The sequence below is a fragment of the Lotus japonicus genome, chromosome 2 (genome assembly GCF_012489685.1).
Source record: "Lotus japonicus ecotype B-129 chromosome 2, LjGifu_v1.2".
In the NCBI taxonomy this organism is placed as follows: domain Eukaryota; kingdom Viridiplantae; phylum Streptophyta; class Magnoliopsida; order Fabales; family Fabaceae; genus Lotus; species Lotus japonicus.
The window spans coordinates 88,668,541-88,737,679 of NC_080042.1; the positions used below are offsets into that span (position 1 = coordinate 88,668,541).

General features: G+C 36.3%; 10 protein-coding genes across 11 annotated transcripts in view; 1 reads left to right on the forward strand and 9 right to left on the reverse strand.

The window, feature by feature from the left end:
- LOC130740729 (cholesterol 22-monohydroxylase CYP90B51) overlaps nt 1–3,328 on the reverse strand; it is a 4,878-nt gene extending 1,550 nt beyond the window's left edge. Inside the window, exons 1-7 of the mRNA XM_057593409.1 lie at nt 2,730–3,328; nt 2,203–2,527; nt 1,970–2,122; nt 1,610–1,861; nt 1,407–1,499; nt 1,158–1,236; nt 941–1,047 (exon numbers count right to left, since the gene is read on the reverse strand). Of these exons, the coding sequence (XP_057449392.1) occupies nt 941–1,047; nt 1,158–1,236; nt 1,407–1,499; nt 1,610–1,861; nt 1,970–2,122; nt 2,203–2,527; nt 2,730–2,944 (1,224 nt within the window). The 5' untranslated portion in view covers nt 2,945–3,328. The remainder of the gene's footprint in view (nt 1–940; nt 1,048–1,157; nt 1,237–1,406; nt 1,500–1,609; nt 1,862–1,969; nt 2,123–2,202; nt 2,528–2,729) is intronic.
- Nucleotides 3,329–6,601: 3,273 nt separating this feature from the next.
- On the forward strand, nt 6,602–7,986 carry LOC130737220 (uncharacterized). Its single transcript, XM_057588978.1, has 3 exons — nt 6,602–7,212; nt 7,248–7,260; nt 7,307–7,986. Exons 1-3 carry the CDS (start codon nt 6,666–6,668, stop codon nt 7,953–7,955), a joined length of 1,209 nt encoding a protein of 402 aa, XP_057444961.1. The 5' UTR covers nt 6,602–6,665; the 3' UTR covers nt 7,956–7,986.
- A 15,068-nt stretch (nt 7,987–23,054) lies between these two features.
- Nucleotides 23,055–28,978, reverse strand: LOC130740730 (ATP-dependent DNA helicase DDM1). Its single transcript, XM_057593410.1, has 16 exons — nt 28,852–28,978; nt 28,665–28,747; nt 28,075–28,335; nt 27,880–27,987; nt 27,238–27,584; nt 26,945–27,134; nt 26,643–26,818; nt 26,095–26,164; nt 25,822–26,011; nt 25,504–25,596; nt 25,321–25,415; nt 25,109–25,228; nt 24,464–24,583; nt 24,271–24,369; nt 24,078–24,188; nt 23,055–23,540 (listed from the first exon to the last, which is right to left on the reverse strand). Exons 2-16 carry the CDS (start codon nt 28,734–28,736, stop codon nt 23,301–23,303), a joined length of 2,292 nt encoding a protein of 763 aa, XP_057449393.1. The 5' UTR covers nt 28,737–28,747; nt 28,852–28,978; the 3' UTR covers nt 23,055–23,300.
- A 7,644-nt stretch (nt 28,979–36,622) lies between these two features.
- On the reverse strand, nt 36,623–40,830 carry LOC130740734 (sulfite exporter TauE/SafE family protein 3-like). The gene is made up of 12 exons (XM_057593414.1): nt 40,450–40,830; nt 40,151–40,310; nt 39,536–39,736; nt 39,336–39,400; nt 39,200–39,239; nt 38,820–38,881; nt 38,632–38,718; nt 38,241–38,291; nt 37,438–37,659; nt 37,241–37,334; nt 36,977–37,117; nt 36,623–36,885 (listed from the first exon to the last, which is right to left on the reverse strand). Exons 1-12 carry the CDS (start codon nt 40,633–40,635, stop codon nt 36,803–36,805), a joined length of 1,392 nt encoding a protein of 463 aa, XP_057449397.1. The 5' UTR covers nt 40,636–40,830; the 3' UTR covers nt 36,623–36,802.
- Nucleotides 40,831–42,333: 1,503 nt separating this feature from the next.
- LOC130740732 (proline-rich receptor-like protein kinase PERK4) lies at nt 42,334–46,735 on the reverse strand. 2 transcript variants are annotated; one of them, XM_057593411.1, is made up of 9 exons: nt 46,578–46,735; nt 45,651–46,282; nt 44,628–45,197; nt 44,129–44,215; nt 43,975–44,045; nt 43,788–43,864; nt 43,350–43,494; nt 42,988–43,152; nt 42,334–42,887 (listed from the first exon to the last, which is right to left on the reverse strand). In XM_057593411.1, exons 2-9 carry the CDS (start codon nt 46,156–46,158, stop codon nt 42,687–42,689), a joined length of 1,824 nt encoding a protein of 607 aa, XP_057449394.1. In that variant the 5' UTR covers nt 46,159–46,282; nt 46,578–46,735; the 3' UTR covers nt 42,334–42,686. The 2 variants fall into 2 exon arrangements, with proteins under 2 accessions (XP_057449394.1, XP_057449395.1); XM_057593412.1 differs by lacking the exon at nt 46,578–46,735 and adding an exon at nt 46,435–46,575.
- Nucleotides 46,736–49,757: 3,022 nt separating this feature from the next.
- Nucleotides 49,758–50,568, reverse strand: LOC130740737 (uncharacterized). The gene has a single exon (XM_057593417.1). The coding sequence runs from the start codon at nt 50,401–50,403 to the stop codon at nt 49,909–49,911; it is 495 nt and encodes a 164-aa protein (XP_057449400.1). The 5' UTR covers nt 50,404–50,568; the 3' UTR covers nt 49,758–49,908.
- A 1,313-nt stretch (nt 50,569–51,881) lies between these two features.
- LOC130740733 (plant-specific TFIIB-related protein 1) lies at nt 51,882–55,002 on the reverse strand. Its single transcript, XM_057593413.1, has 3 exons — nt 54,391–55,002; nt 54,014–54,172; nt 51,882–52,702 (listed from the first exon to the last, which is right to left on the reverse strand). Exons 1-3 carry the CDS (start codon nt 54,982–54,984, stop codon nt 52,058–52,060), a joined length of 1,398 nt encoding a protein of 465 aa, XP_057449396.1. The 5' UTR covers nt 54,985–55,002; the 3' UTR covers nt 51,882–52,057.
- A 1,679-nt stretch (nt 55,003–56,681) lies between these two features.
- On the reverse strand, nt 56,682–60,032 carry LOC130740736 (uncharacterized). Its single transcript, XM_057593416.1, has 3 exons — nt 59,502–60,032; nt 59,182–59,397; nt 56,682–57,090 (listed from the first exon to the last, which is right to left on the reverse strand). The coding sequence occupies exons 1-3, from the start codon at nt 59,730–59,732 to the stop codon at nt 57,016–57,018; spliced, it is 522 nt and encodes a 173-aa protein (XP_057449399.1). The 5' UTR covers nt 59,733–60,032; the 3' UTR covers nt 56,682–57,015.
- A 1,629-nt stretch (nt 60,033–61,661) lies between these two features.
- Nucleotides 61,662–63,284, reverse strand: LOC130740735 (uncharacterized). The gene is made up of 3 exons (XM_057593415.1): nt 62,745–63,284; nt 62,302–62,643; nt 61,662–62,202 (listed from the first exon to the last, which is right to left on the reverse strand). Exons 1-3 carry the CDS (start codon nt 63,057–63,059, stop codon nt 61,723–61,725), a joined length of 1,137 nt encoding a protein of 378 aa, XP_057449398.1. The 5' UTR covers nt 63,060–63,284; the 3' UTR covers nt 61,662–61,722.
- Nucleotides 63,285–63,813: 529 nt separating this feature from the next.
- LOC130737221 (probable polyol transporter 3) lies at nt 63,814–65,288 on the reverse strand. The gene has a single exon (XM_057588979.1). The coding sequence runs from the start codon at nt 65,286–65,288 to the stop codon at nt 63,885–63,887; it is 1,404 nt and encodes a 467-aa protein (XP_057444962.1). The 3' UTR covers nt 63,814–63,884.
- Nucleotides 65,289–69,139: the final 3,851 nt, after the last annotated feature.

Here is a 69,139-nt window from a genome sequence, read left to right on the forward strand (position 1 = left end):
GACAAAATATCTATTTAGTACTTCAGACTGAAAAAACAGACCTTAAAATTGGTCTAAAACATGTCACCAATCAAACTTAAACTTGAGACACGAAATTAGTCAATATTTCACCCCTAACTTGAACTGAGCAATGTTGAGGGAGATCAATTAATCATATGAATCTTGACCTTTCACTGAATAATTTAGTGAGAGGTCTACCATTGGTGGTGATGTATAAGTGCAAGTTTGGGGACAGAGGACCAAGTCAACAACAATCATATCAACGGGTGAAGCATTCTTTTCAGTTTTGTCAAAGCCGTACGGCGTACGTGTGTACGTCTTGTTGGGTCTGATTCTGAAACGCCCAACGTAAAAAACCTGTTTTTGTGTTCTGGAAAGGAAGATACATGACTCAAGAAGCTAAGTGAGTCAAGACTAGGGACTACATGATGTAACTATTACGGGATGGCATTTTTGGCAAAAATCACAACCCCCAAAATTCAACTAAGTTTTCTTTCTCTCTATGCCCAGATCACACCTCCAAGGAAAGAAAAGAAGCCAGTGAAGCAGTGATTGCATGTGGGGTTCCACCATAAGCACCAATTCAAGTGCTTGGGGACCTCACCTTATTATTCTCTTTTTTCTTTTTCCTCATACATTTATATATATTTTTTAACTAAAGTATCAGTTGACAACCAAAAAATAATTGTCTTGAGACACTAAGATCACATTAAATTGATTGACCTTTTTTATCAAATCATCATTCATACATACCGCATAAGCATCGAACTCTAGATTGACTAGATGTTTATGGAGCCCAATTGTGCTAGATGTTGTTAGCCATACATACATTTGTATTTTAAAACAAGCTTTAAGAAAAGAAGGATTTTAAAACATGGATAATGATTATACAAGGCGTGCTGTGATTGATGTTCATGGTTAATTAAGTAGTATAACTGACCTGCCATCTCCATGGATTGAAGCGTTGAGGTTGGTCAAAAAGTGAAGGATCAAGATGCACGGCTGCAATTACTGGAAGGACTTTCCACCCACATGGAATGTCATAACCTTTCAAATTTTCAATAACAACATTTTTAATACAAAACAGTTTTAATTGATCTTCTTTCTACTAAAAGAATACAGGTTGATAGTGTACGTGTCCATATTTTCCAATGTACCTTTGTACCGAACATCTTTTAGGGCCTTCCTGTGAAGGAACCTCACAACATTTCCCAATCTAAGTGTCTCATTCACAACCTGTAAGAACAGAGCAAATAATGTCACACATAAAGTTCACTTTATTTGCCGTTGTCTAATCTAATCTAATCACTTTACATGAGTATGATATTTTTTATTCTTTCTTTCATCATCCCATGTTGCTAAACTCCTAGTTTATATCAAATAATTATGGTTCATATGTGACTTACACAGTGAGTAAATTCCATTCGTTTGTAGTCTTCCCAAGTCAATTCAACTTCCCCTGCCTGTTCCTTGAGTCTGGCAATTTCATTGTGCTCTTCCTATCATTATTCATTACACAAAAATTGAGAAAAAAAATTAATAATCAACAGAAAAATTCAATAGTTTTTATGCTAAAAGCTGAACTGAGAAAATATGTATGTATTCTTACCCTCAACTGTTGCATAGCTTGAGGACAACCTGGCAAGAAGTAAATAGCTAGAGCTATGGAAACTGATGAAGTTTCATGGCCAGCAAAGAGCAAGCTTAGAACCAAATCAAGGATTTGCTCGGTTGAAAGATTTGAGTGCTTCAAAACCCAGTTTAGAAGATCATCTTCCTCCAAACTTTCATTTCCATCTTGGATCCTTTTGATTCTTTCATTCATTTTCCCCTCTATGAACTTCAGTATGGTGGACCTAGACTGTAAAATACAGGACAGCATTAAAAAGCTACCACTAGTGATTAAAGAAAAAAACAAATGGGATTCTCCAACTTCATTAATTATTAATTAATTTATTACTATGATTACCTTTAATGCCCTTCTGTATGCAGTTCCTGGAAAATTCAGTGGAGCTGATACCACCCCTTTCATAAAAGTGACATACTCTTTCTTCAGCTGCTCTGTCTCTATATTCCCAGGATGGAGGCTCATGATGTGTTTGGCCATCAAATTGAAGGTGAACTGTAATTTCATGCAAGAACCTTTTAACTTACTATTTTATTTTATTCGAGTGCTCTTTGAAATAAGTAAATGAAAATTACCTTCTTGGCTTCATCTTGAGCTGAGAATGTGCAATTTTCCTTCCAAGAGTTTAGAACCAGCAGAGTATGTTGCTCCACCTCTTTCAAGAGATGTGTTCTGAGCCTGGCATGGCTAAGAAAATTGAGTGAAATGACCCGCATGTCCCTGTGCATGTCACCAACAAGAACCAACATAGACCATTTTCCTAGTATTCCACCAATGCTTCTTGGATAGCTGCACTCAAACAATTTCCCTTCGTTCTGTAATATGAACCTGTTCAGCCCTGCATCTGCTGACACTATTGCTGGCCCCCCAAACAAGTTCGACTTGTAAATTTTACCATACCTGCAGATTTTGGGCTAAAATAGTTAGAGTCTACTTTGAGGCCGAGTCTCGGCACAACATTAAGGTTGCTGCTATCTGACTTTGTGGTCACATCGTGGGTCTGACCCCTCTCTGAATCTCGCATATAACGGGAGCTTTTCAACACCAGGTTTGTTGTTAGACTCTAATTTCTTTCTAAAAATAAAAAGAAGGTTTATTTTACCTTGCTATGTGCTGTTCCATGAATTCTCCTACTGTAGTGGCAGAGTAAGGTTTCAAATAACTTATGGTTTCCCCAAGAAAGGGCCAACCCATTTTCCCTGGGGGAAGATTAAGCTTGGGTTTGCCTTGCTTTCTTTTGATGAGAATGAAGATGAAGATTAGAAGAAGAGCAAGAATGCTTGGAAGAGAACACAAACTTGGGTGTGAGTCAGACATGGAGCTAGCTCAACTAGCCACACTGTCTGATTTTACAAATCTGTCGTCACTAATCGTCTAATCTCTCTCTGTATTTATATATATGTGTTATTCTGTTCTAGGCAAAAAAAGTAGTGATTCGAATATGCAGAAAAAAGAAGAGTGGGAAAGAAAAGGCTTTACAACAATTACATATGCTGAAAAGGAGGTTCCATTTTGTGGCTTAATAAAATGATGGAAGCAGGTGGTTTGAATGAATGAAATGAAAGCATGAAGCCAATAGGGAGGGTGCTTTTATAAGCTTCTCTTGTGTCATTAAAGCGAAAACAACGGAAAGTAGCAAAGAAAATTGGATGTACACTTGGAAAACAGTACACTTTACTAATTTAATGAACTTTAGCTTTATAATTTAATCCAATTTTATGAGAACCTCACTCTGTTTTTTAAATGAATTCTATGTGCTAGCTGCTGGCTACCTTTGTTCTGTTCCATTATACTTTGGGCTAATCCAACTGGGAAGTGTGTCTTGACTTTCTTCTCTTTTTCTTTTCCCATCTCGTGAGAGGTTCAAGGCATGCAAAGATCATTAAACACTTTGTTGTCTTTTCCTTTCCGCTTCTTTCTTACCTCATTTTCTTGATTTTATTTGGTTCTTATACATAGAGGTGTAAGGTAACATGCTTTGTACATTTAAATTTGTAATCATTTTAGATCGTCACAACTTGCAAAATTATAAAAGATGAAACTGCATTTATAACGGTCTTATTGACAACTTTAGACCACTAGAAATGCGTAAATTTAAAGTATGAGTGCGATTTCAAAAAAAAAAGTATGAGTACACTCGTCGGGATTCAACTAACATTTTTCTTATTTTCTTTTTTTTTAAGCAATGCAATATAAAACTATTAATATTTTTACAAAACCTCATAACTATATATAGAATATGTAAAATAAAAAAATTAAATGCATTTGTTAATGATTGGGAAATTATAAATAATTAAAAACAATACCATAATCATAACACAATAATATAACATGAAAAAAAAATTAAACCAAAGAAAAAGCATAGTTGTTATCAATATGTGCAAACATTTGGCAAGGATAATTACTGACGATATTATGTGCAAACATTTGGCGAGGAAAACTACTGACGATATTTGCTGACAGATAACATCATAGGTAAGTTCATGGCCATTTTCTGACAATTATAACTATTAATAATTAGTCATTCGAAGTATTTCTGACACCACCCATTTAACGACACTTAGAACTGCCATAACTTTTACCTTTCTATAGGTTATTGACAATTAAACGCGTGGGTAACATATACATAAAGGCGAGCAAGTCACTTTCATTACATCACATCACATTTCTCTTCTCTTTTCTTATTCATTTGATATGTTTTAGTTTTTTTAATTATTACTTTCTTATTTTTGTTTTTTTGCTGATAAATAGGTATGTTAGGTTTGGGAGAAGTTCTTCAACAATATCTTACACATAGTTAGACCGGTTACAATGGTGTTGAATATGATGTGTTTAATGTTGAAAATGTAGTATAATGGTGTTGAAAGGGGTAGTTTAATGTTGAAAGGGAGAGGGAAGTGTTGAAGAGTTTCAACACTTGTTTAAAGGGGTATCCGGAGACACGTGGCACGCCCTGGTTGGTGACCGCCAGGCGCGTGCCACACACGCGCAGACAAGGCGCGTTATGTGTCAGGGTGGGGTAAGGGGGCTGCGTAGTGGGACGCGTGGCACGCTTCGGTTGGCCACCGACAGACGCGTGCCACGCACGCGCGACAGGAGAGAGAGAGTGCACCGCCAATGCCACGTGTCTCGTTCTTATTGGTCCGGGCGATTTTCATTTATCCTAATCTTTCCAACTCAATTATTTCGAAAAAAAAAATTAAAAAAATATAAAAAATACCAAAATTCATGATTTTTTTTTTCTCTATAAATAGAGACTTGGTTTGTTTGATTTGGACACAGAAAAAAAAAAACCAAGTTTTCCATCATCTTATTCAGCTTATTATCTTTCTATTATCACCTTTGCTTTGAAATGGATCCCAACAATAGCCATTTCAACTCCCAGAATTCTTCCAACCAAAATCCAGACTATCAACATCCAAATCAGTATTCCAACCACCAAAATCCCAACAATTATCCACATCCAAATCAAAATCCCAACTACTACCCAAATCCCAACACTTATCAACATCCAAGTCAATTTTCCCACTACCAAAATCCGAACATTTATCAAGATCCAAATCAATCCAACCACCAAAATCCCAACCATTTTCAAGATCCAAATCAATTTTTCAACCAACGTCCTCATCCCCATCATGGATCTATGTTCAGACATCCATCTCCAACACCGCCGTTTAATGATGGTGCTAATGATGGTGCATCTGAATTTCCCGAATTTTCAACACAAATGACTCTTGGTGGCATGACAGCTGGTGATGAAGAGGATTCAACTCCTACGAGCAGGAGAAGCCACTTACCAGCATGGAACACTGATCAAAATCTGGTGTTAATTAGTGGGTGGCTTAAATTTGGAACAAACAGTGTTGTCGGGAGAAACCAAAAAGGAGAAACATTTTGGGGTCAAATTGCTGAGTATTGTAATGAGCATTGCTCATTCAATCCTCCGCGGGATGGAAATGCATGCCGAAACCGTTATAATTATATGAGCAAGCAAATAAATAAATGGATTGGCGCTTATGATGGTGCTAAGCGTATGCAACGAAGCGGTTGGTCGGAGGATGATATTTTGACCCAAGCCCAACAACTGTACTCAGATGGAAAGAAGGCTCGATTTAATTTGATAAAAGAATGGCAGGCTCTCCGTGAACAACCACGTTACTGTAGTCAAGCAGGAGGAAGTGTTGGGTCAAGAAGTAGTGGATCTAAGAGATCTCGCGAGAGTGATGCATGTGGCTCAACCTCTGCAGGTGGCTCAACCTCTATAGGATCGATTCCCCGTCCAATAGGTAGGGATGCATCTAAAAAAAAGGGTAAAAAGAAGAGCCCAACAGCTGCCTTGGAAGTGATGCAGAACGATTGGGCTGGATACAAACAAGCCAAGCAGGATGAGGTTGAACAATTGAAGCATCTAGCAGCGATCACGGAAGAGGCTAATAGATTGAGGAAAGAGGAGACTGTAGCTAAGAAAATGAAATTATACCTAAAGTTAAGTGATGAAGAGCATCTCAGTGACCACAAGAAAGAGATGTTGAAGCGGTTGTCCGAAGAGCTCTTTGGAAATTAATTGTTTGTAGTGTTTTCTGTATTAATTTTCAAGTGGTGTCAAGTCTGTAGTGTTTGCTTTAATAATTTTCAAGTGTTGTTAAGTCCCTAGTGTTTGCTTTAATAATTTGTCAGTGTTGTCAAGTCTGTAGTGTTTGCTTTAATAATTTGTCAGTGTTGTCAAGTCTGTAGTGTTTGCTTTAATAACTTGTCAGTGTTGTCAAGTCTGTAGTGTTTGCTTTAATAATTTGCCAGTGTTTTGTCAAGTCTGTTCTGTTTACTTTAATAATTTTTCAGTGTTGTCAGTGGCTAATGTATGGGTTACCGAGTTTGAATATGTATCACTCATTTCGAATATAGTCCTTATCTGATAATTAACTATAGTTCATATTATTTCAAATCCGTCACTGTCCACCATTCAATTTATCTATATATATGGACTCAAGGTTCCACCATTCAATGCATCTCTTCCCATCTACTTCAAATTTCACAAATAATGGATCCACCAGAGTTTGATCTCCAAGCATACCTTGAAAAAAGTGAGAGAGAAGATGCTTATGTACTCAACCATTTTAGAGAGCGTCAAAATCTAATATTGCAGGCTAGTGCAACTCGTGGTAGAAAAAATCTCAACAGAGATCATGCAGCGGCAAACCGAAGGCTAATTGACGACTACTTTGCCAATGAGCCTACATACGACGATGGAATATTCCGTCGCCGGTACCGGATGCAAAAACATGTTTTCCTTCGAATCGTTGCGGACCTTTCAAGTAGTGATAACTACTTCACACAACGATTTGATGCAGCGAAGAAAGAAGGCATATCGCCCTTAGCAAAATGCACCACAGCAATGCGAATGTTAGCATATGGTGTGGCAGCAGATGCAGTCGATGAGTACATCAAAATCGGAGGTACTACAGCACTGGAGTGTGTACGTAGATTCTGTAAAGGAATCATACGATTGTATGAGCACGAGTACCTGAGAGCACCAACTCAAGAGGACCTGCAAAGAATACTACAGGTTAGTGAACAGCGGGGGTTCCCAGGCATGATCGGGAGCATTGACTGCATGCACTAGGAGTGGAGAAATTGTCCTAAAGCATGGGAAGGTCAATTTGCTAGAGGGGATAAGGGAACCACCACGGTTATTCTTGAAGCAGTTGCATCTCATGATCTATGGATCTGGCATGCCTTTTTTGGGTGTCCGGGGACCCTGAACGACATAAACGTTCTAGACCGGTCACCAGTGTTTGATGAATTGGAACAGGGAAACGCGCCACGTGTGAATTTCATCGTGAATCAACGTCCCTATAATATGGCATACTATCTAGCTGATGGTATCTACCCTTCTTATCCAACTTTCGTCAAATCTATTAGACTTCCTCAAAGTGAACCCGATAAGTGCTTTGCAAAACATCAGGAGGGATATCGGAAGGACATCGAGCGTGCATTTGGAGTGCTTCAAGCTCGTTTTCAAATCATCCGTGAACCAGCTCGCTTGTGGGACATAAATGATTTGGGTATCATCATGAGGTCATGCATCATATTACACAATATGATTGTTGAGGATGAACGAGATTCATATGCTCAACGCTGGACCGATTTTGAGCAAGCTGAGGGAAGTGGATCTAGCACACCGCAACCATACTCGACCGAGGTGTTGCCCGCTTTTGCGGATCATGTGCGTGCTAGATCCGAGTTGCGTGATCCAAATGTCCATCACCAACTGCAAGCAGATCTAGTGAAGCACATCTGGACAAAGTTTGGAATGTATCCTCATGATTAAATATGCTTTGTATCGTACTAATTATGTTATTTGTGTGTTGTGTGTTTAGTTTGCTGTCTTGCATTTTAATTACGTTATTTGTGTGTTATGTTAAGAAAATTAAATAAATAATTGTGTGTTTAGTTTGTTGTCTTGCATTTTAATTTGCGTTAAAAAAATATTACGTTAATTTAATTTAATTTTAAAAAACCAAAAAAAAAAAATTAAATTAAATCGATAATCGTTTATTTAATTTAATTTTTATTGCAAATTTTAAATTTATGAAATCATAAAAAGAAAAATATAAAATTAAATCAAAATATAAGATAAAAAAAGTGGTGGGGTAGGGGGTAGGGTGTTGAATGAAAAACCATTGGAGTGGGTAAAAGTTGAATGAAGTGTTGAACTGGAGAGAGAAGATGAAAAGTGGGGTGTTGAGGGTGTTGAATGTTGAAACCATTGTAGATAGTCTTAGTAATTTATGATTACTACATAAATTACTGTATAATATATAGTATGATATCTTTGATGGTGTGTGACTACAATTTTATAAAACTACTTTAGTGTAGAATATGATTCATATAAGTTGCATAGTTAATAATTATATTCTTATGAGTGTATTTATTATTGAACGATAGTGACTTATCATTTTGAGGATGATACTTTAGTTTATCGAAGTGTTTACATGTATAGTAATAGAAAAACATTTTAGGATGAATGAAGGTCAAGTGGAGCATGAGGTTTTGTTGGTAGATTAGATCGTCAAGGTTTATGTTATCTGCAAATGTATTTGATCACTTGTGAATTTTTTTTATTGTTGTACATGTAGATAATTTCGGCAAACTAACATATATCATCCCTACATAATAAGTCACTTTTGTTTAATTAAAAATAAAATGATATTACTTTCGGCTTTAACCGTTGGTGAAAATAAAATCCTGCTAATGTAGCGACGATCAAAGGAGTTGGTAATGTGTTGTTGGTCGTCAAAAGTTGTCGGTAAAAATTACCGACAAGCCAAATATCAACTTTTTTTTCATCGGTCGATAAGAGCTTCACTGACAGTTTTTAGTGGTTACCACGACACCCCTCAATAATATAAATCTTTCTTACAATGTTAAAATGAATGATTGTGGTTCTCATGTTTGTTTTGATGTTTCACTTGGGTCGTTCTGACACTTCTCTGTCAAAAAATGCTTATGTGTCGACACTGAGGGAGTGACATAACATATGATGAGAAGGATATCATGTACACATTTTCCTTCATTGCACAATCATCATCTGTTGTGGCGGACATATAAGCACCTTACATGGAAATTATACAAAATTCCACTTATGGGTGGAGTGCAAGGTTGTTAGACTCGCGAGTTAACTCGCTGACTCGGTAGACTCGCGAATCTACATAGGAAAAACGAGTCGACTCGCTGCCAGACTCGTTTTCTGGCCTGACTCGGTCTGACTCGGTGACCGAGTCACCGAGTCGGTCACCGAGTCAAGGTTTTTTTTTTTAAAGTTAAAAAATCTCAAATTTATTAAAAATCCCTAAAACTAAACCTATTTTCAACCTCTATCGCGTTCCTCTTCCTCCTTTGCGTTAAAAAATCTTGGATGCTCTTATAATTAGATTATATGTTTGTATTTATTCTTCATGTGACAGGGTTATACTTAGTAAATTTTCATTTCTGGTAGACTCGAGTCTCGTCGAGTCTACAAGTCGAGTCTACGAGTCGAGTCTACCTACCCAAAACGAGTCTGCTTAGACTCACGAGTCTGACAACCTTGGTGGAGTGGGAATTCAACCTAGCACTCTTACTTTGCAAAATTAAGAACGTAACACTACATGAATGTCTAACTTCGTCAATATGCAAAACATAATATATAACTACATGCCCAATAATAATTCTAAAATATTCAATCTTATTGCACCCCCAACCTTAGAAATAAGAGTTGATGGCTTAACCACTTGAGTGACTTGACCAAGTGCATATTGGTGAGATTTATGGATAAATCAAGATATAAAGAAAATTAGGGGTAATTCAATTAATTAATATTATTTTATTTTTCCAGAATCTTAAATTTAAAGGACATAAATAAGGTTTTGGTCCCTGATATATACCTCTATTTTCATATTTAGTCCTTGTAATTTTGTTTTGTGTTTTTCACCCCCTAAAATCACTAGTTTCATTTTTAATCACTGACATTAAACTTTTCATTCAACTTTGACGGAAGTCCACATGAACCTAACATGCGACACTTTTTAAAATATTTTTAGGCTGAAATAAGTTATTGGTCCTTAAAATATATCCTGATTTGATTTTTAGTCCTTGCATAAACATTGTGTTTTTCATCGCCTCTAAAATTAACAGTTTCATTTTTAGTCTTGAACGTTAAATTCTTCCTCTAAATAAGATGAAAATTCAACTCAGTAGAACTCATGGCTTATTTTAATTTTTTTAAATTCCCCCACCTCCCTCCCCTTCTTCCCCACGACCCCCTCATCACCCACCCACCTCCCCCTTCCCAACGCCACCCTCGCCCTTCCTCTAATACCCCCACCTACTGCATCTCCTCCCCCTTCCACCCACCCCACCCCACCCCTTCTTCTTCTAAAAAAGAGCTACAATTCTATCAGTATTTGAAACACATAGACCTAATTCACGTAGTCCCAATATTAAAGGGACCAAAAATGTTAAGTAAAAAACACATTAACTACCAATATTAATTAATACTCCTTCCATTCATTTTTAAGTATCGTTTTAGAATAATTTTTTTGTTCCTATTTAACTGTCATTTTGATGTTTTAGGTTCCATCTTGTCAATTATACCCTTATTTTTTCAATAACTCCACTTCACATTTTCCATAAATTCTTTTTTCTTAATAACTATGAAGACCTTTTTGACTTTATGATTGGGTGAGAGTGGTAGGTGGTTTAATGATATGAGAGAGTGGAAAAAAAAACTAATAATTTACTATCTTGGTTGGAGAGATTTATGACTTTATGATTGGGATGTGAGAGGGTATAATGGGAAAAACAACTCTAATAACCCATTATCTTGTTGGAGATCTTTATGCTAAAACGACACTTAAAAAAGAGCGGAGGGAGTAATATATACTATCCTAATAAATTATTCTGGAGTTTAAACTTTAAATTGATCGAATGTCGGTGTCCATGAGTTTTGATGTGCACATAATATAGTAGTGACAAATAAATTTTCAGGGGCGCTGATGGAACCCACAGAAAAATAATTTAGCTGGCCAAGGACCCAGAAAATTTCTCCAAATCTCATGGAGTTGCGCGAGCTTATCGTTTTATTCTCATTGCAGCGGTATGGACAATCAAGTTTAGTTGTATATACCGTATGGTTGCTGGTTGCAATATCTGTCATGAAGTTGAGTTCCTACCTATAAGTGTGTTTGCGCTATTTTGCTGCAATTGAAATCCTCAGCAATCAGCATTCTTGTTTTTTAGCGATATATATCCAAAGGTTAGCATTCTTGTATAAATTTCATAGATATGTACTATCTGATATAAATAAGATCAATAGATCACCAAGTTTGATGCTTTCCAAAAAAAAAAAAACTAAATCCGCCAGTGAAATCTGGTTAAATTTAATAAAAAATAATAAAAAAATTGAATAATTTTTGTTCTCTATTGAGAGATGTATTTATTCGGAAAACTGTGATAATCTCTTTCATCAAATGAATTTTTGTGGTTCCATCTTGTGAACTCACTCTTTTTTTTTTTGGTCAATGTGAACTCACTCTTAAAAACATCTAGCTTGCGCTGCTTAATTACCTACCATGAGACAACACCTTGTAAATTTGAATGATGAAAATGTAATTATCCTTCTTAAAGAATACAAAAAGAAAATGTAATGTTTTTGAATAACTAGTCGATCTTCAATATAAATATATAAATTTCTTATATGTTGACAATTATATCATATTTGATGAATTATTTTTTTCGTATGCGAATGTTATTTTTCATGATTTTAGATATTACTATTTTAAACTTTTATATTTGTAATGAAGAACTAGCTAACAATAAAAAAAATGCATTTTTAGTGGTTTGTAAAATAAAAAAATTCTGAATCTGACGGCATCCAAAGGGTAACCGGGTACCGGATGTTTATAAAAAAAAAATAGTTTAGGCCACCACTCCTAAATTCATATTTTTGGATGTCGTCAGATTCGAAAATTTGTTCAGAGGGAGGGAGAGAGAGAGAGAGTTTGTATTGTAAAGTAAACAAAGTAAAATTGTCTTTTTTATTGTTTAATGAATTCATATTTTTCTCTTAATGAAACAATTATATAATACTTTAGATAATAAGTTTAAATTTAGATTAATTTATTACAAAAAGCTGTGGAAAAATCTGCTGGAAAAAACTTCAAGAAAATCCATGGATTATAACTAATGGGAAAACCCATATAGCAAATAAGAGGTATTAATCCATATGACAAATTATTGGAAAAAAATTGTAGGTGAATCTCTAAAAGAAACGTGGGAGAAAACATATAAAAGTAGTAGGAAAATCCATAACAAGTAAAAGGTATTAGTTCATAGGAAAAACTGAAAAGAAAAATGTAGAATGACCTACAGAAAGTAGTAGGAAAATCCATAACAAATAGGATGTATTAATCCATAGGAAAATCTATTAGAAAAATTATAGGAATATCTATAGGAAAGTTGAAGATGAGATTTATGTTTTATACTATACTTATGTTTTATTAAAAAATAAAATGAAAAAAAATTAGTTTAAATAACAGATGTCATTATCTTAATGGAAGTAGTATATGCATTATAAATTTTTATTTTTCCCCTAAAACAAAAACGAAGAGAAAGGCCCATGACCATAATAAACTAGCCACTCGTGCGGGTGGCATGATGGCCAATCATTGCTACCACGAGGCTATCATGAAGGATCCAACGTGGCGGGACCGCACGTGTGAATGACAAAGACGTTTGCGAATGAGACTTTATAATTTAGTGTGCACCAACCGTTTGATATGTATATGGACCACTTCGTTACCTTTACAGCACCAACTCATTTCAATATTTGATTAGACTCTGGATTTTGCTCAGGAATATCCATAAAAGCCAAATATGATACAGTTTAATTTCTCATTATTATGGATTAAGGGAACTTATTATGTGAATTCCAATATGTTGCGAATGAAACATGTGGCTTTGTGTGTTTAGGAATGCCTAACATACATGTCATGAAACACAATTTTCTACAAACCAAATTGCCAAATTGGACTGGTCGACCAGCAGTTCCCTATTTGGATTTAACTTACATTAAAACTGATGGAAGCAAGAGTCTTTTTTTTCATATTACCTCCATTAACTTGTGTTTTTCTATTGAAAAACATGCGAACTAAATTTTAAAGAAATTTTGATCTAAAATAATTCATTTTAAATAGCTTTTTATATGATTTTATTTTCAATATTTTCCCAAACATAAACCTTTCGAGACATGCACAGATGCACCAACAAAGCACAAGTTATACACAGTGTAAGTTGAGTGGATATATGCCAATATCCATAAACTGAGTAAAACCTTTGTCGGAGACCAATTCAACCGCGGGTGATGACAATTTTCCCATTAATCAAGTTTTAGGCAAAATAATTGGGCATAACAGAAAGTCAGAAACTATTATGATAATGTTGGACATAAGGGAGACATGTTGCTATAGTAATTTTTACAACTGTGTTAACTTTATTTCTTTGGTAAAAGTTGGTTATAAAATAAGAGTTTTTTTTTTTTTGAAAGGGTTATAAAATAAGAGTAAATTCTTATAATTTTTGATCCATGTTAATGACAGAGTAATTAATTTTTAGAAAGATATACTATCATGTAATTTTTGCACTTGACTTCCTCTTCAAGCTAGTCAGAGATATTTTTCATATTAAAATTGACGTTTCTCTAACCATGTTCTTTACTGGTGGTCAGCTAGAGCTAAACGATAGAACCACTTAGTCAAAATATTTTTCTCTTGTGCAGACTGTCTTGTAGATTTGACTTGCAATTTTAACAGGACTGTAGAGGGTATAAACAATAAGTACGATATTTCCTGAACTACAAGTCATTTGAAATTTTTAACTATTACACTTATACCCTTGAAAATGTTATCATTCAAAATATGATAAATGATATGAATATGCGTTTGAACTTATATAACAAGACATATATTTTCCTTGAAAGTTCTTTTAAATTCTTAAATTTAAACCCATACGAATAAGAGTTTTATTTACTTTTTCCTTGATAGGATTCATATTTATCTACACATAATATTAATATTTTGAGGGATATATATAACTTTATCTCATAAGCTAGCTAATGAGGCGATACTTGACTTACCATATATAAAAGCTATCAACTCTCACACCCATCAACGTTGAAATTTAAGGTAGACTCTGATACCATAATTCTATCCAAAAGCCAACTCATGAGGTGTAGAGAGTCACTCACATAAAAAGTTATTTTAATCATGTTTCTATTTAATGTGAGACTTATCGACACATACTATTCCGAGAGGGGAGCTCGTCGAGCATGGGAGACCCCTAAGGCCGATCAAACAGCATCCTCAATGCACGACTGACCTATATCCTAAATGGCAATCATCTTCATCACCTCAACTTTTCCCTTCACAGACTCTACAACTTAGCAACAGGTGTAGGTGTGGAGCTCGAAGCCTAAGCCTCATTAACGAGGAATTCCGAACTCTTTGATTTCTGTAGGCAGCAAATTAAAAGGATCCAACATTGGAGACACCCTCGAGGACTAGATACCCATGACACCTCACTAGGCCCCTTCGACCTACTGACAGGTATAAAAAGTCAAGATCAAGTTAAGGCAAGTACACACATCTTACTCTAAGTCCTAAAGAAACCTTAAACTCCCCAACCATTAACTTAGGTATCAGAGTGTTTTTGCAAATACCTCTCTCGAGCTTGGTAACAATGGTCAGTATTAGAGCATCCCTTACCTCTCAGCCAGATAGAAGTCAATTCCTTCACCAACCTCACCTCAACCCTGAAGTTCAATTGTTCCTCCTCAATCAATATTTGTTTTGAGTGATTTGATTAGATAGATTAGTCTAATTACTCCCTCCGGTCCTATTTATAAGCATGAAAGAGAAGAAAAATCTTGGTCCTTTTTATAAGAACCAAATGAAAGTTTGAGCTATATTAATTATTTTTTTCCAATGATGCCCTTATTAATTCTAACTTGTAAAATGTGTCTCATTAATTATTCTCTCTCTTTCTCACTTTCCAACATTAATAACAAAGGGTAATTTTGGAAGTTTATTTTGATTCAAGACATATTTAATGCATTTTACCTAGTTTAACTACATTTCTTAAACTATGTGAATTTTTTTTTTGTTACTTATAAATAGGACCGGAGGGAGTACATAACATAATATTAATCATAGAAATAGAGGAAGAAAATGGTTTGATGGCATGCAAAGTAGTAGGAGGCAGAAGGCTGCATTTGGCTAGGAGAGTACTGGTTGTTTGACTTGAACAGTGTGAAGGTAGCTAATAGCTAGGGTACATGACAAAAGAAAGAAAGAAACCCATATCTCCTTTACTGTTGCCATCTGCCATGCGAGACCTTCATACGCCAATAACCAATATCTGGTCCACATCCTACAAATTAAATGCACAGCTAGCACTGCCGACCAACTACCAACCTTTAAATCTTTGACACAAACGAGGTCTTAATTTGTACTGACACTCGCAGAGGCGGTCAGTGATGCATTCAATTCAAAGAACAAAACAAAAACAAACAAATTAACCTTCAAACTTGAAAGACCACACTGTATACAGTGTGGGAAAATAGATAAGTTAAGCTCCTTTCGAAATGGATGGATCGAAACGGGACCAAGTGTTGCATTGCATGCTGCATTTCCTTCATGATTGAGTTGAGCGAACCAATGGGGGCCTCAATCATTGCTCACGCGCGGCTCTGAATCTAAACGTGGCCGCACGATGCTTCAAATTGTTTCAGGCTATAATCATATCTTCTAGGGGCTCTGCTTTCCAAGTACACAATCGTTGACTACTTCTACTCACTTTGAAATCTATATTAATTCAAGAATATCTTTTTAATATGTACCGAATCTCACCTTCATTAGAGTGAGATATAAAAAACAAAGGTCATATTGAGCTTGTTTGATTGTAGTTTTAATTTTCAGTTTTTAAAATAGTTTTAAGAAATGATTTTTAAAAACAGTTTTCAGAAGAAGAAAACAGTTTGAATGACATATTTTTCTACATTTAGAAAACTGATATATGAAAACTAAAAGCATAAACTAAAAAAAAATTTAGCTGTTTTGATTTTTTAGTTTTAAACATCTTTTTGCTCTTAAATTTATTCTCACTCATGCACACAAATAATGTAACCAACAATGAATGAATGAGACATGAGTCTTTAACTTATCTACTATTGAACTGTTACTTTTCAATGTAATGTGGGATTTTCTTAGTCACACTTGCCTCCCACACATGCCTTCAAGTGTGATTTCATATTTTTTCCATGCACGGGCTTGTGCTTCTTCATTCGAGTCTCAAAGACCTTACACATTTTCTATAGTCTCAAATGGGAATTAGGTTTCGCACCCCACCTATTGGGTTTCGCACCCCACTTTATTAAAAACGGGAATTAAAATTCCGAATTTAATACGAAAAAAACGGAAATTAAAAAACCGTTCTGTGTTTTAGCATATGTGGCACATTTTCAACCATTCATTGCATATAAAAAAAAAATCGGAATTTTAAATACCGTTTTGAAAACGGAAATTTAATTCCCGTATTGAATAAAGTGGGGTGCCAAACCCAATAGGTGGGATGGCAAACCCAAATTCCGTCTCAAATGCTTACATGACTTGCATCATACGACTTTTGTATAGTCTCAGATGCCTATATGACTTGTTTCTTTCATTTTTTTTGTCTTTGTGATATTTCTTTTCATCACGAGTCTTTAGACATTTTTATTTTAACTCTTATTTAAGTTATTCTTGAGCGGAGAGCGAGATAGGTTGAGAATATTATATCCACATTCATTAGTGATTTGAGCATCATTCACATACTGTTACCTTAAAGTCTTAAAACAATGAATGAGTAAGTCATTACACTTAGGCTTAATTGCAACTTTGGTCCCCGACGTTTATCAATGCCACGATTTTGGTCCCCCACCTAATTTAATTACATGGATGGTCCCCGACGTTGTAGGCCGTGTTCAACGTTAGTCCTACCGTTTATTTCTTAATGGAGGAGGTTTACGTGGACGTCCAGTTGGAGAGAGAAATGAGGTATGAGGAGAGAGGGAAGCACGTGAGTATCACGTGACCCTTATCTGAACCCATTATACCCAAACCCCTGACCTCCCTGGAATGAAGAAGGTAACGCGGTTTAGATCCCTAGGGTTTCAGATTTGGGTATAATGAGTTCATATAAGGTTCACGTGAGTTCACGTGATACTCACGTGCTTCACTCTCTCCTCAGATCTCCTTTTTCTCTCCAACTAGACGTCCACGTAAGCCTCCTCCATTAAAAAATAAACGGTAGGACTAACGTTGCACACGACCTAAAACGTCGGGGACCATCCATGTAATTAAATTAGGTGGGGACGTGGCATTGATAAACGTCGGGGACCAAAGTTGTAATTAAGCCTTACACTTATATATCATTGAACTCTCATTTTTTATCTAATGCAGGACTCCTTTAGAACATTTTATTTGAAATAATATATAAAGATTGAAATGAAAAATATAACGAGTTAAGAATTTAAAAAATATTTTCAGATATATATATATATAAATTTAATTTTTATTATTTAACTCCTATATGAATTTCTATTATTATTATTATTTTTTTGGTCAAAACTATTAATTTTTTTTGGTCAAAGATGAATGGAATATAACCCAAAGGATTGCCTCACGGCACTTACAGCATGCGAGAAATAATCTCTAAGAGTGATACAGCAATGCACAAACCCAAGGAAAATGAAGAACAAGCACGCACACTCAACTGATACAACAGCTAAAACATGAAGTAAAATCCATAGGGACCTACAGAAACCCTAAAACCCCAAAATAACAGGGAGCCGCTTGACTTTTGAGCGAAGAAGATCTACATACATTTTTTAACCAGCGCTCCCTTTATACAACACATCGGCTCTGCCGGAGTTGCAGTGCGTCAACAGGGGAACCAGCGGAGTGGCTTCGGAGGCACAAATAGGGGTCAAACTAGCAGCTCTGAGAGCAATAGGGAAGAGGAGATCTGTATCTTCCAAACATACAGCAGCATAAGCTGTCAAAGGTGCGATGGAGCGGCGGATGAGGCGAAAGAAGGGGAACCAAAAGGGGACTGAGAGGCGGTGGAGCCGGCAGAGACAGTGTGGAAACAAAGCCAACAACCAAAGCTATCAACCCAAAGCTTTCACCTTACGACCCAGACTCTGTCAGAAAAAATGGCAAGGAGGATGACCTCGGATCTGAGTTGCAACGGTGGCCTAAGATGCAGTGGTGCTTACTGAAACCATGGCGTTGAGGTGAAGGTCGTAGCTTCACAACACTGGATCTGCACCCAGCGGGACTCCCGGTGGCAGATGAGATGGAAGAGGCGGCCATGGTGGAGGAAGGGGCGGCAGTGGAGGAGGACCATGGTGGCCGAACAAAAGACCCACTTATTTGGGTAAAGGATCCACCTAATGTGGAGAAACACCCACCTATTGTGGGAAGAAACCTACCTAAAGTAGGAAAAGGAGCCTCCCTAGAGGAGGAGAAACCCCCAAAGGGGGAGGAGCCCCCAAAAGGGGAAAACGGCACTCAAGTCACAAAACCCTAGCAGAGCAAGTTTGGGAAAACGGCACGCGGCTCCCCTTCAAAAAAACTATTATTATTATTTTTTTTGGTCAAAGGATAACAGTTTCATTGATAATGAGCAAAATGCTCAACATGTTACAAGATGAACATAAACCAGAGGTGTTCGGACGAGCCCAGCCTGATGCATATACGGCTCTACAAGGGGGAACTCAAAGTAGTTCACTTACAACATCAAAGAGTGATACAATAAAGCAACACAGTTAAAACTTTAAACCAAGGCTCACTCATGCTAGAACCAATAATCAATGAAACTAAAAGACCTACAGAAACTCTTCAATCCTCAGAAAACATCAGTGAGTCAAAAAGACATTTAGAGTGGTGTGTGTCAACCATTTATACTCGACCACTCAAACTGTACAACTCACGACTCTGCCGGAGTTGCCTTCTGAAGAGCCTTCTTCAAAGCAGCCAGACATGACTTCAAGGCACAAAGGGTAGCCTAGTCAACAACACCAACATTTAGGAAAAGAGGGTTCTGTAGATCTGAGCATAACATGGGAGGAGGGAAACGGAGACGGTCGCAGCTGAGGCACGACGGCGGTGGCGGCACGGCGGCGGTGTAAGCACGACGGTGCGGCAAAGGTTCCTCCATAACAGAGAAAAACAGAGCCATACCTTATCACCCTAGGCCACTCAAAGATGGGCGAAAATGAAGATGGCCTCAGATCTGGGTTGTAGCAGTACCCACGGCAGCGGCAAGCCTGGATCTACGACACAACTCGCGGCGGTTGGTGGAAGCGACAACGGCGGCCATGGTGGAGGCAGTGGCGGTGAGGGCGGAGATGGTGGAGGCCAAGGTAAAGGGAAAACCCATAACAAAAGAGAGAAAAACCCACCTATTTGGGTAACAAATCCACCTAATGTGGAGGAGAACCCACCTATTGTGGGAGAAAGCCTACCAAGCAGGAGAGAACAGCCTCCCTAGCGGAGGAGAAGCTCCCCAAGGGGGAGGAGCCCCCAAGGGGAGAAGGACGGCACTTTCCTTCAAAACCCTAGCAGAGCACTTTCTTTCAAAACAAATTTGGCCTTATCTAAAAAAAAAAAAAAACTATTATTTAATTATTACATTAGATGAGTTTGGCGTTGGGCCCTGTATCTGAATCGGCCCCATTCCATCTAGTTCAGGCTCAATTTTCCTCCAAACCCAATAAAAGCGAATTTTCTCTATCAACATGAGATCCATGGTCAAAGGAACACTCACGAATTTGGATTTATTTCCCACGTTTTCATTAAGACCCACATTGTTCATGATAGCTCCTTGCCTCCTTTTCTTTTTACATTTTTTTTAATTTGTTACTTTTACAAATTTTAAGAGAATGTAATTATGTTTTGTCAATTGTACTTTAATTTAGTAGTGATAGGAACATTGAAAAAACGGAATTAATAATAGATATAAATGATATATTATGAAGTTTAATAGTTATTTTAAGGGCCTGTTTGGTTTGATCATTTTCTGTTTTCATTTTCATTGAAAATAGAAAATGGGATAGAAAACATGTTCACTTTGGTTTTTGAAAATGTTTTCAGAGGAAATATTTTCAAAAAAGGGTGGAAAATCGAAAACAAAAAATTGACGTTTTCTGTGTTTTCACTCAAACCACATTGAAAATGGAAAAGTTGAAAACGGGGTGGCAATTTTGTAAATAAATTGAACTTTAATTAAAACCTGTTCTGATTCCTTCTACTGAACTCCTTGTCGCGTGTTCGACTCTGCCAGACTTCAAAAAGTAGAAATTTTGTCATTTGTTTTCCAATTGAAACGCTGGCAATGCATGGAGATGTGAAAATATAGTGGTGGACTGGTGGGGCCGTTTGCATGTTTTTTTTAAAGACCCGTTTGCATTTTGTAAAGTTTTATTTGAAACTCATTTTGCAAAGTTGCATCCATATAAATATTTTTTTTTCCTGTTTCATTTTTTTAATGGGTTTACCGGATTGTATTGTAGACAAAGTATTTGCCATAGGAAATACGTAAGTCTTTGATAGAAAAATATACTTTTATTTTGTTATTAAATAAATATATTATAAACATAAAATTCCTTTATATCATTCAAGATTTATATTATAAATTTTATATTTGATGTAAATACGTGTATATATATATTTTTGCTTAAATATATCTTCTAAGAAAATTACAATTAAATATATTATAATTATATTATGAAAACCATTTACATGTATATTAATAAGTGTATAATTATTTTGGAAATAGTTGAATCAAACACATTTCCTATATTTTATTTTCAGAAAATAAAAAATAGGAAGTTAAACCAAACAAGTTTTCTAAATATTGAAAAATTGAAAATGAAAACCATTTTCAGAAAACAGAATCAGAAAATGAAAATAGAAAATGTTTTCTTAAACCAAACATGCCCTAATGTTTTCAAATTATAGCTCAAGTGATAAGAGCTTTGTGACATATAAGTTGGAGAGATCAATCTCTGAAGAGAGCAATTTATCATTCTAATATAAAAAACAATAAATCTATTGTTGTTTTTACCTTTGTCCTTTGGTAGAAAAAAACCAGAAACCAAATAGGAATTTTAATAAATAAAAATAAAATACATATACATGTGTCGTAATCTTAAAGTGATAAAGTCACAAATATTGAGGAAAACTATTTAATATTGAATTCTGTAAATACAAATTAATATTCCCATTTTCTCTATTAGCGGCCAATGCTGCCTCCACAAAGTAAAACATCTTTAAACATTGGGGTATATATAACTTCGTGCACCGATTGGATTTAAGGTCTATTCAAACGACAACAAAAAGAAAAGAAAAGACAGAAACCAAGCGTAGTTCAGACTTAATTACAGACATTCTTTTCACTTTACTAAGCACCTTTTGAATTATGCAATGCTTGCATTGTTTCATATAATTTCGTTGAGACAGCATTATATGCAGACAAGTAGACAAGGTTTCTATGATGGAAAAGAGAAGCGTGCATTATTATTTACAGCACATTAAAATATAGAAATAAGTTAGAATATGTTTCGAAAAAAAATTCTTACGTTTTCTCTTACTTATAGGTGGAAATTTACGAGAAAATGTGGTTTTGATAGGATGATAATTCCTTTTGTAGGATGATAATTCCTATCAAAGAACCAATTGACCGTAAATACCATGTGCCGGAAGAACCAATTGATATAAAGATAATTTCTATTAAGGAAGAACATTAAGAATCCTAAAATCTAAAGCTAAGAAAAATAAAGAAGAAAGACATCTAATCAATTTTCTAGTTGTCTTTTTTATCGACAACAATACAATATATAGTAAAACCTTAGCTTCTAGAACATGAACTAATAACAGGCTGAAATATTAACTAGAATAATAAGACTGAAATAAAATAAAATATAATAGAAATTTTTTTCTCAACGATCAGAATCTCAAATAGAAGTGTGACATCTATTAATTAATAAGATCTCTTTAGCATGATGATGAACCTAAATGATTTTGTTGGAGCTAGTCCAATTAGCATTCTACCAGTTTTCCAACGCAAGAAGTTGAGACAAGTATTAAGGTGAGAGTTAAGAAAAAAGACTTTCACATTTGTGTTAATGGTAATACAAACACACTCTTATTAGTGAAAGTTCCTTTTCTACCTTGTCTAACCACCTTTCTTCACCATTTATACTTCAACAAAAAGTGCATCAAGACCTTTTGTTTTTTTTCTTTCATTTTCATGCTTTTAACAGATATTCAAACGGGGCTGCAAGGATCTTGTAATTCAATGTTCTATGATGTTTTCGACCAAAAAAAAGTTATATATATGCTGCCTGGTATAACGGTGGCCCTTCACTGGAATAAATTGCACATTGAACAAAATATATCACTACAACAAGTAATGATCTAAAAGAGCTCATGTTTAGTTTTAATGTCAAATTATCTTTTAAAAGCAATATTATCAAAGATGATTGAGAAGATAAGGTCAGATACTTAATGGAAGAAAGAAGACTTCAAAAACATTTTTTCTGAAAAATGTGGGGAACCTAAGATCTAAAGTGTATGTATATGAGTATTACTACCTAAACAAAAAGACATTGACCTTTTATAAACTTTATCCAACCAGATATGGAGAACTACAGGCCATTAGTGTAACTCTAACCATTCAGGAAATAAATTTCCGTAAATATTGGTTTACACTACAAACCTGATATATAGCGGGTAAATTTCCTGAACACAAAACCATAGTTTGTTCACTGGAAAAAGAACACAAGTTCAGATGATCCTAACCCTAGCTGATTCAACTCATTAAAATAAGTCCAAAACAAGTTAAGTGATGGATTTCAACTCGCAAAAAACATGACCAGAAAATAGCTTCCTTCCTACATCTAGTTCCATTAGAAGCATTTACAAAAAATTGGATGCTCACCCCATCACATCATTGGACGAGAGCATCTCATATATAGCCCTTTCATAAAAAAAGAAGTTTTAGTAGCCACAAATAGTTCTATTGTACAAACCAGAAATCAACTGTTAAGGGTAGAAAGCATGCCCCCACTCGCAGTTGGAATCACCACCTCCCACCCAGGCCCTTTCAAGGGAAATGAGATTCCTGGTGCTTTGAAGTTTTCATCATCATTTGAGCTATTGATAACAAGATCACTGCGGTCCAAGAGCTTCTCCAAGTCTTCATCACTAATATCGGTTTGTATCATTTTATCTTCCGCTGTTTCTTCATTTCGAAGCAATGCCAAAACATCATCCTCCTATCAAATCACACACAAACTCCAAATCAAAATAGGGTAAAGGCAACACTCCAGAAAACCAAATCCCAATAATGAAAATGATGCTAGTCCCAGATTTTGTATTCCCCTCTTCACTTCATATTTCGAGTAAGTCTTATTAGTTAGCTTAATCCATTCAACCTAAACAAATTGAAATACATAGCCTAGCTCTAGCAAATTGAAAATGACCAGGCAAAGAATCTCCATAAAGTTTCCTTAAAATGAGGTCTGATATGTATAAGCTTGAATATATAACACTAACAAATTAATTAAAAGCTCAGCATGTTCATCTAATTGGGCCACCCAAGAATTATTATGCCAGTTTCTAGGCAAGTTATAGTTTTTTCAAGCCATACAAACAAGTTTTGACCAAAAAAAAAGCCATACAAACAAGTTATACTGAGCTGACAATCAAAACAACATTTTCCATATCATTGGCATGCTTGAGCAGGTTGACATGGAAGAACAACAAAGATAAGAAAACTTAGGCAAGCAACTGCTGACATCTGACATACAAACCTCCATTTCATTCACATTGACAGGCTTTGAACGTTCTTGATGAAACTGTCCTTTCTCAATAACCACATGCTCAAGCTTCAACTTGCTAAAAGCTCTTTTTAACATGCGACCCTGTAAACAGATTGTCATTTCCATCTCAATGTAAGCCAACAGTCACACTGTGCTTAACTTAAAATACAATATTGTCACGTACCTCTACAGATTGAGCAGTTGCAAGCCTGTAAACATGAACAGGCTTTGTTTGACCTATTCTATGGCATCTATCCATGGCCTGTAAATCCATTTGAGGATTCTGGAGGACAATTAAATCATAAGCAGATTATAATCTAACACTGTGTAAAGCAAATAGATAACACGCCAAATGACGAAAGAGTCAAAAAAAGTACCCAATCGCTGTCATAAAGAATGCAAGTGTCAGCCGCAGTGAGATTAATTCCCAATCCACCAGCCCTAGTTGAAAGAAGAAAGATTCTGCAATTGCTGTTTACATCATTGAACTCCTGGATCTGCTCATGGGCAGAAGATATACCAATGAAATATACTTAATTCAGCTTCTTCAATCCATGATTAGTAATTAAGATTAATATTCTCAAATATAACAGCTGATGATACCATAAGTGCATTGCAATAAAAATCCGTGTTTTAAGGACATACAACTTCTGAACCAAGCCTGTCTATAAATATAACACTATTTCCTTTCGTCATCATACATCATAATCAGAAAGTATGATTGGCACTTTGGCAGGGCCAGAGTCCCCAAGTGATGACCACTAAGTTTCAGTTTTAATGGAAAAATTAATGCATAAAGGAAGACAATAACAACATGTCATTTACAGCTTCAAGATATCATGTGTAGCAAAACAACTAGAAAAATCTCCTTGGCTATTTATAATTGAGGTGCATTTGCAGCTTCAAGATATCATCTAAAAAGCGATGCATTATTAAATATTCAAAACCTAAAACAAAATTACGATACAAAAGTAATTTCAAATTATTAGATCAAGTCACATAATCCATGCATTGGTACAAACCTGTCGTTTCCTTTCCTCTAGTTTGACACTCCCATCAATCCTGCAAACTTCAAAGCCCTTTTCACTGAAATAATAGTCCATTATATCTAACACCTTAGTCCACTGACTGAAGATCAGAACCTGATAGTAGTTAGCAAAGGCAAATGCACATGAGTACCGGCTTGGCAACATAAAAGGAAGTTAGAAGATAAATACAGCACTGAAAAGCATACTTTGTGATTGCGAGCAAACAGCCGCTGCAACAATCGGTCAAGCAAATGGAATTTTCCACATTGTTCAACTATCTCATTTACAGGAGGATAAAAATCTATCAAGAAAGCAAAATATAGCTTGGTTAATAATCCTAATATTAAAAATGTAAAAGCAGCAAAACCATTCGATCACGCGATACTTACGTGAGCCATCAAAGGCTGAATCTACGAGGTCTGGATGGTTGCAGACCTTTCTAAGTTGAATGACCAAATTATTAAGCTTTGCCCCAACACGTCCTGCAGTAAAACAGTATAAAATAGATCTGAATAAATACATTTTCTTAGAAAAGAAAAGAATCAATAGTATAAAATAGATCTGAATAAATACATTTTCTTAGAAAGAAAAGAAATCAACAGCATAAAATAGATCTGACTAAATATATTTTCTTAGAAAGAAAAGAAATCAACGTACAGGAGGTACAAAAACACTTTTTCAAAGGAAAAGCTGGAAATCAAACTAACCAATTGACATTTTGTCTTCTAAATATTTCCCCAATGTCTTGTTAATTAAATGATCCTGCAAGCTTTTCTGATTTTCAGTCATGCTTGCATAGATAATTATCTCCTTTTTCCGTGGCAACATCAGCTCAACATCAGCCTTCATCCTACGCAAGAGAAAGGGCCGAAGAATTGCATGAAGCTTTGCTACTACCTGCATACAATAAAGCCATTGAGCCTTCTAGTGCATGTAAAGAATGGACAACTAGCATATAGAAACAATCTTGGATTGCCTACTTGGGCTCTTCTTTTCTCTTCCAGTTCTTCCTTGGTTGCTCCATTACTGCACTTGCCTGACAGATTAAACCTACAAAGAAATTGGGTCGTATAAAAGAAAGTAAAACACAGGCACACATAAGGTTTCCTTCAGCACTATTGGAAACCAAACCAATATTGCCAAATAACATAGAAATAACTACTGCGCATGGGTAAGAGTACATATCAAAGCCGCAAGAAACATTTGGGTTAGGAAGACAAACAGACCTTGCATAGGTAGAATTGATATGGGAAAAGAGGGTGGGGTGGGAAACAGCAGATTCAAATGAAAAGGACATTAAAGTCAAAGAAACATCTCATTGTCATTGAGAAGTTTGATTTGGTACAGTGAATGCATTATTTAACTCATGTATATAAATAAGAAAATATACACACACAATTAAATGAGACATTATCAAATTTAAAGATTTAGAATTTCAAGTTTCAATTCAGAGTCAACAATCATCAGATAACAGTAGAAAAGGAAGAAAAGCATGACCAAACACAACAAATGAGCATAGGATACAAACCATGACTCAAATTCTTCAAGGGATGAGAAGATATCAGGTAAAATGAAGTTCAACAACGACCATAGCTCTGCCAAGTTATTCTGAAGAGGTGTCCCAGTAAGAAGAAGCTTATTTTCTACAGTCATGCATTTCAACGCCTTCACTAATAAGCATTTTGAATTTTTGAGCCTGTGTCCCTTCAGAGGTAAAAAAAAAAGGTTGTAACAGAAGCATACATACTTTTCATTATTAAAGTTCTGATAACTTATTCATGCAGCTAAATGTAAAACTCTTCAGACATTCAAATGTCGGAACTTGTTTACCTCATCAACAACAAGATATTTCCAATGGTATGCTCTGAGATGTTTCTTGGCATCATTTAAAGCAACCTCATAAGAAGTAATTACTATGGGAAATTCTGGGCCAATTGTTCTAGGCATATGTTTCCTTCGGATTTCATCTCTCTGTTTCTTGTCACCATGGTAGATAACAGCTGGGAGCGATGGTGCAAACCTATTTATATTTATTCATAAAAATAATGGTCACAATGGAGAAGCATACCATTATGCTATAATATTTAAATAGCCAAAATTCTTTAACAAAACATCTGGTCTACCTAGAAATCTCATTCACCCAATTTGAGAGTGTTGATAGAGGAGCAATTATCATATATGGCCCATCCAGACCATTGCCTTTCAGATGTGCAAGAAACCCAATTGTCTGAATTGTCTTCCCAAGACCCATTTGATCCGCAAGAATTCCATTCAAACCATTTTGCCAAAGGGAGATCAACCACTTTACACCCTTTAGTTGGTAAGACTTCAATTTTCCACCTGTGAGAAAAGGGATAAGCTCCTTCTGCTCTTTCTCAACTCTTTCTTCCGCAGTCAAGTTCATATCTTCAGTCTGCTCACTTTCTTTAGATCTTGTAAGCATGGCAGCAACTGCCCTTTTGGCCTTCCTCTAAAGTAATATAATTTTCAAACAAGGTCACATAACAAATAAATAGAAGTTAATAAGAAAACTAAAATATGCATGTTTAAAACCAATGGTCAAACAATGTCTAATCAAATTGCATTGAACACAAAGAAAACAATATCAGTGTTTAATTTATGCATCCCATCAAGAGTTCAACAAACACTAAGCTAAAGTACAATTTCATAATTTTTGCAACTCATGTACACATATAATCTAATATACAGTGACCTTGCTGACAACATGAAAACAACAAAAATCCATACAAGCACAATGTACTCACTGTATTGCATTGTGAAGCTGCTTTTCGTTTTCCTCCGCGACCCTTCTTCTTCACCGCTGGATTACTCTCCTCCTCAGCCTCAGCGTCATTCTCTTTATCGCCCCCATTCTTGAAATAAAAAAAATAACAATATAAGTTGACACAGCCAAAAGGTTGACACAATATAAGCAAAATGGCGGCAAAAAATGAACATACAAGCGTGATGTCATCCATTTTCTCCAGAAGAAACTCAGAGTACAGCTTGGTTTGCGTTAAAAGCTCATCCAATTTGTCAAACTGTGTCTCATTGAGGTCCGGTGCCTCCTCACACTTCACTTCATCTTCCTGAATCCGAGCTTTGAGCAACTTCTCTTCCTCCTCCGCAATTGATTCCGGCAAAAGGGAGGATCCATCATCTTTAACATCCACAATCACCTCTTCTTCCAACTTAACTTCCCCTTCCTTGCCACAGGCATCCTTCAAGTTCAGAACAATTCAAAAATTCAAAAGTAGCAAACATCAAAACCAATTTCCACACGCAGAAAAAATTAACAAAAACAAACAAAGCCTCAATCAGCATAACAACAACACAAGCTTCGCTAATCACTGCAACTCCGCATCGCGAAACGATGACAACACTAAGAGCGAAAATCACGCAGGTTCTTAAAATCAACAGTTCAGTTGAAGATTAGATCATAGTTTGCGAGTAACGGTTACTGAAATAACATCATCATTTAACATTCACGATTTGAAAGCGGTTACTGAAAAAGAGGGAATCGAAGAAATGAAAACAGAAAATAGCATACCTCATCTTCTAGGACCGAAGTGGGAGATTCAACAGCAGGATCTTCGGTTTTCACTTTGTCCTTCGTCACCATTTTTTCAAACCCTAAAATGTGCAGGAACGGTTACAATCACAAAATCAAAAGGGGAAAATGAAAAGAGAACAGAAAAACTGAAAAGCAATGACGCTAGGGTTGCGATTTACAGTACCTGGAAGAGAGAAGAGTGGGGAAGATGAACCGAGCGCGAAAAACAGTGGGGTTTGTCTTGAGTGGAGTGGAGTGGAGAAACAGCGAATTAAAAGGAGAGTTTAGATTTTTTTTTTAATTTTTTAATTTTTTTGAGTTTGATTTTGTTAAGGGCGTGAGTTTGGGCGGGAAAAGATGAGTTGAATTAATGCCCCGGTGTTTTCGCGTTATTTACCACCAAAACCTGCGTGTTGACGCTGGTTTTCAATGCTCGAGTGAGGGCTTTTATTGGAAGTGACCCATACGGCGGTGTCTGATCTGATGGGTTGCTTGCACCTCTTTGATAGCCAGTAGGGTGGGTTCCTAGATTTAATGAGACGACGCGACGGGTGCTCTGGCTACCCACATTTTGGTTTTTTATTTTAGTTTAAGCATAGATGATGATTAAGAAGAATTTAATATGTGTCCATTAAAATTTTACACATTCACCCAATTTAATTGTTACATCAGCAAATATAATTTTATTTTAATTAAAATTTAAGGTGAAAATTATTATTTCACCTACGTGTGACATGTTCTAATTAGTTATTAGTGTGTGATATTCATTAAAATTCAATTAATAGATAGTTGTAGTTGAATGGTTGTACTCTTAAAAATAAAGTATATTATTTTCCGATGTATACAAAAAAAAGTATGTTTGGCTACAAGGAAAACTAATATATAAAGGAGGATATTCAAAAACATATTCTACATAAAAAAAATGATTTTGCATAAAAATAAACAAGTTCAGTTCGTTGATAATTGATTTTTTTTATAGGTAAATGTTAGTTGTTAGTAACTTAGTCATCCTCAGGGTTCGAATCCTACACCATTCACCATTTGGGAACTTGAAAATCGGTTACTTAATAGTTCCATGCTTCAGCCTCAGATACTTGATTATGGTGTTATAAAACTTACATTGATTTTTTACTAGATTAGAGGTACTCTACTAGATAACCAGTCAAAATAGTGAATTAATGTTTCAATTGGTATAAACCTATTGATTTTGCATAAAAATAAACAAGTCTGTTGATAATTGATTTTTTTTATAGGTAAATGTTAATTGTTAGTAACTTAGTCATCATCAGGGTTCGAACCCTACACCATTCACCATTTGGGAACTTGAAAATCGGTTACTTAATAGTTCCATGCTTCCGCCTTAGATACTTGATTATGGTGTTATAAAACTTACATTGATTTTTTACTAGATTAGAGGTACTCTATGTTAGAAAACTGGTTGTGATAATCCTGGATAAAGTCAAGAATCGTGAGCGTCCACTTTCCGAACAAATTATTTCGACCCTATAATTGCCTGGGTTCACGAAATCTTTGTTGGGATAATACTTGACAATCAATCTGTTTTTTGGCACAAAAGAACAGATAAAGAAAGTTGAGATGTTATGTTTTTCGAATTTCTGTGTCTGTTTTCTGTTTCTGTTTTCCTGTATCAATTCCTTAGGCTGCAAGTAACCTTATATAAGAGGTTGCACGAATGATCACAACTGTTCAAAAATAAGTCACAATTTTTCAAACAATTTCAAACTAGGGTCACAAACGTTCAGAAAAAATTGCGAACGGGGCGCTGCCCCGCACCCCGCCAGCTGACCGGCCAGGGGCTCCGCCCCTTGGACCCCGGTTCGTATTCACGGTCAATTATGTGTTGGCTCACCGAGCGTGCACTCCGCACTAACCTGACTCGATTCCGAGCCTAACGCGTAATTGCATCAGCCTATAGTAGATCACATTACTACTAAAATACATTGATGATTCTAAAATCACCAACACTCTACTAGATAACCGGTCAAAATAGTGAATTAATGTTTCAATTGGTATAAACCTATAGATTTTGTGCATATACATAGAAAATTTTATTTCGGTTTACCAAGTAGGTATTAAGCAATTGAAAATGACACTTGTTTCATTGTTTGGGAAGAACTATATAAAGGGTCCTTTAAAAAATAATCCTTTTAAAGGTAAAACACTGATCAAAATTGTATCACAATCTCTTGTTGTAATCATGTTTTTTTTAAAGGTATGCGAAATCACAAGGAGCAAGCGGTTAGTGTTGTGAAAAGAAAGAGAATGACGAGAACTCTGTATTGATAATTTATTGTTTGTATGTTAGCAACGATAAAACACTGATCTCTATTTATACGAGGGATGACAATATAATCCAAACTTATGGTCATGCTTGAAGCCGACTCAATTTGACGGGTAACACTTGATACGATTGAGTTTGAGTTTGGTATTGGTGAAACCCGCACTCGATCACAAACAATATATATGAAATTACAAAACTACTCTTATATATACCATGTTAACAATTTGATTATATTTGAACAACAAGATACCACATTTTTATGCAAAATGATATAAAATGGTTCTTTTACAACAAAATAATATTAGTTGCATTTTATTTTGCAAAAAGGTCTATGCATCAAGTTAAGTAAAAACTAGATGGTAACCCGCGAACGCGCGGGCGTAATACTGATTTAGTAATATTTTAAATCTTAATGACAATAAACACAACGAAGTTAAGGGTATACAAATTTTGAATAGTAATATGGTCTTGTATAATTTTAATGCCTTTGTTAGATGCAATCTTTGGAATGTATATGAATGTGAGAAAAGTTTAATAATGAATGGACAAATTTTGATAAGACCCAAGTTAGTGAAGATGTTCCTTTTGATTGCCTTCAATTCCACCTACAAATTTTGTGTTCATCCTCACAAAATGCTTTTTGTTTGTGTTAAAGCCAAAATGATATAAAATCGAAACTGGACCAACTAAAACCTTTATTTAATCAAACGCAAAAATATGCAAATAAGCAATCCCCTAAAGTGTCTATACTCAGTTAAACAACCATTACAGTTCCAAGGAATTTCGTGGATATACACATGCATTGTTAACAACTAATATTTACTACTTAAGTCTTGGTGATACTCCAACATGCATAAGACTATTTAAGAGGTGTCCAAACTTGTCCAAGTTGTGACTAAATAGGTACTTAGAATGATTTTTTTTGTTCTTCATGAGACAAAAGTCATTTCTCCCTAAGTTAGGCACCCAATAAACTTGAATATGATTATGTACTTAAAATGACTTCTTTAGAGAAAGTTAGTGAGACCCAGTAAGGATCACCTTCGTGAGGAGTTGGAATAAATGGTACATAACAAATCAATCCAACTTGTCTACCAGTCTCCAAGCACTTAGTGATTGATAACTCATTCACGAATCACAGCCCTCAAACCCACTGCAATTGACATCTATAAAAAGAAACATAAATCATGGTAGAAGAACCGGCTAAAACCTATGTGAAGAATGAAGAAAAATCATGGTAGCGGAAACAAACAAACCTGAGGGTAGAGCCTTTAACAGTAACTTTACCTTTGAACATAAGGTCTTCACAACTTTTTATAGGAACAATTGAAAAAGTCAAACAACACACGATAGTTTGTTTGTCAGAATTCACAATTGAATTTGTAAACATAGAAAATAAATCATAACAGAAATTTACTTCGAAGGCGGCAATGACCTTGCTGAGGGATAAAGCATGATTGGTGAAAGCTTGTAAATCATAAGAGAATTTTTCCTTAACTTATATGCACTGCTGCACACAAATCAATCTCAATCTAAAAATGCACTGCAAGTGCACACAAAATCCAAATTTTTAAAGTAAATCACAAATGACTTACCATAAAAAACATAGCTTGTATCTGTGCCCAGGTATTGCTGAGCTTGTAGTAAGCATCCACAGCCTTTTCTGCAAGTGCTAAATATTGTATGTGTCGATGTTGAATCTTTTCAAAGAATAGAAAATAACATAGCTTGTATCTGTGCCCAGGTATTGCTCAGCTAGTATTGTAGCTATTGTTGTAAACTTGTAATATAAATAGATATGGTCATATTGATTACAACTGGACCAACAATTATTAAAAATGGAGCAAATTAACCAGCTAACATCCCCACGTTTTTTAAACAATGTATCTAGTGATTTCTTGTATAGATTCATCAATTATCACACACCCAAAATTCAAAAATCTGTGAGAAAACATTGAGTTATAAGAAGAGAATAAGGAAATCTGGTTCAATGCTTGATTTGGCCAGAGGTAACAATGTTTATATTCATATTATGTTACCGTATCTTCAGTTTCACCACTAAAATAAAAAATATAGAACACATTTCCAAGCAACACAGAAAGAAACGAAAGAAACTTCTCACAAGGAAGTCGTGCAGATAAAAATATAATATACCTTCAACATCTTAATTTATTTTTACTTAATTGATTTCCACAAGCTAAAGATGAGGGGCTCGAAGTGTGGTTCATCATTTAGTTTAGATAACATCATCGTCGAAGAGTGCATAGGTCACCAAAACAGCACTCGCTCAAGAACCATTGTAACTCGGTCGTCGGTCATTCATTTGTAGAGGAGCTTACGACATTATTTGACGAAGCAACAAAGCGATTGGTGGAGGAAGAGGGGGCAGACCGTTGTCGATGATCCTTTGCGAGGGTGGTTGAGGAGTGAGGTGGGAGAAGAAGGGTGAGGCATCACCGCATCAGGATTGGGGTAGTGGCAGAAGGGCAAAGCTTATATTCATGAAGAAGGTACTGTGCAGCGGCAGGGGTCGAGCCCGACGGCGGCGACATTGAACACGTCTAGGGATTTGATGACACGGTCGAGGAGCTCCGAGAGGAGATATCAACAGACAACGGGTGGCTTTGAGATCTGTCGAGGGTCACGGTACATGAGCTAGTTGAGTGGCTTTGGCTTGAGCTGTGTTAAGCGAATTGAAGAGCGAGCTTTCTAGTGGCTTTTGGATTGCACGGAAAGGGTGAGACAGGAGAAGAAAGGATAGTGGAACGAAGAAAACGAAACCAAAAGAAAGCACAGAGGAGAAGTGCAGAAGGGATTGGAAGAATTTGGAGGTGTCCACGTTGGAATTTTATTGACATGGCAAAATTTGTATTATGTGTCGCTGATGTGTCGGCGCTAGAATCCGCGCTTCACAATTCCTATATTATAATAATAGAAGATAGATAGATAGATATATGTGGATTTGAGGCTACAATGAGTTTGTATAATCCCAAAATTCGACAGGTTTGAGTTTGGGTTGGGTATGGGAGTTTGAGTTTGAGATTAAGAAAGGCAAAACCCAGCTCGATCCAACCCATTGCCATCCCTAATTTATACTAATGAAGATCATATATATTTAATCAAATAAGAAATCTATTTAATTATACTAGTAACGATTACCTATATAAAAAATATCAACGAATCATAATTGCATATAATATATTTTCCTAATCCAAATATATAGATTTAGCTTCCATTATACTTAAATTATCCATTATTTCCCCTATAATATATATTCCTAATTTGGATACATAAATTTAGTTATCTTTATACACATGGCATTAATTGTGTTTATTCTACTTAGAAGACGATGCAAGTTTGTCTTTGAGAACATCCTTGAGCCTTGGCAGCTAGTTCTCCACCACGCTGCTGGGATAGACTGTGTGTTGCGCGAGAGCCTGGTTGCGATGGGCCCTACCCGTGAGCCTCGCTGGGTCAAATGGCGTGCGCCGCTAGATGGTTGGGTGGCTTTGAATACTGATGGATCTTCTCTTGGTAACCTAGGGCGGTCAGGAGCGGGTGGCGTGGTGCGGGACACTGGCTGTTTGGTTTCTCTGCCTTTGTTGGTGTCTCTGAAATTCTCAAGGTTGAGCTTCTTGCCATCCTCTTTGGGTTGCGTCTCTGTTGGTACTGAAATATCAACGAATCATAATTGCATAGTCTTCAAATTACATATAATATATTTTCCTAATCCAAGATTTAGCTTCCATTATACTTAAATTATCAAATATTTCCCCTATAATATATATTCCTAATTTGGATACATAAATTTAGTTATCTTTATACCCATACATAAATTTACTTATCTCAAAGACAAATTTGCTTAATAATCACATTCTTCATCGAATCTAAGTGGAATAAACACAATTAATGCCATGTGTAATTCCGTGTAGGTTAGATGAAAAATGTGATAGTAAAGACTAAAAATAAAATGTTAAATTTTGGGAGGGTGTTAAACAAAATAATCTTTCCTAGAGATGAAAAAAAAATATTTATTTAGCAGGGACTAAAAGTTTATTTAAACCTACCCTAAAAATAATTATATTTAAATGAAAAATAAAAAAGACAAAAATTACTAAGCAAGCAGAATAAGAAAATATAAAATAATGCACAAATCTGAACACTAAGATAAAGAAAAACCCTGCTTCAATGTCTGCTTTCCAATTCCATGACCTGCAACACATCCACAGTACGTGTTCACGGAAGGTTCACGCCTTGTATTTCTGATGCCAAAGCCAATATTAACGGTAATAGGATTTTTCTTATTTAAGAAGAAGGGAAACTAAAATCAAGTAAACATGATTAAGATGAAATCAAATGGAATCCTAAATTCATTGAAATCAGATTAAATCAAACGAAATCATCGCTTTTCTACCTTTAAATAAAATAAAATAAAAAAACTCACAAAATTTGGATGTTTACATCATGTCAACATCATGAGACATCTAAAGAAATTGAAATTCACCTCTAATTTGGTGTAGCATTTCATCGATCTCACCACCGTCCTCCATCGATCTCTAGTACTTGATGAGTGTGGAGCATCCTTCCACTAAATAAGAAAGCACTCAAGTGCGATTACAATATGCAATCATGAGTTTTTTAAGCAATGCATTCCTTTTTATCTCATTACCGCATCAACTTATATGGGGAGGAGAAGCTAAGGCCACGGTAACAAGAATTTCTTCAGGATAAAAAGGAATGGACAACTTAAAAAACTCATGAAAACAATAAAACTGATGGGCGTTGATAATTTGTTGTTGGTTACTCATGATGTAATACTAATCCCTATTTATACTAATAAAAAGATGACCTATATCTAGTTAAATAAGAAACATATCAAAGAATATATGGAAACTAATCAGCGTTAACATATTAATTCAACAATAGAATCCTAATTGGATAGTTTCCAAATTACCTATTATATATTTTCCTAATTTGAGTATACAAATTTAGTTTACCTTATACCAAAATTCTCTAATATTCTCTCTATAATATATTTTCCTACTATGTATTGATAATTTATTGTTGGTTACCAATGATGAAATACTAATCGTATTTATACTAATAAAGACCACATATATCTAATTAAATAAAAACCATATCAAGGAATACATGGAAACCAATCCATGTTATGATATATTCATAAACAATATAATCCTAATTACATATGATATATTTTATAATCTGATCATAGAGATTTAGTTTCTCTTATACATAGATTTTTCAATATTTAGCTTTCCAATAAATAAAAAAGATTTTCCAATATTCCCGCTATAATCTCAATTTTATATGTGGCAATTCCGCCAAGATCTCTTCGTCAGTTAGGGTGAAGAAGCAGACGCACTAATCAGATTTTTTAAGGAACATATTGAGGGAGAATTGGATTTGGTTAGAGAATGTGTGGTTATATTTCCCTAATCAAACTATGGTGGGCCACGAGTGTTCACTCTCTAGTAGAAACTTTTATTTTTAGGGCCCGTGATCTGTTAGATGCATTTCCTTTATTGGAGAAGATGTCCTAATGCCTACATTCCTGGGCACACGGTTCCTGTCCTGTTGATTTGTTTGTCTTCGATAAATATAATTTGCACTTAGAAAATCAAAGTAATTAAAATACTTAACATCAATATTGAGATGCCAAAAATTACGATGCAGCCAACCATTGCATAATAGAAAAAGAAAATACATGATATAACATACAATCTTTGCTTCACTTGAATGAAAGTGGAATCCGTGGCCATTTAACTACTTGGAATAACTACTCTAGCTCTCTAGTCATACAGACAAAACACACCTAAGAATGATCGCAGAGGTTTTCAAACCCCATATACTCATGGTTCTCCATCTTCTCAATCATGTTCTCTATTCCCACCCCACCTGTGATACATTAAAAGAAGAATAAATAAACATCATTGAAAGAAATGAAAAATGTTGAAAAAGAAAGCTCAATAAAAATCACAGAATTTACCTAAGCTGATTGCGCTTATGAAAATAGTCAAAGCAAGTAAGAAGATGATAATGGATGCTCGGCCAAGGATTGCAATTATCTTTCTCAGCACATGTTGGCCAGCCAAGGCAGCTATGGTTGCAACCAAAGAAAAGTAAGCAGCTGCAGAAAAAGAGATGAACAAAAAAAAGTAAGTTTCAAATTTCAATCAATTAACCACCAAGTTTCACAAATTACAACTTTGGATTTCAAATTCTAGTTTTGTTTTTTGCTGCTTGTGCTTACCATAGGGTACTGGGAAACGGTCTAAAATGTAATATTGCACCACTGACATGGAGGATGAAAAAAGCATGGAAAAAGTTGATGTTGCACTTGCTACCTACAACAAAGAACCATGTGTCAAGGTCAAATTTTTCTTGATTAGATTGTTCTAGCTAGTGAAAATTGAAATAGTAAATAAACAAGAGCGGTGAAGAGTGTACCTCAGGAGGAATTCCCAATTCTAGAAACACTGGCCCCAAAATGAAGCCACCTCCTAAACCAAGCAATCCACCAACCATACCAGCTATAATTCCACAGGAACAATAGAGACAAATTTGATGAACCTTCCAACATGTAATTTCCTTTCCCTTTGATCCAATCACTCTAGTTCCTTTGTATAAGCATATGGCTTCAAAAAGCGCAACAGAGATCGCAATAGGAACCTTGAATTGGCCAATCAAACTTCATTTAGTGCATGTTAAGAAATCATTCTACAATTGATTTTAAAACAATACTCAATTATGGAGAGAAGCTTATGTGATTAGCTTATGAATGCTAGAGTTAATTCTGAGGAAATATAAGCTGGTCCAAACATGTTATTAGTCCTTGGTGACTCGGGGTCACACATTTCAAAACTACTAGATTTGCTTGATAGCGGATACCAATACAAATACCGGTGCTTCTAAGTAGGATGAGACATCCATGCTGCAAATTTCATCATTTTCTTTCCATTAAAATTAAGTGCCTAGTATTGTTCTGTTTCAGGTTGCCTCTCTTACCTCTTGCACAAGTTGGTGGAATTGATACATTTTGTTGACAAATTTAGGTTCATTTGTCTTATAATTTCTTAAGGCAAACTGTTTTAATCACAAATTTTTACACAGTTCTACTGCCATTTTTATGTCATGTTTTTTGGGTTTGTTAACTTAGCAAATTGGAGTCAGTAATCATACAAATAGAGATCATTGCAGAAACATTTGTCATGTCTATAGTAGTACCCTACATACATTAAAAGTTACTTTACCTGCAAGAAATTAAGAATCCAGTACTGGACGGAGCAAGTCTTGAAGTACGTCTGCATAGCAATGGATAGAAGTGCATTCATTAACCATATCTTGGTAAACTTTGAACAGTTTAACAGGTGAATCATTTTAGATCCATTATCAACATATGATTCATCAGTTACAGGCTAAATAGTATCAATTTCTGGAAGAAATTGGCATCGGCTAGAAGTTCATAAAGAAATGTATGCCTTAGAAATAAGTTACTTCTTGTATGAATGGTTCTAGTGACACACTGATAACAGCAGCACCTTTCTCTCGCTTTATATTCAGAACCCATAAATCAAAACCCACCAGCTGCATGTTGTGATTAAGGAATCAAAAAAATCAAACCGAGCATAATGGTTTAATTACCTTGGCAATCTGAACAAGGAGAAAACCCACCCAGATATACACAAGGAGTGATAATTCTTTCCAATAAATGTTCTTCAGTAAAGGGACCTGCATACACGGCGTGTGATAAATTTTAGAAGTAGATAAGCCTAAATAAGTTACTAGCTGACTTCTAAAGTCTAAATGATTTTGAAAAACCCTTGCATTACCTTTTCAACATGGGAATCAGCTGGACCACTTGGTAGTGGCTTGTAGTCTTCTGCAGAAGCATCTACAATGAGGGATCATAACTAAGAACTATTACATTCCAACAGTAAATACTGCAGATATTGTCTACTACTTCTTTCCAATGTTAATTACAAACTGCAGCAGATTTTGTGTAAAAGTACTTTTTTTGTTTGTGTTAACTAAAAGTAGTTTAATTGTGATCTCTTTATCAGGGGAAATGACTTCAGCCATATCTGACATTTATTCTGCCAGGGAACTTGTTCTATTACCATAGTGCTCCAAATTGGTTGGCATGATGTTAGTTATTCTTAATCTGTTTTATCAACCAGTTCCAATTATATACTGGCATATCAGAACTTACCACCAGGTTTTGATTCAACTTCCAATTGCCTAGCAGCTTCCTGAAAGTCAAGTAGTTCAGTGCTCTGATCGTTCCGCCAAGTTGAAGATGAGAGACTCAACTAAAAATATTTAGGAAGTGCATAAGGTAAATTCACCTTTTTAATCATTGTTTCCTTTTTCCATGTAGCTATGCCTTTGAATGTAGCTTTTGTTGATGTACCTGGCAACAAGTATTCCCATGTTACCAAACCAAGAAAATTAGAAATAAGGCATTATGAATATCAATCAGAGATTAAATATGTTAAACACAATAAATCAAGATGAAGAGACAAGTGCTAGTAAGGAAGTTTATTACCTATGAACAGGATGATAAGCAAAACTGTGACCATCCAATCAGCAAACATGACATTACATATAACACCGATGCTAATTCCAAGCATCAGCATTGGCTGGAAAAGCATGGCCAGGTCATAATCTATAAGCGGCATTTCTAGTGTTGGGTGTCTAAGCCTCAGATTGTAGTATACAGTTGATAAAGATGCACCCATAATCATACCTGCCATTATTAAATTGAAACCAAAAGCTATGATATGAATCATCTGGACACTAATTTAGCTGCAATAGCCTAATATGTCTAATTTTCTAGATCAATGTTTTTCAGCATTCTCATGTAATATTAGAAAACGTCCATGTTTAGCATGCAAGAATAAGCAGAACAGAATATAGCTCGGTTTAGAATAGCTTATTTGAATTTATCTTATAGTATAAGCGCTTATGTAAGTAGCTTATGCTACTATAAACTGTTTTGAGCTTATATTCATAAGTTGTTCAGATTAGCTTGCGAATAAGAGCTTATGTCCATAACCTGTTTCCAACTTATACCAATAAGTTTCTCAAATTAGCTAATGAATCATTGCTTAATTAGACTATTTAACAAAAACACCATGTGTATGGAGCTATATATACTAACACTTGGAAATGGCTGTAGAAGACTTGGGGTCAAAGCCAATGATCAAAGCAAGCATAGGGACAAAAATTCCTCCACCTCCTACCCCTCCAACACTCCCCAACGCAGCTCCCAAAAATCCAATGATTGATCCCACTATAATTCTCCAACCAAACTCCATTTCCTGCTCAATCAACCAGCACAATGCATTTCAATTTTCAGATGCTAGAAAGATACACATTATAAAAAAATAACCAAAACACATAGTAGCATAATTACTAAATATGTCATAATTTATAAATTAATGTGATGGATGAACTCACAGGCCAAACAGGTTCATAGGAAGACTTTCCACTCTGCCATAAGAAATTGATCATCCCTTTTAGAACTCCCTGACTTTCTTCCTCAGCAAAATTTCCTGATTCTTTTTCTTTCAAAACTCTATCTGCTAAGCTCACATTGCAGATTATAACAAGGATACACAAGGCCAGCCATGTTGCTGTAGCCATGCTGTTAGGACCAATGCTCTACACCTTTCCTAGGCTTTCTCCCCCTTTTTTGCTTCAACAAGTATGGCTGAGAAAAGAGACTGTGAAAATGGAGGGAGTGTATTCTTCAGTACTAACATTCTGTTTTTATATCCATAAATACAGAATGTTGCTTTATGGCACGAGATGAATCGGACGAAAGTCTTTTTTATCCAGTTTGGCAGCTTAACAGAAAACAAAGGGATTTTCTGAATGCAGAGACAAAAAATGAAATTGATAACAAATTCATCTCCATTCAGGCACGTAGCTTTTTGTATGTTTCGTGCTCAGATGGTGTCATGCCATCTATCAATTTCCATATTATTAAAATTTTCCTAAAACAAACGTTATATTGAATTATATTTTAGACGTTTATAATGCTTTTTAAGTACTTGAATGACATATTGAACCGTTACTAAAAGGAATTATAAACATTTTGGCCCTGCAGTTGTTTTAATTGCAGAAATGACATTTCCAGTAGAAGCATAATAATTGATATATATTTTTAAATTTTTTTTTTTGGGCACATAACCATGACAAGTTTAAAATTCTTTATTTTATAATAGTTTTCTTAACATTATCCAAGGACAACAAACAAAGGGGGGAAACGTTATTGAAGGAGAATGCTACTCATATATGGAAGTTTCCCAAAGTGGTGAAATAGACATGATACGGCCACCAAAAGTAATTCACTAGTCCCAAAAAATGACAATTTGTGATTGTTCACCCCTATCCTTACTAGAGTGTTCAATCATCGCTTAAATAAAGCTCATTTCATGACCGATCGTTTATTCATTTTACTCTTTAATGTGAATATTTTACGCGATGAAATTATTATTATTATCGGCGGTAATACCTTAACTTCAAAATAGAGTACTACAAGATGGATAACTTATTTTTTGTATTTTAATGTATTCCCGTCGTTCGCAACTATGTGACTAATATTCGAGACTCTGAGATTTTTTTTTAAAGTGACACTCTGCGATCATGTTAACTAGTTTAATCTCTTCCAACAAATTCTTTTCAATACAGATACAACACAAGACCTAACCACTTCATCACTAGGTACTACCTTACTAGCTATGCTACTTTGTTGGTTTGAGAATGGATGACTATATAGCGTCAAAAAAAAGCAAATTGTCTGGGAGGAAGCTTCATTGAAGAAACAAAATTCTATGTATTGATGGTAATCTCGTATTTTTCAAAACTTAAAGGCATAAATGAATTGAAGCAATGTAAAAGCAATGTAATCAATCAGAAGTGTCCTTGCTAACCGATATCGATCAAAGCAAAGCTATGAAGCTTCACGCTGTTGCTGTACTGCATTTGATTTTGGCTTTCTCGATCTCATCCTTTCACCCCTCGCACCGTCCAAGTAAAGCTTCCGATGCTACGCTCGCTGGTACTCTTTTTCTTCCCTCTTATTTGGATGCTTATGAATATTTATGTAGTGGTGTTAGTTTTTTTGAACATAGTGGTGTTAGTTAAAACCAAAGAGAATGAAGCTAATTAATTATTGCCATAAATTATTTATACTTCTGATTGTGTTAGAAGAACTGAGTTTTTCAAGAAGAACCCTAATTCCTAACTGCCCAATGTAGACAGAATTAGGAAGTATTTTGACCTAGTTTCATTTGTGAAGCAAACACAATATATATGTAGGAAAGAAACACCCCTGAATAATACGAATAATAGTTATGTCGATGATTTCATTTGAAGGCATGGCTATATATCCCAAATTAAGTACACAATAACCATATTACAGAATGTAAAACAGTGAACAAAAAATTTCAGGTCAGATTGATATTGACAATGTAAGCTTAGCGCCTCAAACACACCCGAAACGAAAGCTTCAAGCTCAATGATCTCCACAGCATGAGGTCTCACTTCCCCAACATATACCAACAAAACAATGAATAAAATTAATAGAAGCAACCCTCTTGAATTTTTGCCCAACCCCTTAAAATTTCTTTCACATGTGTGATAAGCAATGCAGAATCACTAGCCAACCTCTTTAGATGAACATCTTAAGGCTATTTCTGCTCACCACTGGAGCAGCTGCTAGTGCCGAATTCCGTGCTGTTGCTGAACACTGCCTTTCTGAACTTTTGCATATCGGCATTGTATTGCATTGTGTCATACTCTGAGCTCACAGAAGCCGCGGGAACAGCGCTGGGCCTAATCCCCTCCTTCAAGTCGTCTAGTGAGACATCTCCTTCCAATGTTCTTACAATCTGCACATAATTTACAAATTCATTGCTATTTTCAAAATTTTCATCCTAGTGAACTAGGCATGACATTAAGTTCTACTATATCTTAAGGAGTCTTGTATACCTGGCTCATTTTAGAACGCTTCTTGGCCGAATGGCGGATGCTAGAAGCAGCGCAAGCTGCCATCCTTTTCAGTTCTTGAGGATTATAGTTTCCCTCCAAAAATGGATCCACCAACTCTCCAAAGTCGCCATCTTCCTCCAATCCACGATTCAATAGTGGACGAGCCTGCTCGTTTCCAAAAGTTTTAGTTAAATGAGGGAAAAAAGTGAAGGACTTGGAACTAAACATACGTGTTTGAAAATCTCTCTATAATTAATTCTAAAGTCAAAATCAATTCTGGGAAGAAACATATGTGAGTAGCTTTTGAGTGCCAGAATTAATTCTGTGGAAAATAAGCTGATCCAACCAATGAGAATACTAACCCAGTCCACTAAACTGTCGTCCATGGCACTTGAGGCATCCACAGGTCGCCTCCCAGTAATGAGTTCCAATAGCATGACCCCAAATGAGAAAACATCAGATTTCTCTGTCAATTTTCCACTTGATGCATATTCAGGGGCAAGGTACCTGCGTTAGCATGAAGAGGCATGTTATCAAGCAGGATTGTTTTATTTATAAATCCAATTGTTTATGTTCTTGCTGTGTGTTTTTTTTCTCTCAATTTTGGTACGTTTGAACAATTTTTTTTTAAATAAATGCTGAAGTATTCTAGTTAGAAATGCATTATGATTAGTTAATGTGAGAGGTTACAGTTGAATGCAGTAAACCATGTTCTATCATGAGCAAAGACCCTTTCATTTTTGTCACATTTCTTTATTAAAGTTGCTGGTGGTAATAAAAGCATAGTGAAGAAAGATTACCCGAAAGTTCCCATGACACGAGTTGATACATGAGTATTGTTATCAGTAGTCAACTTAGCCAATCCAAAATCAGCAACCTGATTAAAATGCATTGTTGGCATAATTAATTAGCACCAGCAACATCATATTGGTAAGGACGTGCACATGAACTTAAATTAACTTGATCAAATATATAAACGTGTTGAACCTTTGCTTCGAAGCTGTCATCGATAAGGACATTCGCAGCTTTGATATCACGATGGATTATGCGAGGATGACCTGAGTGCATATGCAAAAATGAAAATATAATCAGACAAGAAAATGAATAGAAAAAGAATATATTAGAGGCATAAGAGTCTTACAGTCCTCATGAAGATAGGCAAGCCCTTTAGCAGATCCTATTGCAATCCGCATTCTACTAGGCCAATCCATGGTAGGGTTACCTTTTCCTGCAAGTAACCATCATCAACTACATTAGCAATTTTCATGACAAGAAATATTGGTCACAGAAAAAGTACCATATCTAAATCTTATTAGAGTATTAAAAAATGTATCTTTCCTGGTCCTGACTAGATATCTCATTAGCTTAAGCTGTTAAATAAGGTAATTGAACTGTATTATATCTGACAATGATTTCATATGAATCCTTCAATTGAAGTGTACATGCACTACATAGCATGTTTAGAAATCCTGCTAGTGTTCATTCTAAAGTCAGTATTGATTCTACGAGTAGTTTCTGAATGTCAGAATTGATTCTGAGAAAAAATTGGATGATCTAAACATGCACTTGAAAGTATTAACAGAACAACATAAAGAGCAAAATCTTAACTGACATGAGTTCAAAGAATGTACAGTACTTACCATGAAGGTGGAATTCCAAAGTGTTATTGGAGATAAACTCATAGACCAACATTCTCTGCCCACCAGAAATGCAGTACCCAACAAGTGACACAAGATGGCGATGATGAACACGGCTAATGATATCAATCTCAGCTTGGAACTCGCGCTCTCCTTGCCCACTTCCTGATTTCAAGCTCTTAACTGCCACTTCCTTACCATTAGGCAACACACCCTTATGGACATAACCGAAGCCACCTTGTCCTATCAAATTGGCATCATTGAAATTATTGGTGGCGGCTGCCAATTCCTCATAACTGAAGGTGCCCCCTTTGAGGCCTAATGCAAGGCTTGGCGAGGGAGGAGGCAGAGCGGGTGGTCCTCCTGAGTAATTCGAGCTCATGTCGGTACTGTTCATCATTGGAGGAGGTGGCGGAGCTCCCCATCCACCACCGTTTGGTGGACCCATTCCATTTTGTACCCTCACAACATGATCCCCATGAGGACCTCCATAGTAATTAGGGTGCTGCCCACTGTTGTAAGGATGCTGCCCACTGTTGTAAGGGTGTGGCCCACTGTTGTAATAGTTACTCCCTGTGCATATATTTTAGACACCATGGAGATCTCAAAAATTTGATTCAATAGAAAATACTAGTGTGCTAAAAGTTCCAGTTCTGGAGTCTAAAACAAGTCCTGGAATCAGGTAGCAGTTCTTAACCCCAGAGCTTTCAAGATAATTATTATCAATTAGATAAACATGATGCCAATGTGATGATAGTATTTTTTATTTGCAATCAGAGTATACCACAAAACCACACAATTCACATGAAACTCAATTTTGTTTTCAAGCACAAAACATTCATTTTGCTTAGGGAATTTAACTCATATAAAGTGAGTACTTTAGAGTGTAAAGTCATTCATTGCAGCGGTTGATTGAAAAATTAGCAGTAATTGGAGCACAACATGTAAAACTAAAATCTGCCTATCAAAAACTAAAATCTAAGGCCTGTGCTAAAAAATAATAAGGGGTTATGTTAGGTTTGGCACCTTTTCCCATAGATGGATGCTCTCCATAATAGTACATTTGCTTGGTTTTTTTCTTCTTCCTTGAGCAAATAACGCAAACAACTACCATAATGAGAAGAACGGCCCCTACCCCAAGCACTGCTCCAACTAATGCCTTATTGCTAATGTCATTGTTGTCACTGGAGTTTCCCGAGGAAGGGGGAGTTGGCAATGATTTGTGTGGAGGCGAGGGTGAACCAGAGTCAGAATGGCCTGATACTGGAGGAGGAGGTGGGGACCCATTGGATGATGGAGGGGTTGGGTTGTTTCCTGAACTCGGTGGAGGAGGAGAAGGGGGTGGTGTTGAGTTCTCTGATGGCGGTGGTGGTGAGGGTGATTGTGATTGTTGAGGTGGGGATTGTTGAGGTGGGGATTGTGATGGAGGCGATGGCGGCGAAGAAGAGCCATCGGCATCATCAGGTGTACTGTTATCGGGTGTTGAGTTATCCGGTGTGGAGTTATCGGGAGAAGAGTTATGAGGAGAAGACATCGTTCCTCCTGTTTCTCACAATATTTTCTGGGTTCCGGCCAAAAGGTTTACGTCCAAAACAAACACGCCGCCGGAAACACCACCTTTCACCTAGCTAGTGCTTTTCTATCAACGGTTGGGACCCCTGAAAAACCAAAAAAGTAATAAGAATATCATCTCATATTGATCTTAAATTCAAAATGAAATTTAGGAAGAACTTATGTTATCACAGGGTTGATGAAAAATAAGTTAATTGACGAAGGTGCATTGTTACACAAAGAACATTCATGAACATACTCAAGTCAAAACCAGGTTACTAATCTTTCACATTATAGTGAGGTTTGGTTTTCCTAGATTCTGGGATTGAAGTCTCTCTTTAGATGAAATTGGGAAAGAGCAATCATATGATTTTTGTTGAATGGTGAAAAGGAAAAAGATACCTGATACGAGGAATAGCAGGGGTTCTCAACAAAAAGAAAAGGAAAACCAGTTGCATGGTAAGAAGTCCATAATACAAAAGGAACCGTTGCTGTCCTTCCTCATTGGTCTCCTACAAAGAAGGACCTCTGTCTTTCTCAATCAATGCTTTTGTCCCTGCCACCATTTGCTTAGTTTGCGTTAGTTATAGCTTTTTGCCATTTTTAAATATTTGACTGGTGTCAATTGGATCCTCTAATGTCCGGTCATGATTTGCCTAAAGGATATATACTTCTAACTCACAACAATATGTTACCCTGAAATAGCTTACCAACCAAAAAGCACACAGAATTCATCTAAAATTAATACAATTCAAACTTTATAAAGCTTTTTTTTCAACATTGTATAGTGAAATAGTTTACATGAACAACTCATTTCTCTATGTACATTATTAGCTTCCAACAATGATATTAATCCATTGAAACCAAAACAAGCTGTATCATGTCCCGTGCATTGCTTGCTTGCTTCGTTGGGATCTAGTTTACTCTAAATTGCGTGTATATTGCGTATGAAATTACAGTAAGTGTTTTAGAAGCTTATTTAAGTGATTCTTGGTCTCAATTTATAAATTTTTATTTTTATCTCTAATGGATTAATTTGGAGTGAATTGCACGAGTTTTCTTTTTAAAAGAAATTTGTGCAATTTAAGTATTTTAAGTGTATTGTATTTGTACATCATAGAAGTGATATTAAAAATAGAACAAATGTCTATAACATTTATCAACACTTCAAGAGCTAAGTTAGATGTTTACTAAATCATTTATGGCTTAGAAGACAAAAGCATGATGTTGCATGGAGGAGTATACAAGAACTCATTAGAGTTGAGAGATTGCAATATAATTCTGATGTTTGGATGGTTAAAAAACATGTGAAAGTTTCCATAAAAAATTAAGATTTTACATCAAAATCAATAATTGGTTAACTCTTTTTAATATCACATTGCCAAAATTGCTTCATTATTCCTTCTTCTTTCGGGTTCCGTATAAAAACATTTAAGAATATGGTCTGAGATGAAAACACATAGTTCTGTAACTTAGTTTAATATTTTTATAGATGCATTTTAGATCATGTAGGTTTTGTGTTTAACACTAAACTTATAGCTCTTCTTGCTATGCTTCTTGAGAAATGAGAATGCTGCAATTTTAAATCCCTCTTCTCTATTCTTATTTCCCTTTATATATTTTTTTAAAGGACCCTTTATATAGTTCTGCCCAAACAAGTGTGATTTTCAATTGCTCAAAATGCTAATAAAAAATTGCTCAATACCTACTAGGTAAATGCTAATAAATTTTTCTTTGCACGTGCACAAAATTTATAGGTTTATACCAATTGAACCATTAATTCACTATTTTGACTAGTTATCTATAGTACTACCTCTAATAATCTAGTCAAAATCAATCTGAGTTTCATAACACCGTAATCAACCAGTATACAAACATACTATTGGAGAATCTGGGTAATTGGAGAACTAAATCTCTATACTAAATTAGGAAAATATATTATAGGGGTAAGGGGAATATTGGAGAATTTAGGTATAAGAAAAACTAAATCTCTATAGTCGATACTCTATACTATGATTAGGAAAATATATTATATTGTTAAATTAAGAATATATGATAACATAGATTAGTTTTCATATATTCCTTGATATGTTTCATATTTAATTAGATATGGATGATAGAATTAGTATTTCATCATTATTCATTGATAACCAACAACAAATTATCAATATATAGTGGGAAAATATATTATAGGGGGAATATTGGAGAATCAAGGTATAAGGGAAACTAAATCTTTATACCCAGATTAAGAAAATATATTATAGGTAATTTGGAAACTATGCAATTAGAATTATATTGTTAAATTAAAAATATAGGGTAACATGGATTAGTTTCCATATATTCGTTGATTTTTTTTTTGAATAACCTTGATATGTTTTTTATTTAATTAGATATATGCGATCTTTATTAGTATAAATAGGGATTAGTATTTCATCATTGGTAACCAACAACAAATTATCAATACATAGTTAGTATAAATAGGGATTAGTATTTCATCATTGGTTACCAACAATATTGTTTTATCGTTTTCTTTCTTTTCAATACACTAGCCACTATGCCTTCTCTTTCTTTTCAATACACTAGCCACTATGCCTTGTGATTTCTTCATGGTATCAAGGCGGTATCATCCTCCGTGAACTGGGCCAACAACGCTTCCATTGCGCATTGCATTAATTGTATCGCCATCTTTCATCTCTAGCTCATCAGGTGTCAGATTAGCACGGAGCATCCTTCCATCAAACAAGAAAGCAATTGAGTCAACATCTAGCTTTCTTGTCTGATGGACATTCTTCGCGCTCATCAGACACCTGATGCGCTATGGAGGTGGAGGATGTCGATAAAATCGATGCAATGCTGCACCAAACCAAATCGGAGTCGAAGGCTGATTTCAATTTACTCGAATGCTTGAGAAAACTAATTTCTTTATTTTTTCTTTGTTTGTGCACAAAATTAATAGGTTTATACCAATTGAACCATTAATTCACTATTTTGTCTAGTTATCTGACCAGTACTTCTAATTTAGTCAAAAATCAATCTGAGTTTCATACCATCGTAATCAAGTAAATTAAGTAAATTGTCTGGGGCGCAAGTATGAAAGTTTATTTTTATGTAAAATCACTTTTTTTTTCTTGATGTGGAATATGGTGAATATCCTTTACATATTATTTTTACCAGTGGCCATCTTTATGTTGATTCGATAGCTTTTTTATTTGATGGAAGCATTCTTCGCGCTCACGGCTCATCGGACACTTGATGCACTATGGAGGTGGAGTACGCCGATACCGGCTCATCGGACACTTGATGCACTATGGAGGTGGAGTACGCCGATGGTATCGATGCAACGCTGCACCAAATCGAAGTCTGAAGGCTGATTTTTTTTTAGATGTTTGATGATATTGACCAGAATGCTTGAGAAAACTAATCGTATACATATTTTGGTGGTACTTGTTTTAGATGTTTTATCAAATCCTGAGTTATATTATTTTATCTTTGTCATTCTCTTTCTTTTTAATACACTAACCACACGATCTTTGTGATTTCTTGACATACCATTACAAGAAAAATATGAATACAACAAGAAGGTAGAGCAAAGTAAATTGATATTCCTAAGATACATGGAGCAAGCAACCATGTCCACAAGTACAAGATAGAGTTCTACTGGCCCAAATCACATTATCCAATTGGAAACCAAATTGTGAGACAGAGAAGAAAACCAAACCAAACCAAACCTTACCTAGCCGAAGCACTGATCAGCTGGAAGAGGACCTGGAATGTAACCCTGGTCAAGATACTGCAACCCAAACACAACCACAATGGCAACCAGTGCCAAATAGGAGAGACCTTCAACAGCACCCAACAACCCGAATGGACCATTGGGCAAACCTGAGCCGGTTTTGGTTTTGGTGTACAAGGACCAACCCACTATTCCCACAACCACCAGGTAGCTCACTCCTTCAATAGCACCAATTGATCCACCTGGACCTGGGGGAAGACCACACCCTGTTGTTTTGAGAGTGTATAGAGACCATGCAATTACTGGCGGTGAGATTAAACCGCCGGCTATGGCTGCTTTCTCTATGGTTCCGATGCTGCTGTCGTCGCTGCTTTCCTTTGCCATGCTCACTATCTTCCTAGGAGTTCTAGTTCTAACTAAGTGATTCAAATGGTTCATGCGTGCGTTTGGAGCAGATGTTAATGGTGAGAACAGTAACATCCTTGAAGCTTCCATGGTCACAGAACTTGGCACTAGCTAGAGAGACGCACTGTAGAGCTAGTCAGTACATTGAATCGGTGGCTATTGTTTTGGGGTGAGGAAGTGAGGATGATAAAATGCAGATAATTACAAATTCGAATTATTCTTGTATATGTAAAGGTTATATAAGAAAATGAAAAAAGCAACTATTTAGTAAGAAAAAGTTACAATATTTCGGTTTTTTTTTTTTTTAAGTTACAATATTTCTACAATGTCAAAAAATTAACACTGATTGGTATCTCCTCCTACCACCCTTATTTGAATGAGTAACTGGGGCAGTAAAACTAAGCTAGAGTTAAAAAAAAAGAGTGAATTAGAATGAGGGACTGCAATTCACGATTTAACATCAGGATTTTCTTATTGCGGGTCAAAATAAAAGATAAAAAAATTGTGACTAAATATTATAAATTTTAAATAATAATACTAAATTTATTTATTATTGTATTAAGTGTTTTACAAGCACTTGTAATTAAAAGAGTTTTATAAAAAGGGAATTTTGATGAGAAGCTCGGTGAGAATTGGGGGAGGGTGGACAGAGTTTTCTTTATGAGAAAACAGAGCAAGAAAATTACAAGAGGGAGAACTAGTGAGAATCAAAGGGGAGAACAAAGAATTCTTGATATAAGAAAACAGAGTAAGAAAATTACTAAGAGGAGGGAGAGATCCAAAAACAGGGGAAAAATGGAAAATAACAATTATCAGAAAAGCAAAGACCAGAGGGCAGGAGCAAAATCAAAGGCCAGAAGGCAGGAGCAAAATCAAAGACCATAAGAAGGCGAAATTAGAGCAACAAGAAGGAAGCAATTACAGAGAAAACGATACTTAAAAAACAGGAGAAGGAGAAGTGCTTCAATCAAGTTATTACATTTTTTCTTTGTTATCTTTCAGTAATGAATCCAGCTTCGATTTTAAAGTTGAATGATTACCAATTTAGCTTAACATAACCAGTACCCGCCCGCCCTGCGTGGCGAATATTTACCAGCGGGTACGGCCGTACGGATATTTTTGACATCCCTAAACAAGGGTCACATTACGACTCATAACTTCCCAATAAAGGGGGAGGAGCGGCCATAACCCCAATCTAACTTAATGCTGCCCCCAAAGGTCCAAATTAATTGGCAAATCATGGTGCCTTTAATGACAGTTCACAATAAAACACTAAAAAACCCCAAAGAACACAAGGAACAAGCGAGCTTTTATAAGGAAGCTTGACCCAACAAGGTGAAGTATCTTCACTCACCATGGGTTTTGGGACCAAAGGCTAGGTCAAGCGTTCCTATACACCTGGCTGAACCACCATAATTTAGAGCGGACAAATCGATAAACACTTAATTGTAATTTCATCAGTAGCCCACTTTTCAAAACGGCAGTAAAAAATCCTTTAAAAATAAATGAGAAATTCGTTTAATCAAAATTCAGTCAAAATTTTACAGTCACACCATTTCAAACTTGAATTCAAAATAAAAAGGGTACAATAAAAGACCCAAATAAATCATTTCCATATTTCAACTATACGCAACAATCACAACATAGCTGCCTCACACCTCAGAAACAAACAAATTATACAGTACATATAAATACAGTGATACACGAAACAAAATCATATTAGGTGTTAGCACAAGAAGTAATTTCAGTGCTCGGGATAACCTGACATTGTCTTAAGTGACTGCACTAATCGAACATTTGGAGGCCTCGATGAAGGTGGTGCTGAAAACGCCCTCACAACAGAGCTTGCACTTGATGGTGGAGGACTGCTAAGTTGGCTTGATTTTGGATAACTGACACTAGCCCCACCATTTGTGTCATCTCCTAAAGGTTCAGGTTGGTGGTGGTTACGCTGGAATACATCAATATCCATTCCTTGTGTAACATTCTGATTATTATGTATTCCACTGGAAGGCACTAAGACCTCATTAGGTTTACTAGGTTTAATTTCTGGCAACTTTTCGGAGTCTAAAGAAGTAACCTCTATAGCATCAACCTTTGTTGAAGAACGAGCAGAGGCAATTACGGTCGTGGGGAATGCCCTCTCAGGAGGAACAGCTGGGGTGTAATTAGAGGGAAGTAAATCATCCCAATTCTCCAATAGTTCCTTGTACACTTTACGGAGGGTGACTTCAGTAAGTCCAGTTACCTTGCAAATTTCAGCTTGTGTTTTGCGTTTATCTTCAAGTTGGCAAGCTAAATATATAGCAGCAGCTGAGATGCTAATTGGATTCCTACGAGTGCAGAAGCATTTGTTGATCACAACCTCTCCTATGTGAGTAGCCAGTTCCTGAAATACAATGCATGTCATTCTCAGAATTTTGTATTATAAGTAAAAAAATAAAAGAATGCAATTTTAACAAATTCACTATCACAACTTGATCCTTAGACATCTAAAAGTGTAACTAATGTCTACCATGTAATAAGTATTCAACGTAGCCCATAATACCAACTTTATTTTGTCACAAGGACATAAAGACCTAGAACCTGTTCAACAAGTATCCATAAAGGCCTACAATCTGTTGCTGTCTCTTGGTTTACAAAAAAACAAAAATGGACAGCAGCATAAAATTAAGAACTTTGTAGATGTATTGAGCAGGATATGATGATATCAGGAACCCTCTCCTTCAGCTTTGTTTGCAGCCCCCCTCCATCATCAATAATCACCAGGGTTCTAAATTGCGGTTGCGATGGCGGATGCGGCTACAGCGATTGCGGGCATTGAGATGCCATTGCGGAGTGATTTTCTTAAATAATGCAAACTGTTGCGGCTGAATTGTGGTTCCGTTGCGGCTATTTAGGTGAATCGAAATCACGCCGCAATTGCGATCCGATAATATTGCGGCCGCATCACGTGATGCAGTCCACAATTTAGAACCCTGTTTCATGACCATTAGATACATATGTAAAAATTCTAAGCTCATAAACCAATTAAACCATGGCTTTGCCTAACTTGTTCATTTTCATTCACTTCTCACTCCTTGCGTCACCCAGTTCTTCGCTTCCTTCTCAGCCACCTGACCACTACCATTTTAATTTGCTGGTGCAAATTAAAGGAAATGGTGAACCACCGTGAGGTGAGGGTGAGCTGGTCGTTGGGCTTGGACCCGTTAAGAGGACAATGTCACAAGAGGTGGCTGGGTTCGCAATCTATCGTGGTTCCAATGTTTTCTAGGGTTATAGTTTTTTGGAGCGGATATATCGAATGGTTGATATTATTGATGGAGAGAAGGTGCCGACAAAGTCGTGGAAAGAGGATTCGAAGGTACACATATGTGATGTGAAAGAATGCTTTCTTAGACACCCCTAAGGCCCTAACCAAATTTAAGATAATCCCTAGTAGATATATTATATATATTTACTATTCCCTTTTTCTATTAATTGAAGAAATAATTTGAAAATAATTCCATACTCAATCTCATAGATACATATAGAATTCTGCGGAAAGCCATATTCGATGAAAGTCGTATGTACGACTTGGGAGAACCATAGAACATTTATGCAAAGGAATTTTTTCACAGACATACAACAACCATTTAAATTTTCGAAAACGCAATAAAGTCGAAGCTGTCAAATGTTAAAGAAATTACAGTCCAGTTACCTGAGCAGATTTATTGAGCTGGAGAAGTGTGCAAAATCTTGGCATATGAACTGAAATGGAGTTGCTGTTAATAGGTTGACTTAGCTGCAAAGCTTCTCCAAGTATCTTGATGTATTTCCCTATTTCCTTCTGCGGCACATTGGCCGCAATTGAAATTTCCTGTCATATTACAAAGTGATGAAGTTTCAGCTGGTCATCTATACAATCAGGCAAAACAGTAGCATGTTCCCACTGAAAAAACACAGTGAATCTTTTGCTAATAGTACTAAATTGACAACAAATAACCATGATTCTTCAAAATTCCCCATTGATTACTGAATAATTATACCAGAAACACAACCAAAAATTGCAAATGAAAGTCGGAAAGAGAGACGAACCTGGAGGGTTCTGGGCTCTTGAGCCTCTCGAATGGCATGAACAAGAGCGGCGGTGGCAAGAGCCTCCACACTGCGGTTTCTCAAGCAAGTGGCGGAGCAACAATCCCTGAACAATTGAAAAGCGTGATCGGAGATATCGCAATCCAAGCCCAGAATGGAGGCAACATCGATAATCTGCATGTACGCCCTCAAGTTATCAACCACGACTGTAGCTGAAGAAGAAGAAGACGATTCGAGAGTGCGCTCGAGTTCAGCGAGGTGGCCGGAGAACGCGATGGAGGACTGAAGGTAAAGCGGGCTGGGTTCCAGGGACCAGGTGGAGAACGCGGTGAGGAAGCCCGTGGGTTCGAAAGGGTCCTCCTCGTCGCCGGCGTCGTTTTGGTGGTGGAGAGTCGGGAGAGGGAGATCGGAGGTGGCGAGGCACAGAGGGTTGTCTTGGGCGCGGAGGTGGAAGACGTGGTGGGGATGCGATTGTCGCTCTTCCATGACCCGGCCGCAAGACGTGCACTCCGTTATTGACCTGCCGGAGCTCGTGGTGGCGCAACGGCCAGCCGCCGCCGAGCAGTACGGACACTTCATTTTCCCCTTTTCCATTTGCTGTGTCAGTAAACGGCTGTTGGCTCGCTTATATATCTCTCTATCGGGAGTTGGGTTTGGCACCCCACCTATGGGGCTTGGCACCCCACTTTATCAAATACGGAATTTAAAATTCCGTATTCTCCCTATTGAATACGGAACTTAAAATTCCGTACTGTATTTAAGCATGCGTGTCACATTTTCAACCACTCATTATATACTAAAACAGATACGGAATTTTATTTTCCCTATTGATACGGAACTTTAAATTCCGTATTTAATAAAGTGGGGTGCAAAGCCTAAGGGGTGGGGCACCAAACTCAATTCCCCTCTCTATCCAGTCAATGGGCCTCATAGAGTCATAGCATTTTCATTTCTCACTTTTTTCATTCTTGAGTAAAAGAAAAAATCTCTAGTAAGGGATTTCAACCAAACAATGAAAATTTTATGAGGGTAGTCAAACCGAAATAAAGTATAATGAAATGTGATTAAATAAAATTGAGTAAGATATTCATCAAATTAATATTTGAATAAAATACGGAAAAAAGTCATATGATTGGAGAATCGAGGTATAAAGAGAATTAAATATCTATACTGAGATTACAAAATACATAGCTCTAAAAAACTCATGAATGGATACTATAATTGTTAATCTTTAGATTTTGACTTAATCGCTTGTTTGATGGAAGGATGCTCCACGATCAGGTAGGTCAGACACATGATGAGCTAGAGATGAAAAACAATGGTGAGATTGGTGCTCTCGGAGGTGGATTTCAATTTCTTTAGATGTTTGATGATGTTAACCTGAATGTTTGAGAAAACCAATGGCCTATATTTAGTGCTTGTTGTAGGTTTTTATTATATTTTTATATACTATTATATCACAAGATTAGATTTTGGTTTCTCTCTTCCTTATATGAATGTGCTCGCTCAACCTTAAGAGCAAGAAGACTTGAAGATCGATGGATCACTCTAATAGATCAACTGGAGTATAATTCTCCTCTTGCAAACCATATGTGATGTTATAATTGGACTAAAATCATGTATTGGTTTGGTTGTATTTAAGTTTTCTTCTTTAAAATTTGTGTTGCGTAATTATTTCTAACAAGTGGTTTTTGTGTTCGTTGTTGATGGAATTATCCATGTTTTCTTTTCACCGCCTTCCTTTGGGCCTTCTGGTGCTGTGCGCTGATGCTCCATCTTTCATACCTGAAGCTGTACCCTCCTCTTTGTTGTCGAGTTGCTGTGCTTGCTGGCTGGTGTTGTGATATTCCTGTTGGCTGCTGCGGTTCTGTTTGCTTTGTTTTTCTTTCTAGCTGCTGAATCTACAATAATATATTTTTCATTTTTCTAAAAAAATAAATTATTTTTAACAAAATTACCCTTAACTAATGATTCAACATATTCTTTATTAAGGGTACTAAATGTAATTTAGTGATCGGACTCTCTTTTCCATTCTATTCGTTCTTATCAATCTCAACATAGTCTGGGTGGGGCAACAACTAAAACAAAATTTCAACATTGTATAAATTCATTAAGGAGTAAATGTTTTTATAAGCTGGCAATGCAGACTTGCTGTAGCCAAGAAAGACATTTACTAATTAATAAAAAATTATTTAAACCCGAAATCCACCCACTAAAAAGAGAGAGAAAAGAGAGATATGTAATAGGAAAATATAAGAATAGAAAGTGAGTGGAAATGAAATGGAAAAAAGTAAGTGCCAATGTACCAAAACCTTTTACTAACTGAAGCATGAGAAATTTAGAATTTAGTTGCTTTGAAATAAACCTAGAAAACATATACTTAGTTGAATTTGTCTGCTCAAAAAGGTCGTGTTTCGATTTACTACTACTCACTTCGTGAAGACATTGAACTTGACTGCAAAATTTGAAAGGCCACAACCTATTAAAATACATAAATGTCCATCTTATAGAAGCATGAAAAATCTGAGAATGGCTTCGCCCATCACTACCTCTTCACAATCTTCTAGTAGCCCAAGATCATTTTCAAACACAAGCCAGATCCTTGAATGCTTCAGACACTAACGATTAAGCACGCCTAGAGGTTGTTGCTCCTTTTCCTTTTTCAACTTGCTTGAGACTCTTGCTAAATTCCTGGGCTCTCTGAAGTGGTACACAGTGAAAACATCAGGCCAGAACATATATGCTATCATATTTGAATTTGAGACTGAGATAAGGGGTCACATAGATTAATAATATATATTAACATTTAGCAACATTGGCAATCATACATTCACATCAATATACATACATAACTATGCAAGCTACCTTACATTAAAATTACAATTCTCTCTCTGCTTTCTGTAAATACTTCTACTACCCTTCAGAGTCACATAATGATCATATAATTAAGTACGGATATCAGGCAATAGAAAGGAAAAAAAGAGCAATCTCAGAACCTATCAATACCTTTTCTTTTTATAAGGAGACACTGTCCTCGTAATCACATTATTTCTAAGTTATCTTAATTGAACAATGCCGATTGCAGTTTTTTTTTCTTTAACAATATACAATATACAATGGCAAACAAAAGACTAACAAATCCACCGCTTAACTACACCTTTCTTTCCTCTAGTTTCTCAAAAGACCTAGTGTGAAACCCCTAGTGAAGAACACTGCAACAGACCCTCACTAACAAACAAATTCAGTTAATCAATGAGAACTTGCAATCATGTACGGATTTTGTTCAAAGACAAACTAAAAATTTAAAGAGTTTTTCTTTAAATTTCATCCTTAACAAAAAAATTATACTATTAAATTCCTATTTGCTGTGGAATGAGAGATTGAACTAGACAAATTGGTGATGCTAGTAATATTAGTTATAACGCATAACATGATAAATGAAAACTGTTCAAAAGAATGATGGAAGGACCTATCATAACATTTTCTATATCCCCTCCAATTTCAACCCTTTTGTTAATGTCTCTCAAATTGAAGCAAATGGGATCTTTCTATTATTGCTGTTGACACATCGTTAATTATTAACATGGTGCTGAACCATGTGAGGTCAAGTAAGAAAAAAGAGAGCGATATCAGCCATTTTGCTGGCATGGCACAACCATCGAGTAGAATCACAAAACACAGTGACTAGACTACATTCCAAGTTGGCATCAACTCCAAAACAAGGAAGGAAGGTTCTTATTTGGAACCGGATGATGAAAATTGGACTTTGTCAAACAAGAGGAACCAAAAGTGTAATTAAAAGAAAAAAAAAGGAAAATCTATGAAAGCTTTGTTACAACTTACAAGTTGGTCCATAATGCTGCCAAAACATCCAATTCACCAAAGCCTCCATAAAAGGACTCATCCATATCCATCATGATGGGGTATTCAACAAGGATTTAGCTCCTCTAAAGTGAGAGAGTAACTTTAGGGTAAAATAAGTCACCAAAACCGTAGGTTGCAAAAATCAACAGTTGAGATTTAAAAAACATCATAGCTTGTTGCTTTGTTATACATGTGCAAGCACATGATTACAATTTACAATCTCAACCATTGATTTTTCATTCAATGGTTGTTTGACTTCCATTAGCCTCTAAAGTCACTCCCTCACTTTAGATGAGCCAAATCCTAATAGTGTAATTTTCTTTTATGAAGAGACAAAAAAGAATTAGCTTGTAGCATTCAAGAAACACAGATGCAGCTAATTTAATGTGTTTTCAGAGACTCAACAAGTCATGCAAATTCGAGCACTGGCTTTTATAGTAGACAATTTTCTATAAATGACATCTTATCCTCCCCCGAGTTAACTTTGATCCCTTTTCTCCCAAAAAAACCACAAGGTTAGATGTCCCCCAACAGAAACCTTCCCAATGAAAAAGTTAGTGAGGGTGAGGGGTTATTGTTAATTTGTAGAGAATGGTTTGACCAGACTGCTGGAAGATAGAGATAAGAGATGTTAGAAAGTTACTTCAAGAAAGTCACCATGTTAACCAATCAAAGTAAGAAAACTGAATTTTCAATTCCAATCAAGCAAGATCTCTGTCTCAACAATCAGCATAACGAAATAACACTGATGAAGAAAGCTGATAACGTTTTGTAACTTATGCTTCAAACAGATAACACCATAGTATGCACAAACAGTAGTACAATTCACTAGAGATTTCAATAGCACCATAAAGTATGTATTTCAAAATTGTAGATGTTGAACAATAGCAACACCCTAATCGTAGAGAATAAAATAGAAGGACGAACCGTGGATTGGATTGGAGGTGGATCAAAATCAATGGAACGCACAGACATCTTAGCGATCTCGGTGATAGCAGCATCCCTAACCCCAGGAGCATCGCTCGTCAATTCTTCATATGCAGCCTCAAACGCCTCCTGCCAGAACCTGGGCAACCTGATCCTGCGGCTGTTGGTGTACACATCCCACATGTGCCTCACCACTTTCTCCCTCTCCTCCATTTCCTACACACACACACACACACACAAATCAAACTCAAAAATCAAATCGCAAATTCAATTAACAAAGCGAGAGAGAGAGAGGGGAATAATCATAACCGTAAACATACAAGGACATCGAGGTCATCGTGGATGGGAGTATCGAGGTCGTTGGACAAGGAGTTGAGATTACCGGACCAGCGAAGAGAGACGGTGCCGGTGAACATGGACCAGAAGGCGAGAAGCAAGATAGCGGCTAATGCCCAGAATTTGTACCTCCCTTTCCCAAACAGACCGGAATCGAGATTGTCCTTCTTGGCAGTCGGCGCCGTCGTGGTTGGAAGCCCGTCGTCATCCTTCATTTCTCGTTCGATCTAAATCGGTGGTGGACCGCACCGCACAATCAACAATCTATAATCGATTTTCAACACAGAGACACCGATTAAGACAGTAAAAGTGATTCCACTGGCTTCAGCTTCATCGCTTTCGGACTCGGATTTGCGGGGGAGAGGAAGAAATTGAGTCCGATCTGAGAAGAATGTGAATGAATAAATGAATGAATGGTGATGATGATGATGATGTGAGTTTCTCTCCGCGTTAGTGAGATAGATACAGTGAGATGCAAAAATAACGAAATGAAATGAAATGACGGATTTGGTGTTTCGTTGGAAGGGAAGGATTAATGAAATGTAGTGTGTGGGCCATTATTTTTCCATCATACTTGTGATTGATTTTGTTGACTTTGGTCTATCATCTGATGTGGAATTATGCTTGCCGTTGATACGGTTCACCAAGATTTGATGGCAATGTTGGCACTCATTAAGAGGCAACCGACACCCAACGGCACCGTTTTAATGATTTGTTTGGGAAAATGAAAATGTGTTCACACTTCCATCTTACATCAAACACAAAATTATATAAGAACAAATAGTTAATTCAAGTTGTAAGAGTTAGAATCATAAGGGTTGAGGAGGGGAATGTCCGGGGTTCGAATCCTGACACATGTTTAATTCTTCTTGAGCAAGATTACGAGTTCAAGTTTTGTGGATAGAAAAATCTCCGCTTGTAGAGTTAGTCCTGTCATGATGTAGATGTTCCCAACTCGAACATGATTGTCTCCAAAAGAATACATTGTCTCAAAAAAAAAATAAGAATAGAAGATCGATAAATGATATATGGTAGGTGATGTGTAGGGTGACAATATGAGTTCACTGGGTCCATCTATTTGGACCGCGTATTTAGCGGGGTCCATCTATTTGGACCGCGTATTTAGCAGGTTGAGTGGAGATTTTCAACCCAAATATAATAAGTGGGTTATCTCAAAAACCCGCATTTCGGTTGGTTGATGGTGGGTCGGGTTTATTCCGCTCTGTCAACTCATATTGTTATTTTTAGCGATGTGATAGGAAATGAAGAAAGATAGTTTTTTAGTGGAAATAATATGTAAGAAAAAATTGATTTGAATATAGGAAATTTGATTTTTCAGGAGATGTCATCAACCGTCAATAGCAAAAAGTGGTAGCTCATCTGAAAATTTGATTCGATAACTAGGTTGGTGTAGAAGTAATTATATTGGTACTATTTTATTAAATGCATTTGGTTTTTAGGGGCATGGTGAAGTTAGGTGATGTGCATTAAAAACCTTGAGGTGATATTATTTTAGTTACAATAAAAACAAATTTGTGTAAATCATTACATCATTGACTACATGAACTCTACTAATCTAAAATGTCATTTTAGAAGAGATTTTTGTTGCTATCATTTGGGAACTTCACTATTTATTACTAATTTTAAAATATTTGTTAAATTTTGCGTGTATCGCATAAATAGTGACGATATTTGCATGTAGAGCTAAAAAATTGTTGCTAAATAGTGACGATATTTGTGATAGAAACTATTTTTCTATAAAACTTGTAACTAATTTCATCCCGATTATAAGTCAACAATGTATTTCGTGACGAATTCAAATATTTTGTTGCAAATATTAAAATGGGTGGAGAGGAATGTATATTTTAGAGAAAAATATAATTTAGTGTCATATAAGCAAAATCGAAGGTAGTGAAATGTAGTATGAAAAAAAAGAATAGTGACAAAAAAAAATTATATAATTTATTTTGTGATATTTACAGCTAAAGTAAATATAGTACCACAAATTAAAATTATGTTACAATTATTTTCTATAATCAAGAGCAGAAAATTTGTTGAACAAAATGTTGTTGTTTTACATAAAAAGCAAATGTTTGAAATGTATAATTGCACATTTCAAAAGACCCTTAGTTTCATGCTTCAGAATCAACATTTGCTTCATTTTCCAATTACATAATATATGTGATGCTTGTGTTTTTTTTCTTCCTATGCTTTCCTTAGGCTTGAGGGAGGCAAAAAGCTTTCAGCAGTCAAACCACACACATTAAAATCTACCTCTTCAATCTTCCACCTCTCTTCCAATTCTCTTTTATGGTTTGCCGATTGCTCACCATATCTAGAAACTGTAACTCGAGTAGTTCCACTATGAGACACATTTATCCCATCCACATACTTATAATCCTCAATCACTGACTCTAGACTAGTTTCCCAGAAAATGTCATTGTCATCTTTGGTTCTCATTGTGAGCAATCTAGAGTCTTCAAATTGAACCAATAGACCAGATCGCTGGCTAAAATATCCCCATATCGTGTGGTGAATAATCTCAAAATTTGACCCACTTTGAGCCTCACGAATTGCTGGGCTTGTTTCCAGCTTCAGAATGAAGCACTCCTCATCATTGATGATTTTCTCTCCTATGCACGCAGCGTCCAAAAATAAGTTTGCTGTGGCCCTTGGATCTAATCCCTGACATATAAATCATTTAAATTTTAACAATTACATTGACCAAGGAATAAAACATTGGATCAAATTACGAACAGTGACGGATCCAGAAACTTAATGTACCTGAAGGAAACGACGCAATGGTCTAGGAGCGCCTTTTGAAATGGGGGTTTGTTGGTTAGTGGAATGGCGCCATGAGACCCTGCCATTGCTACCGCAACAAACTTTGCATCCAGCCACAACTAGCTCTAAGCACCATAAATCTGGGTCCTTTTGCCATAAAACAAACCCTCCAATTTCATCATTGGTTTTCTTCACCTCAGTGCTATCACTTGTATGGTGAAAATCTGATGCACTAATCTTCACTTGCCCCGTTACACACATACTATCCACCGCATTCAATGCTGGTTGTCCTCCTGTCGCCGCTATATATTGTTGCACTATGTACTTCGCCGTCGATGCTTCCTACAACACAATCAAATCAATCCTCCCCTTAAATTGTTGCACCATGTAAAATTTTTTTTATCAATCATGCATTGAAATTAAGAAAATTTGTGTGTTCTTACAATGGAACAATCTCTGACTGGACGGTGGATGGAATGGCCTAATTGGACCTGAAGAGGGATGAGAGGGGATCCAACAAGGTAAAGGAGAAAGCGAAGCTCGTTTAATCGTGCCGCGACGGTAGGAGAAGCCAATCTATCCTCTGTTTGAGCCTTCATCCACGTTAACATGTTCTGCCACCGCAATGTCACGTTACTTCCCATGCTTGCAAACATTTCTTCCGGTATGGGAATTTCAAGAACGGTTTCCAGTCCATCTTCTTTATCGATGTTCGGACAAAGCCTCCTCAGGGATGACCTTGCAGCTGCCTGTTTCATCAGTGTGTCTGGGTCACTGTTTTTATTGTTGTTGTTCTCTTTATGATTTTTTGTTTATCTCAGAGACATGAAAGTTAATGGAAGAGGTAAGACGAGTAAAGAAATTGAGAGAAAGAGAGAAAGAAGAGGTTCACAGTCAAAGGTTGAAGATCTTTGTATGTTTCTCAACCGTTTCTACCTGTGGAGGGGAAACATTGAGCTATCTGAGGAAAATACCAAATGAGAGGGTGCAGGTAGGTTCCATTTGCCATAGGCTCTCCTTGTTTTTAGGTGATTTGTGGGCACAAATTATAGCTCATTGTTTTAATTTGTTTAAATTAAGTTTCTATTTAAAGATTTAATACATAATTTTTGCATTATCACTTACATTCCATCAATTTCAAGTCCAAAATTCATTTCATTATCTAGGAAACACAGTTTCTAGGTAATTTGTTCTTCATATATGGAGAATTTATGTTCTATGCTATAAACTACATAAGTCTAAATCTTTGATGATGTACCACAAAAAAATGTAAAATAAGTTAGTGTGAAATTGTTCTAACTTAACCAAATATTTTGGGTAAGAATTTTTGTAAATGTAGGTTAACTAAATATTTGGTAAGTAGAGTTTTGTCACTCATAATAGTAATTTTACCCGGCTCTAAGTGATATGTGGAAATAAAAATCTTTGTTGATGTAAAAAATATGACATAAAAAGCAACCAGCATTTTAAGTAATAACAAGTCACAAGGAATGGTTTATGATAGTTCTGGGTAATTTACATGATGTCAAAAGTTCTCTTCCCTTCTAAGGCTTTACACCAAGTTCAGCCAAAATAAACACATACTATGCATTCTGTCTCAGATCAGTTTCTGTGGTTACATTTTTATTATAGTTTTTGCTGAAAACCATCTCCATCTCTTCCAAGGCCTTACCCTTGGTTTCAGGTAGGAAGAAGTAAAAGAATAACCAAGCTAATATAGAAATACCAGCAAACATGAAAAAACTCCCTCCTATGGTGATTGCTTTGTAGATTGAAATAAAACTCATAGAAACAATAGCATTCATGACCCTGTTCACCGCAACTCCTATACTCGCCCCTTGTGCTCTCAGCTTCAAAGGAAAAATCTCTGAACTATAAACCCACGTGACAGGCCCAAGCCCAATGTTAAAAAACGCAACAAAAATGTAAGTCGCCATTATGCTGAGTGCCAACGCCCAATATAGCTTTTCCTGAGAACTATCCACCATGGTCAAGCTAAATCCCAACACTGTAAGGCTACATACCATTCCTCCTGTGCTCACAAGTAAGAGGCGCCTCCTTCCAACTTTGTCAAGCAAAAATGATGCTATGATCAGAAAAGTGATTTTGGTAACGCCTACTCCAATTGTTGTGAGCAAGAGCTTGTCCTTGGTGGTAACACCAGCTTTTTTAAAGATTCTTGGGCTATATAACATCACAGCTTCAATTCCAGTTGCGTGCTCGAAAAAATGAATCCCAACCGCTGCAATAAGGATCCAACGAACAGAACTAGAAGGCCTTAGAAACAAGTCTTTCCAAACACCTTCACCATGGTTTTTTCCAGCGAGCTTCATAACCATTTCCTCTGTGGAACTCTCGTTAATCCCAGCAGCGATTTTAATATCCTTGAAGCGAAGTTCAGCCTCTTGTTCTGTATTTGAAACTTGCAACAACACTTTCTTTGCTTTTCCCAATTTCCCTTGCATCACCAACCACCTTGGAGACTCTGGCAATGCCAAAATTCCCAGAGCCAAAGCAAGTGAAGGAACTGCAGCAAGACCAAGCATCAATCTCCATCCAAGCTTCAATGTCAATTTTCCCAAGAAGTAGTTTGCAATGTAACCAAGTAAAATTCCAATTCCAATGCAAAGCTCTGGTAAGGAGGTGAGAAAGCCTCTTGATTTTGCAGAGGATATTTCTGCGGAATATATTGGTGCTATTAGAAGAGCAAAGCCGACGCCAACACCAGCAACACATCTTCCAACCATTAAAATTACGTAGTTTGGACCGTAGCCCATGAGAACCGAACCAACCATGAAAAGGAGAGAGGCTATGACGATTGTGTAGCGTCGACCAATGTAATCTGAGATTCTTCCAGCAGTTAAGGATCCCACAAGTGCACATAGGTTTAAGATTCCTGCGAGAACTTCTTGTTGAGTGTCGCTGATTTTGAGATCATCCTTTATGAATATCATGGCTCCACTCATCACACCCGTATCTGAAATCATTCATGTGATGTATCAAAGTTTTGGTTGGGCATGCTACATGACACTATAATTAATTTGATATCTCAGTGTGTTAATTTTATCTAATTAATTTAATGATTGGAAATTATTTACACACATAGAGCAAGTGAGCTTATTATGTTTCAATTTTAGATGATAATGAAAATTTTAAGCTATTAATATTTTTTTTTGGCTTAAAATTTTAAGCTATTAATATAACAATTTGAGATTGAACTGAAATTATCGAAAAGAAATTATAACAATAATAATAAAGAGTGAAACTTGATTTTTAAAATCATAAAAAATGCTAGAATAATGAAAAAAATTAGTTATAATTTTTTTTTATATATTGCTTCCACAAATTACATATATACATATAGTATATTATAACTAAATAAATTTTTTCTTATATAATTAAAAACTTAAAATAATATATAAATTAAAATTTTATAACTCATGCAACATTTTCCTTAAAAGAGTTTTGTTCCGGTCTAAATCTCCGGTTAGGGCTAAGCAATTAGGCAATAAAAGTAGAACAAGGCAAAGTAACAAAATGAGTAAAAAGTATTGGATCCCCCACCGCATGGGCGGTGTTTCCTTTATATATTATGAAGTTTTGACCCGTTCGGGTCATGGGTCGCCTGGCCCTATAGTACAAATTCGGTAAGCCCACATGACACAAATATTGTAAGCCCAATAACAGTACACAAGCCCACAAGACACCTAAGCTTAAAAGCCATTTTAAGGGGCAGCGTGTCTTTTAAGTAAGCCCACAATACAATACTCAAAGCCCTTTAACATATAAAGTCAGTAACGCTAAACTTAAGTAACTGTTACATGCAAAAAATGTCACATAATAAACAACATAAGCTTCGCCCTTGTAACCAGCAAAGGAAGCTTCGCCTTTTTCAGCGAACGAAAAGAAGCTTCGCCCTTATCGATTACTGAAATTACTCCACCTGCTCTCTCTTTTAAGATTCTAACTGAGATCTTTTCCTGTCACTTCACTGTCATATTCCTGCCATGATCACAGATAAGATATGCAAATATTTTGAAATTTGAAACCCCACGGTGAAACGACGCCTGACGTTTCCCAAAATTCACCTCCACTCAGCATTTAATTTCCACTGACATAACTCTTATCAAACGGCACAAAAGTAATAATTACCTATTCTCAACTCTATCACACGCAAACCCGTTCCCTTTCCCGAAACGTTTTCAAAGTAAAAATTAAAGGCCCCTAAAGAGACACGTTTCAAAGTTCATCGATTCGGCCTAAAGATGAATCGACGCGCCTGAAACCCACCAACACTATAAAACGTGACTCGAAATCCTTTTCTTACCATTCTCTACCTTCCCAACTTTTTAGTAACTTTCTCTATAATTCTAAACAATATTCACTGCCTTGCCTCGAGTACTTGAAGAATTTCTGGGAATTTCACCAGAAACGCTTCCCATCTCCTTCCAGATCTTATCACCTCTCGTCCTGGTAATCTCTTCTTCTCTCAAACTTTTACTCATCTTTTCAACTTTACTATCCTGTCTCTCCTGTTTAACTTAAAATCACTCCATCACTTCTCTAAGGATAAATAATTTTCCCCAAAACTTAGAACTTGTTCACCCAACCTACTTCACCATTTACACACAAAAACTCCTACTTGACAAACCCCATTTCTTCTTAATTTTCAGGAAACTTCGCTCTCAAAAATGGTTGCCAAAAATCCTCGTAAATCACCTAAGAAACGTAAAGAACTTCCAGTTGCTGACTCCCTATGGATCTCACGATCAATTGCTACTAGATACAGCGACTTCCACACTATTCCCAAAGTGATGGATTTGATAACCCAATATAATTTTAGGGCTGACGGTAATGATACACATTTAGATATAGTCGTCTGCGCCCCTGATGAACCCTGTTGTTTCGGTGAACCTGACCCGAATGGGAAAAATCACACTTACCTCTTCAAAACCCTATTCCAAGACCTTGAATACAAACTTCCCCTTCCTGACTTTACCTGTTCCTGCTTAACCTTAATGAACATCGCCCCTACCCAGCTTTCTGCTAATGGTTGGGCTTACCTTCGAGCCTTTGAATTATTATGTGTCTGCCTAGGCATAATACCAACTTGCAAGAAGTTTTTCTACTTTTTCGAAACCTCCGGCATGAAGGTGAAGGGCGAATATGTTTCCCTATCCTCTGCCAGGGGGCGTGGGGTGTTTACTCTCTTTAGGAGTAATTTTAAACACTGGAAATCCAAAATTTTCAAAATAAAGGAAAACGAAGAAAGTAAAGATGTCTTCTACTTTGATGACGGAACCCCACGATTCCCTTTCTATTGGACTGATAAGCCCCAACTTATCCATAATATTCCCGAATCCTCTCTTAGCCCCGATGAGAAATATGAGGTTGATTTCTTATCCACAATTCATTTGAACCTTTATGATTTCTATGAAGCATTCAAGAAAAGAAACTTATCCTATTTTGTTGGTAAGAACATTTTTCTTCTTAATATGACTCACCCAAAAATTAATGCAAAACTCCTAACTGCTATTTTCTGCTTTTACATTTTGCAGCGAAGATGTCTCGCCTTTTTGAAGACGATATTCTCCGCTTCCGCCGCGAGCAACAGGCGTTGAAGAAAAAGCAATCTCCTGCCAAGTCCCTAACCGAACCTGAAGGGAGTCACTCTGAGACGGAGAAGAATCCCGCCCCAAAAAGAAGAAAGAAAAACCAAAGTTCGGAAAAGGCTGCTGAGAAAGCCACCATTCAAACTCCGCTGGAAAAATTCACAACCAAAGGGGCGAACCAATATGGTTCCTCAAGCGCTCCACCTCCCTCGTGGAAGAACGAACTGAAAGAATTCGAGGACATGACTTCAGAAGAAATTACTTCCTTATGGGATTCCCGCATCAACTTCAACTCTCTTGTGGAGACCAACCTTGTATTTGAAGCTGATAAGGAAAAGATGAGGAAAATTGGGCTTCAAGAAGCCTGCCAGGCCGTCATGACTAAAAGTTTGGAAATTGCTGCCATTTCCAAGATGATAGAAATTGAGTCCAGCCACTTTGATGGGCTTTCTAACGCTAAGAAGCTGGAAGATAGAGAAAAAGAAAATGAAAAGCTGAAGTCCACAATGAAGTTGTTGGAAAAATCTAACAAAGCCAACGAGAAGAAAGCCGCTGACCTGGCTTTAGAACTTGAAAAATTGAAAAAGACTGTGGAAGAAGGTGAAGCCTTACTGAAGGCGAAGGAAGAAGAAACACAAAAATTGAAGGAAGAGGCGAACTCCTTGGCCTCGGAAAAACAAATTTTGAACAAGACTGTTGATGATCTTACTGCCGAAACGGCATCTTTGAAAGCCTCCATTCTTTCCCAACTTGAGGCTGGCTTTAACAAAGCTAAGGAGCAAATCTTGTTCCTAAATCCTGACGTGCCTATCAAGACTGAAGGCGCTGATCCTTATGCTAGGATCATTGAAGGAAAATTAATCACGCCCAACTTTGATGAGGAAGAAGAAGAAGAAGAAGAACAAGAAGAAGAAGAAGACAAGGAGAACAACAACAACAACAACAACAACAAAGAGGGCGAAGGGGAAAGCAATTGATCCTTCCCCAAGAAAAACTGAAATGATGTTTTGTTTCCGTTGGTCTTATACCAAACGGTTGACTTAGTTTCCTGCTTTTTATTTCCTGCATTTCCCGCTTTCAATTAAGTGTAACGCCCCCCTCTAGTATTAATGCAGCAAAGCTTAAGTTTAAAATCTAAGTGTCACCCCTAGTCTACGCTTCAAAATTACTTATCTTCCTCTAAAATCCCCCATTCCTTCTTAAAAGGTAATAACTTAGTAATCTAA

What these genes read in the sequence shown, in the direction of transcription:
- LOC130740735 (XM_057593415.1), bottom strand. Translation starts at nt 63,059, where the DNA reads ATGAAACAGGCAGCTGCAAGGTCATCCCTGAGGAGGCTTTGTCCGAAC. An exon ending in CAGTCAGAGATTGTTCCATT is followed by an intron (nt 62,644 to 62,744) that starts GTAAGAACACAC and finishes ATTGTGTTGTAG; the next exon opens with GAAGCATCGACGGCGAAGTA. An exon ending in CATTGCGTCGTTTCCTTCAG is followed by an intron (nt 62,203 to 62,301) that starts GTACATTAAGTT and finishes TTTATATGTCAG; the next exon opens with GGATTAGATCCAAGGGCCAC.
- LOC130737221 (XM_057588979.1), bottom strand. Translation starts at nt 65,288, where the DNA reads ATGATTTCAGATACGGGTGTGATGAGTGGAGCCATGATATTCATAAAG.
- LOC130740730 (XM_057593410.1), bottom strand. Translation starts at nt 28,736, where the DNA reads ATGGTGACGAAGGACAAAGTGAAAACCGAAGATCCTGCTGTTGAATCT. An exon ending in AGAAGACAAAATGTCAATTG is followed by an intron (nt 25,597 to 25,821) that starts GTTAGTTTGATT and finishes GTTTTACTGCAG; the next exon opens with GACGTGTTGGGGCAAAGCTT. An exon ending in TGTTTGCTCGCAATCACAAA is followed by an intron (nt 25,229 to 25,320) that starts GTATGCTTTTCA and finishes AACTACTATCAG; the next exon opens with GTTCTGATCTTCAGTCAGTG.
- LOC130740736 (XM_057593416.1), bottom strand. Translation starts at nt 59,732, where the DNA reads ATGAAGGATGACGACGGGCTTCCAACCACGACGGCGCCGACTGCCAAG. An exon ending in ACGATGACCTCGATGTCCTT is followed by an intron (nt 59,398 to 59,501) that starts GTATGTTTACGG and finishes GTGTGTGTGTAG; the next exon opens with GAAATGGAGGAGAGGGAGAA. An exon ending in CACCTCCAATCCAATCCACG is followed by an intron (nt 57,091 to 59,181) that starts GTTCGTCCTTCT and finishes GTACCACTTCAG; the next exon opens with AGAGCCCAGGAATTTAGCAA.
- LOC130740737 (XM_057593417.1), bottom strand. Translation starts at nt 50,403, where the DNA reads ATGGAAGCTTCAAGGATGTTACTGTTCTCACCATTAACATCTGCTCCA.
- LOC130740734 (XM_057593414.1), bottom strand. Translation starts at nt 40,635, where the DNA reads ATGGCTACAGCAACATGGCTGGCCTTGTGTATCCTTGTTATAATCTGC. An exon ending in CCTATGAACCTGTTTGGCCT is followed by an intron (nt 40,311 to 40,449) that starts GTGAGTTCATCC and finishes TTGATTGAGCAG; the next exon opens with GAAATGGAGTTTGGTTGGAG. An exon ending in CATAAGCGCAATCAGCTTAG is followed by an intron (nt 36,886 to 36,976) that starts GTAAATTCTGTG and finishes AATGTATCACAG; the next exon opens with GTGGGGTGGGAATAGAGAAC.
- LOC130737220 (XM_057588978.1), top strand. Translation starts at nt 6,666, where the DNA reads ATGGATCCACCAGAGTTTGATCTCCAAGCATACCTTGAAAAAAGTGAG.
- LOC130740732 (XM_057593411.1), bottom strand. Translation starts at nt 46,158, where the DNA reads ATGTCTTCTCCTCATAACTCTTCTCCCGATAACTCCACACCGGATAAC. An exon ending in GCATCCATCTATGGGAAAAG is followed by an intron (nt 45,198 to 45,650) that starts GTGCCAAACCTA and finishes ATATATGCACAG; the next exon opens with GGAGTAACTATTACAACAGT. An exon ending in CGTGTCATGGGAACTTTCGG is followed by an intron (nt 43,495 to 43,787) that starts GTAATCTTTCTT and finishes ATGCTAACGCAG; the next exon opens with GTACCTTGCCCCTGAATATG.
- LOC130740733 (XM_057593413.1), bottom strand. Translation starts at nt 54,984, where the DNA reads ATGGAAAAGGGGAAAATGAAGTGTCCGTACTGCTCGGCGGCGGCTGGC. An exon ending in AAGAGCCCAGAACCCTCCAG is followed by an intron (nt 54,173 to 54,390) that starts GTTCGTCTCTCT and finishes GTAATATGACAG; the next exon opens with GAAATTTCAATTGCGGCCAA. An exon ending in AGCTCAATAAATCTGCTCAG is followed by an intron (nt 52,703 to 54,013) that starts GTAACTGGACTG and finishes ATTGTATTTCAG; the next exon opens with GAACTGGCTACTCACATAGG.